The 72,089-nt window shown below is 37.2% G+C and overlaps 2 protein-coding genes across 3 annotated transcripts; both read right to left on the bottom strand.

Moving 5' to 3' along the window:
- Positions 1-1,649: 1,649 nt before the first annotated feature.
- LOC114478637 (semaphorin-7A) lies at positions 1,650-43,564 on the bottom strand. Its single transcript, XM_028471829.1, has 14 exons — positions 43,075-43,564; positions 32,857-32,996; positions 29,812-29,874; positions 24,034-24,129; positions 22,677-22,782; positions 18,585-18,692; positions 18,245-18,384; positions 17,329-17,507; positions 17,017-17,125; positions 16,664-16,853; positions 9,471-9,586; positions 7,180-7,352; positions 6,807-6,862; positions 1,650-3,606 (listed from the first exon to the last, which is right to left on the bottom strand). Exons 1-14 carry the CDS (start codon positions 43,151-43,153, stop codon positions 3,260-3,262), a joined length of 1,902 nt encoding a protein of 633 aa, XP_028327630.1. The 5' UTR covers positions 43,154-43,564; the 3' UTR covers positions 1,650-3,259.
- An 8,545-nt stretch (positions 43,565-52,109) lies between these two features.
- On the bottom strand, positions 52,110-70,704 carry lingo4b (leucine rich repeat and Ig domain containing 4b). Of its 2 annotated transcripts, none has more exons than XM_028471830.1 (3): positions 70,414-70,704; positions 54,808-54,919; positions 52,110-54,721 (listed from the first exon to the last, which is right to left on the bottom strand). In XM_028471830.1, the coding sequence occupies exon 3, from the start codon at positions 54,707-54,709 to the stop codon at positions 52,892-52,894; it is 1,818 nt and encodes a 605-aa protein (XP_028327631.1). In that variant the 5' UTR covers positions 54,710-54,721; positions 54,808-54,919; positions 70,414-70,704; the 3' UTR covers positions 52,110-52,891. The 2 variants fall into 2 exon arrangements, with proteins under 2 accessions (XP_028327631.1, XP_028327632.1); XM_028471831.1 differs by lacking the exon at positions 70,414-70,704 and adding an exon at positions 55,982-56,102.
- Between the last annotated feature and the right edge of the window lie 1,385 nt (positions 70,705-72,089).

Consider the following 72,089-nt stretch of genomic DNA (forward strand, 5'->3'; position numbering starts at 1 on the left):
ATGCTCACTCATTTTCAACATTAGGTGTAGTCAGGTTTTACATTTGAAAAAGCAACAATACTAGATTTTTTTTATTTTATTTTATCAAGTTATATAATATATTTAACATTATCCCTGTACAGCAGGGGTGTCAAACTCATTTTAGTTTACGGGCCAAATACAAAGTAGTTCGATCTTAAGGGTGCCCCAGATTTTAGGCAAGGGAAAACTAGCATTTTCTACATTATGCTCCCCAGTTTGCACTTCAACGTATACATGTCAGGCCCCCCAAAATATCCAGGCAATAAGTGACGGATATCAGCCTCTGTAGGATTTTTATGGCCAATTTTTATTTAATTTGGGGAAATTATGTGAAATAGTTTGAGTTCTTTGAACATTTTTGAGATTTAAAATGACTGCAAGCATGGGGAAATTTGACATTCTCTGAATATTGCTGAGTTTCATTGAATTTTGTAATTTACTCAATGATTCATGTATTTTTTTTTTTTGTACTTTCTCCTGTGGGCCAAATTTGATGGTTTAAAGGGCTGGATTTGGCTCCCGGGCCTTGAGTTTGACACATGTACTGTACAGGATAAGCAGGTATAGAAGACGAGACAAGGTTAACGTTATCAAATATGTTAAGATGTTTCTTTTAGTTTTGTCTGCAAGCTTTAAAAGGTAATCGAGCATCAGTTTTATTGGAAATGAATTAGTGTGTAATTAAGTTGTGATCATCTGGCACATGCGTGAGACACTTAGATGAAACTAAATGAATAGCTGAGGAATAGTGTGTTGAACAAACACAAGCTGGTTATGTTTGGGTAATAGTGCAGAAGAAAGAACCTCAAATGGATAGAATGAGAGAAGTCTGTTTTTTAGTAACCTTAGGGCAGTGTTTTTCAACCTTGGGGTCGTGACCCTATGTGGGGTCACCTGGAAATAAAATGCGGCCACCTAAAATATCCAGTAATAATTTTAATCAGTAATTTTCTAATTTAATTATATTTGAAATTTTATTTTACCCTATTAATTTAGTTTTATTCATCTATTTTGCACAATAAAAAAACCAAAAACAAAACATAATATCACAGAAATAGATGATTTTTCAAATTAAAACACCACACACAACCTCACAATCCTTCTATACTTTCGCTTTCTCAAATATAAATCTGTTTCAAATAAAATGCAGAATAAAAATCTAAAGTATATCTGAGCTGGCAAATCTTGTTACTGATACTGACTACTCAGTATTTGATGCACAGTATAATAACAAATATGATTAAAAAAAAATGAATTTTGGAGAAAAAAAAAGTCTGAATTCATCAGAAATTTGTGACGTAAAAATGGGGTCACGACCCAAAAAAGGTTGGGAACCATTAGGGAGTCTCAATTCTCTCATTCATATGGTCTTGTCTAATGTCTTTCAACCAGGGTTAGGGGTCAATTACTTTCTTTTAAATTACAATTACATCTTCAATTATCTATGTTCAATTACAACTCAATTATGATTATGTTGACCAGCATTTTTTCCAATTACAATTCAAATTACTATTTTTCCCCATGAAATCAATCACAATTACAATCTCAATTACTAAAGTTAATTTCCATTTAATCACAAATACTGAGCATTTAATAAAAAAAGCCAATAAAACGTAACATTCCTCTTGTGTTAGCTTTCTGTTAGCATCTCTTATGATAACGGGTCAGTTTTCACCCGTGTCTTAAATCATCTGTAAAATACACTAAAGAATATTGTCTATCATCTAATTTGTTTCTCATCTCTTGGTTCCCTTGTTACGCTTCATTATCCATGGAAATATTGGTATTAATATTTTGGTGTGGACGTCTGAGCCTTTTTTGTGTCAGGTAAACTTGATATTTAACATATTTTAAGAATTGTTGACTACTTATGTGTCAGCCATAAAACTATGACATGGTGAACCAGGTTTGCATTTAATTACACTGTAAATGATGGTTTTTATATAATTTTCATATCAATTACAATTACAAAGTCAATTATCTGAGCACAATGACAATTCGCTTATGATTACAACAGCAACAGATTTTTCCAAATACGATTACAAATACATTATATTTGTAATTAATTATCAATTACGCAATTGCAATGATAATTAACCCCAATAGGCGACCATGAAATTTGAGCATTGCTTCCATCTTATCTATCAATGTCAACAAACGGTAAAGGGCAGCAGCGATAATCCAACAGAACATAACTTTTTGCTTCCTGTACAGCGTCTTTGAGTTTTCTTTTAAAAGAGTATATAAACCCTGATTTATTTCTATTATTATTATATTATTATTATAACCGATTTGCCCATTTTGGGCAACAAATGATGGGCGTTGAGAAAAGAGTGGACGCACGGACAGAACAACAGAGAAAGTTGTAAACAAGGTGTAATGACGACATCTATAACCATCTGTTAAAAAGGCGCCGGAAACTGCCTCGTCTTAGGAGGAGGTGCTGAGACACAGTGATGTTCAAAGAATGAGCTCGTGCTCATTCGCCTACTTTCCTGTCAAAAAAAAGCTGACACTTCCTCCAAGCAGATGTTGTTCCACTCAGCTGCGTTAAATTTCAGCGCTAGAGTCCAACTGAGTCTGCAGTATCCTGCCTCTACTGCAATATTGTGCTTAGGAGTGTATGTCGCAGAAGTGTTAAGGCTTTTGAAATCTCAATACCAGACATTATTTTTAAAGTACTAATGAGCAATACGGAGTTAAACATGGGGAACGATTGGGATGTAGGAGTAGGTAATATATGTCCACATATCCACAGACAAGCACAATCTAGTCAATAGCAAAATAAATGGAGAAATGGCAAAAAGAATAGGCCTGGTATTGGTGTTTTTTTTTTTTTTTTGCCTAACTCATAGGATATGTTTTATATGTCTTCATTTCAGAGGAAAGGTTCGCAAAGCACCTAATTGTGGTTGAATTAAATGTAATGTAGTTAATGGACAATAACCCTTTCTCGTTTTCAATGGCAATGTATGCAATTTCTATCTTTCTTCTTCTTCTTGTTAAGACAGCTGCGGCTGCAGATATGTTTTTGTAAGCTAAAAAATATAGTCTTAACCCTTAGTTCGCAAGTACCTTTTTAGAAATTCTATCCCTATAAGCCAAAAATAGAAAAAGAGTGAACCCAACCATATGTATCAATGCTCTGCGAACCTCACCTCCTATCGATGGCTCCTCATAATTCCTATCATTGGGAGCCAGCAGGGATGAGGAAATATAGCATTAGTGATAAGTGCAGTTAATGAAGCCACAGGGTAGTCACAGCCAGCAGCAGCGACAACCCCAACATGGAGGCAACGGAGGCAACCAGCAGCCTGCCATCATTTTTCAGCCTAAAGGAGATGACCTCCACCTTGAAGCCGTCTTCGGTGGCCATGCAGCGAAACACGCCCTCTTTCAGGGGCGTGTCGACCACCGGACCCAGGACGCAGAAGTCTCCGGAGAAGAGGCACGGGTAGTTCATGATGCAGTTGTCCTTCTCCCAGCGATAGGTGGCGTGGAACGAACGCACGGGACACGGGAGGAAGATGGAGGTGTTGAATGGTACCAACACTTCCTTAGGGGATGTTTTTCGCTGCTTCAGAGCTGTGGAGTGAAGAGAAAAATAACTCCAATATTTGCATTTTCTGAAGAAAATGCAAGTGAGGATGCAGGTGCTGGCCCGCGTTGCACTACATTAGCTTAGCCTTAGCTAGCATGAACTGGTTAAAACTTGAAAAAGCTGACATTTCCAATAGAAATGAATGGGAAAGAAAAACATTTTTTTTAACAAGTAAAAAAGTTGAAAAGTTACAAAGCACAAAAAAAGAGATATTTTGACAGCTTATTTGTCAAAATTGGATAAACTGTGTAGGAGGAGTTAATGCAGAGGAAGACAAAATGGTTAACAACATATAAATCTCTCACATCACACAATACAGTGTGTTTAGTTGACAAATATATCTTTATGTTTGTCAATGGCCACTATAACCAGGGTTCTTTAACCTTGGGTTTGTGACCCCATGTGGGGTCGTTAGAATATCAAAAGCGGTCGCTGGAAATGTCTAGTAATTATTGATTAAAATTATATATTATTTAATTATTATTCTTTTTCAAATTAATACAAAACCTTATCTCAAACAACTGTATTCTATACTTTTACTTCCTCAAATGTAAATGTAGTTTAAGAAAAAACAATTGAGTGTAAATATATCTGAGTTGGTGCATTTTGTCACTGTGCATTAATCCTGGGTCGCTCAAAGTGTGTGATATTTGGGTCACGACCCAAAACAGATTGGGACCTAACAACTGATCACTGATTGGTGTTCATATATTATCCTATAAGCCTTTTATATTTACCAATAAAAAACAGGAAGCAGGTTCTACTTTACAGCTTTATGAATATATTTAGACATGTCGGACACTATTATAAATGAGATATGGATATAAAACGCCACACAAGCAGTGGCTGCTGCAGTGTTGCCCTATGGCTATGATGCGTTCATTGTCCTGTATAAAGTAGGACAAAAGACAAAAAAAAGCACTTTTCAAATAAAGATACAGAACTCTGAATAATGGTTGAACTTTTATTGTTGCGCACACACTGGTAAATGTGGATAAATGCAGCCGGCTGGGCCTGGTAATGCTGTACTATGATAGTTACACTATTAAAACAAAATGAATTGAAAGATAGTTTATATTTACATTTTAGACAACTTGTTTGTTGCATTAAATTTGAAATACTACTCTGAATAATTACATTTTTGTTTGATCAGAGGTCATATATATATATATAAAAAATGCTGATGTTTGAGCAAATTCGTAATGAACTACAGAGTTTTATGTTATGCTTTTTTCCCAGTAACTTACCAACCAACGCTAAGTTATTGATCAGTTTGTTTTGTTGCAGAAGCAATTTAAAAAAATGTACACAAATCAATTTACATGTTGGTGTTCCAGTTTAACTAGTAAACAGTGTAAATGGTAACACAACACTGCAGAAGACACATTTTAATGCTTAATTTCACATTAATATTACAAAAACCACAAAGCTCACACTCCTCGTCTCTTGAATACCGCTGCCAAACAAAGTTGGTCTTGTAGTAATACAGTTAGTCACACACTCTCAGACTGAATATCAGCTTGTACCCCTGAGCTGTTCTGTAACATAACGCTACGGCTGTCAATCGAAGCACAACTCACACAGCATGTTGTTCCTGACTTTTGTTCGGTGATTGCAAGCAAAAGAAGAAAAGTGTATTGTGTTATAAAATGCTTTGAAAGCAGCACTGTGTGCAATTTAAAAGAAGAAAGGGTTAAAAGGGAAAACCCACCATCAAGCAAGACCTCATTAGTTTCCTTTTTGATTTCTAACAGAGAGCAATTATAGCTAATGATAATTGGCGCTCCCTGTAGGACGTGGTATTTTGTCATTTGTATAATTACAGTGTTTTGTGAGTCATTTGTACAAATCTCATGCATTATTAAAAAAAAAGATTTCTTTCTATAATGTATATTAAGTGAAATGGTGATGCATGAAATGCAGCACATGGGGTATGGGGCGCCGGTTGTAAAGTTTCACAACATTTAGCAACAAACCACTTTTAAAAAAACTTAATTGAGAATTTTTTTTAATTTTCTGTTGATCAGATTTACAGCAAACTTTGAGAAAATTGTGATATTTACTTTTTACATACAAATATAATCTAGATGTTAAATCTAAATGCTAAATGTTAAATCTAAATAGTAAATGTTAGATCTAAATGGACCACGGATACTGCTCGTTCGATTTTATTTTGGTACTTCCGGTGAATTTGAATCTTGGCTAAATATTACATTTAATATTTAGATTTAACATTTAATATTTTGATTTAGATTTAACATTTCGTTTTAGTATTTAACATTTCGATTTACCATTTAGATTTAGATTTAAGATTCAATATTTAGATCTACATTTAATATTTAGATTTAATATTTAACATTTAACATTGACATTACATGTTTTCACAAATATTTCACAAATATTGATATAAATCTAGTCTAAAATAACATTTAAAAAATTCACATATGTTGTTTTAAACATGGTTTTCTGCTAAATGTTGCAAAAAGTTTCTGTTTATTTTATCATGCACAACTTCACAACCAGCGCTCCATAATGAGGCACAACGTGAAATGAATCCTAGGCATGTCCCGATACAACTTTTTCACTTCCGAAATCATACCGATATTGCAGTCTTGCGTATTGGCCGATACCGATATTGATCCGATACAATATCAGTACGAATCCTACATACTTTTATGACTTATTTTGTAGTGTGGAATGTTAGAAAAGGCTTGATCAAGTGATTTTACTCAAACAAAGAACAATAGTCAGCAACAGTAGATGGCTTTGTTGGAGTGTGAATCACAGTCACCTATGGATAGAAGTGCTGGAGTGGAAAATGTTATCGGAGAGCTTATATCGGTGATTTTAGATGCATAAAATCCGATATTCATTTTCTGGCTGATATCGGACCGATATCCAATATCGATATCGGATCGGGACACCTCTAATGAATACACTATTAAAATCAGATCACTTGACCTGATGGTTTTCCTTTCTGATGCGGTGAAATCTCTGGACTTATAAAAGACTTTGGTTCAGTTTGGAGCTCTAAATCAGAGCAAAGCCTTAAAACCCATCATTCCCAGCAGGTTTCTCTCAATTATGTGATAATCATCTTGTGACTGTAGTTGCTTGAAAGGCTTTCCATTTGGCTTTAATTAAGACACACAGAGGGAGTGGGAGAGAGCAGATAAAAACTCACCAGCAGCTTCCCCGCAGACTGTGGAGTTTGAATGGTCCAGATTCTGAATGAGCGTCCTGGAAAAAGGAGAAAAAAAATTGACAAATGGGTCGTGTTATAATGAGCCTCTGCCTCGCAATGTTACTAGCAATTTAAACATCCAGAGACAAATCATTTAGCAATTTCAGGCACTGAGGAAATAACAATTTACAGCTCATTACTGTGCATGATGGGTTGCTATTTTTTATATATTAAAAAGCACAGAATGTAGTAAACAAAAAGTTAACAAGTGTTCAAACCAGTTTCATCAATTCAGGACAAGAAGGGTTTTCCTATTTCCTCGTGTGAGAATGGACCAATGAGGCTGCAGCAGTGACGTCATATCTAATCATACCCAGTGGTGACGTTGTATCCAGGCGGGATGGCGATGCATCTCCTGCGGGCCTTGTCCCAACCACAGTACGGGTCTCTGGAAAGGATGCACTCCCGGCATGTGTCGCCATAGCGACCGCAGTCAGCCAGCGGGAGCCGTTGGATCTCCATAGCTGTACCAACATACAGGTGTCCCTGATGACCAATGGGAAAAAAAGATGGTGTTTTTACATTTTGCCCTCAGTAACACAAAGGTTACAATAACACATCAGACATTACTATTTGACTACTTAAAATGAAGGAATGTAACTCCCTCACAGACGTAAGCACACATCAGTGACATGGTAAAAACACACGACGAAAGAAAGAAACAATGTGTGTGTAATAATGACATATCTCTTGATAATAAAGGGCCCATGTTAAGCTAAATCAACTTTTCTGTGCTTTAAACATCATAAAGTGCTATTAGGGCTTCATACACATGCCCAAAGTGTTTTTTTCATTGATTCCCTCAATCACTAGTTAGAGGGTGATTTGCTCATTTCTTACTGCAGGGTGAGCCCAAACACCTCGCTCCAATTTGATGACGCGTTCCCACTTTGATGACAAATTTGACGCAGCACTGAGCTGGAGAAACCGCGCCTCCAGGAAGCTCTCTGCTGTGATTGACATGTAAACAGACACATTTCAGCATCCTCGAGCAGTGCTATGTATGTATTTTCTACAGTCTATGTATGTACTGGCGAACGCCCCGCCCCCACGCTCTGTCTCGTGTTCATAAAGCATCATGAGCTTGGCCATGGAGTGGGTGGGCCCTACGTCACCGTGTGGGGAGGAGGAAGTCAGTGTCCCGTCTATAAACACGCCCACTCATGAATATGCATAAGTAGGCTGCAAATCAGCCTGTTTGTGTAGAGTTGCTCAGAAAGTGACTTTTCAGAGGCTAAAACTCTAGAAAACAGGCAAGTTTGGGAAAATAAACCTCAAATAGTATGTTTTTGAGGTTCTTAAAACAAATGGAGATGGTTGAAAAATACTGTAGGATGATATGGGACCTTTAAGGTAAATAAATATGTTCAGAAAATAAAAGATCTAATGTTTTGTTCACTTTGCAATAACTGAAATGAGGAAACGTAAATAGATAAACAGTTTAAGAAAATGAAAGTAAATAAATTGGGTAACACTGTACTTGAAGTTTCATACATAAAGGCTGACAATACGCTGTCATTATTATGACATGTCACATGTCATTAGCATGACAACGGTGTCATGAAGGCTGTCATTAAGTGTCGTTTTATCCTAACCCCTAACCGTTTGTTACTAGGGATGTAACGATTCACTCAACTCCCGATACGATTCGATTCACGATACTGGGTTCACGATACGATTCTCTCACGATTTTTTCATTTACAAAATGGGACTGTAGCCAAATTAATTAGAAAATACGGTATTATTTTCCTTTTATTTTTCATTGTCAAAAGAATTCCTTGATAAACTATTCAAAACAATGCAATTTAACTAAAAATAAATCTTGACATAAATAAATAAAGGAATAATACAAATGAAAATGAAGCCTATTAATTTAAATTCTGGTTCTATAATAAACAATGCAAAACTGCATAATAGTTCTTTTTCTTTTAAAAGTGCAACTGAAAATGTATTTTGTGCCTTAACAATTAGACTTTAAAAAAAAAAAAAAAACCGTCATTGCACTGATTTACGTCATATTTTATTGGACCAGCAGAGGGCGCTGGTAACACAGTGGTCGGTTGGCATGCAGATATCTTGCAGTGAAGAAGAGAAGCTATGCTAGCAGACAGAGCTAATAGAAAAACGTGACTTTTACAGATTTTCAAGTAATATTACAGATATTCTTTCGGTGCTAAAGGGGTAATGAATCATATATTAACATATTTAAGAGTAGAAGGCAGCCAGAAAGAAAGTATTAGCCGCCAACACTTTCGGATAGCGCCCTCTGCTGGTTAAAAAAAGTACTGCGATTCAATTGTCAGAAAATCGATATCAACCGTGATACCTATGAATCGATTTTTAACTGCCTTACGATTAATCGTTACATCCCTATTTGTTACCCTATCTAACCCCACTAGATCCCTCCACCGTACCCAAAAATGTCAACATAGCTCCAAAGGTGTCATAATTTAGTGTACGACACTTATGACAGCCTTCATGACACCTTATTCATGCTAATGACAGATAATGACACTGTAATGTCAGCCTTATGTATAAAACGTCAAGTAAAGTTGATTTAATAGGTGGGAAAAGTAAAGCTAGAATAATTAAACATGTTCCTACCTTTTGGGAATCAATGGCCATGTTAAGAACAGGGCCCTCATTGTGGAACAGAGAATACTGAGATACGATGAAAACCTCCTCACTGGTGTGAAGGACCTTGAGGACTTTGCCTTGTTCTGGTAAAAGAATAAATCAGAGTTGGTTACGTTATCATCAGGAAAAGCAAGGTAAATATATTTGTCTGGCGCATTACATGATTAAAAAGTACAACAGAAAACATTTACTCAACAGCATAAAATCAATAAAAAACATTTAATAATCAGCAGTAAAAACATTAAATCAACAATAACATGATTAAAAATCTCCCTCTCAATCATAGGCAGTAGAGAAAAAGAGTGCCTTTAACTTTGTGTTCACACGTTATGTTCACATGTGATGCTGACTTCAGCTCTGCTGGCAGTTTGTTCCACTTCTTTGCAGCATAACAACTAAAAGCAACATCACCATGTTTACTGTGAGCTCTGGGCTCCACTATCTGACCTGTGTCCATAGATCTGAGAGACCTGCTGGGTTCATACCTGACTAACATCTCACTGATGTATTCTGGACCAAACCCATTCACACATTTATAACCAGCAGCAGAACTTTAAAGTTTATTCTGAGGCTGACTAGGAGCCAGTGTAAAGACTTTAAAACTGGACTAATGTGTTCTGACCTCTTTGTTCTGGTTAAGACCCGAGCTGCAGTGTTCTGAACCAGCTGTAGCTGTTTGAAGACCATTACAATAATCCAGTCTGCTGGAGATAAAAGCATGGACCAGTTTCTCCTGATCTTTCTGAGTCATGCAGGAAGTAGCTTTGTGTCCCAGGGTTAGATTTTGGAATATCAAGTCATTACAGGTTGTGGGTTATAGTTCACTTGTGGATTGACCAATCAGTCCAACCAACAGTCCAAAAGTGCTGAGTCACATTCTGTTGTAAAAACCAAGTTCTGGGAAACTTCTATTACAGTAGATTACCTAAGTAGATGTTAGCAGAAGTCACACCAGCTACTTGAGAAACCTCCAGAGAAAGTTAGAGTCCGGTTTAAGGCGCGGACATTTGCACAACATGACATTGCTAAAACAATCATTATGAAATATTTAATCATAACAAAATAATAATAAAATATTAAAGAATAGTAAAACATATTTCACAATAATATTACCTTATTTTAGAATTTAATTACCATATTATATATTTGTCTGTTATTTATCAAAATGCTATTCATTTCAAAATGTTGTTTATATTTATTTAATTATGAATCTTTTGGGCTTCCATAGTATCCAGCTGTGTGTCAGTAAATGATGCTCAAGGGTCCATTAATATCTCCACTAAATTTGTTTTTCTGAGTTCCTACCAATGGGAACTTAAAATACAAATTCTTTATTATTCTCTATATATATACTCTCAGTTCAACACGAACATGCAACAAAGCGTGTATAATTAAATAATAATATTGAGATTAGTATGTCTCAGTATGCGCTACAGTATTTTACCTTGAAGAAACTTACTGGGAGAAATAAAACAAAGACAAGCTTGTCTGTGTCACATAAAAGACTATTTCATCTTCCCTTTTGCTGAGATATGATTCGAGTGATACTCGTCTAAATTTATAATCTTCATTTCCTAAAGGCTCGCATTTTGACGCACTTCTCAAAGTACTCAAAAACGTCCTTGCCATTGTTTCTTTTGTCCTTTTTCATCTATTTTTAATCTTTTTTTTCCCCCTGTTCTCGCTACAATAGTCTCTTTTTTTTCCTTTCATTGTCATCTGAAGCTATTTTTAGCTCTTTTTAGCAAAACAACACATTTAGAGTCAAAGAGGGTGAAAATACTGAAATATATCCATGTTCTCCTGACACTTCCGAAATGGTTTAGTGCTTTTGTGTTTCCTCAATAAATCATGTATGCAATATCTGTGCTCCACGTCTAGTCCGTTTATGAATGATTTGTTTGATAGCGGTAGTTCAAAGTATTAACTTTGAATGGTTCGTTGGACGTTGATCAAAAAACATCCTGATGCCAAGCCCGTGTGAGACCAGTTAAACTAAAAATATACTGCACACCTTCAAGATAATTAGGAATATTACATGTCACAGTCATTTTGTTCTAGGTCAACATCTTAATAGGACATCCTTTAGCCTGCAAATGCATCACTTTGCACAGCAGCCGTGAGTAGAATAAGTGATCTGCTTGAGTGAAATGGGGAGAAATACGAGGAAAATAGGTTTTTCTGCTTTTCCATCAAGGTGCCCTTTCTGTGGTGCCAAATGTCTAATTATTTCACACGCAGGTGCAAATGTTGAGCATATTTTGCTAAATATCAAGCTAATTTATGTAGATAAATATGCATAAAAAGCTTAATTACTGTATATGCAAAGAGCCTAAGAATGAGTTTACTCAGACTCTCAACCTGTTTTTGTCTCACAGAGGATACAATATCATAGTGAAGAAATCTCATAGACCCATTTAAAAAAAACAAACCAAAAACAGACCGAAAAGCATTTTATAGAGAAATGAATGAAGCCATTTATCGTATCACCAATTGTAAACTACATATGGCATATTCATTTCAAGATTGATATATTTTTAAAGTTTAGGGTTAAAAGATGGTAACATTGAAAAACAAGAGCACTCAGAGAGCAAACCTCCATCAAACGCCAAATCTATCATTCAAATATTCACAGGTATCTGGATCAGTGATCCTGATCATGGTACCATGTTAATTCAAACTTTAAAGTCTAAAATAAAAGTAAAGTAAAAATATTCTATCCCCACAATACACACGATACAGTAGGTTTAAATGTATGGGCAGATAAATCATGATTAAATGCTCAATCCGGAACCGATCCAGACAAAAATTGGTGGAGTTAGTGAAAAACCAACCCAACGTAACTGAGTCAAATTTCATAAAGATCAGTAGATTACGAACCAAGATATGAACTTTAGAAATTTTGCCAATGATGAGAGAGATTTTTCAACAAATGTGTTAAAGCTGGTGAAAATATGAATACAAGTAAAACTAGTTGAGTCAAGATCTTTTCCAAATTATTAGGTATGATTTTTTTTTGGGTATTTTGCCAAAAGTAAATATCTTCATGAGCTATTTGAGTGTTAGAAAACCAAAACAATTAACTAGTATATTCTCTCTCTTTAACCTTGTTTCCACTTTTCCGCTTTTGTTCATGATCTTGTATTTATCTGACATTTTGCAGGATACAAATCTTAACTCTTCAATATTGTAAGAATAACAAGTAAACAAGAATTTGTTCACAGGCCCCATAGGTAATGCCCTAACCCGATCACAATGGCATGAGTCTAAATCTAAATACAAGCTGCAGATCAAAATCTGTGTCAACCACCAACAGTTGCACATGTACGTATATGATCAAAAACGATATTTCAAAATGCTATACATTGCCACTGAACGACAAGCAAGAGATTTGTTCTTATAAAAGCTCAATTAATTTGAATTTTTGATCATAATCCTCAATCATAAAAGAAACTGCCAATAATATTCTCAGCTTTGGGGGTATTATGAACAGTATTTAGGGCTTTTCAGACAAAATTAATCCGATTAAAAATTATGACACTATAATAAATGGATATATCTGTCAGGAACTTCAGCAAACTCACCTTTTTGGAGGCAGATATTTACTTTCTGAGTACAGTAGGGCTTCCATACAGTCATAATCTCTCAGAGGAAGATTAACAGTCTCAGAGCTCATCTTTGTGATGATCTTATAAGATGTTCCATCACTACGTAAGACTAACGCCTCTTAATTTCTGAAGGCAAAGTGCTTTTTTTTACTCCCCATTGTTTTAAACATGGCTTATAAAACCATCCACCAGAAAGGGCTGCTTAGCTACTTTGTATTATGTGACGATGGCAGCTTCTCTAGATCATCCAGTATAAGAGCAGGCTAGAAAATTAATTATGCAGATTGATGAGCTCGACATGTAACAAGCTGTGAATATTTATAACCTGGCTTTAAGAGGAGGTGATGCAATATTTAACAGAAGGACAAGGATCAGATTTATCGAATATGCTGAGAGACCGACAGTGATTACTAGAGCTGAAGGTTTGAGGATTCAAAGCTGCTGCTTTTTCCTGAAAGGTGAGGAAAAGAGCAGGAAGTGTTTCATTAGGGGTGTTAATGTCACTGACTTGGTTTTCATGTAAAAAAAAAAAAAAAAACATGATTTGATGTCTTGTTGCTACCTTTGTGTGATCAGTTTGCACATTCTGGCCCCATGCCACTGCCATGTCTATTTCAGTCTAAAAAAGGGTAGGGTTTTGGGGGCCTCAAAACAGTATTTCCTGCCAACTGTTTTCAGAATAGGAGAAAATATTTTACATTCTAACATTATTCCCTGATTTACAGTCAGTTTGAACATGTTTTGTGAAAAGTATTGACCTCACACAATAAATGACCATAGGCGTTTCTGGCTGTATGCAGACTATGCACCTGCATAGGGCCCCATGCAGAGGTGCAAAGAGTACTTCATTGAAATTGTCCACAAGTACAAGTAAGCAATTTCAAAAATCAGAGATTTTTCATTTCCTCGTGAAATTAACAGTAAATATACAATGTGTTGACTTGAGTATGAACTGTAAGTATATTAAATAAACACATGTGCTTCATATACCCATTTATGTTTTAATTTTGGCTGTTTTATGATTTAGGAATTAGAGCTGGGCAATATATCGAGATTAAAGATGTATCGAGTTTTCTATTTCGGCGATATAGAAAATTACAATATTGTAATTGTTTTAGGAGTCGCTGCTTTTACTTCTCAGAACAACATGTAAAGCACAGTTAGATGGATTTCTGAGTGCGTCCTAAACCAGACCTGCCCCATAACAAGCCACACTACAGAACTCACTCACACATGCTGTCCGGTAAGGGAGAAAAAGCCAAAAGTGACACATATTGTGCAATTGTTTGTTAATAAATGAGCCTGTGTAGCATTTTGCATCAGCAAATTTTACCCAGAATTGTATTTCTGATCAGACTTAATTTGAAATGAAATTATCAAGATTTATATCGTATATCACCATTTTGAGAAAATATATTGAGAAATGAGTTTTGGTCCATATCGCCCAGCCTTAGTAGGAATGTTCACAGCATTTCAATGTCAACAAAGGTAGGCCTACCAGATTCTAATCACCTAATTGTATTTAGTAAGTGGTTTCCCCCCACCCACCAGTCTGGCCCCCAGTCTGCCCCTGAAAGTAAGTCATACATAAAATAATCAAGTACAAATAAAAATAGTACTCAAAGTAAAAGTTACTAGTACTTTAACCTGGTTGGTCAGCTATGATGTGATGCATTTGATTGTTTTCTTGTCTTTTTTTTGTTGTGTTTCTAAAATTTGTCATTTCCATTCTTGCACTCACATCTCCTTCACTTGACTGCATTTGATTAAACTTGGAGCTGAAACGAAGGAACGCAGATGTATTTACTGCGTGGGAGTCGTGTGCACATATCCCCACGAGACCCACACGAATGCACATGACACCTTCTGCTTCCAACCGTTGTAATTAGCAACAAATTTATGTGCATTCTATTCGTTTTTTTTGTTTTGTATGTCGAAATACATACAAGCCTGAAACATTTACTACATCTTTTATATTTATAATTCTAAGTCTTGTTTTGGGAAAATAATCATTAGCTTTAAACAGGTCCATTTGGCCTCAAACCACACAATTGCTCTGCTCTAGTTCCAGTCCCCCACAGAGAACACCAGGCTGTTTGTAGCTCTCCATAAATTCCCTCCTCACACTGACACACTTTATATCACCCGCAGTGACAGGCCATCAGCCTGTTTTTATTAACACTACAATGTTTTGGGAGTGTGTGTGTGTGTGTGTGGGGGGGGGGGGGGGGGGATTGGTTTGCACACTAAAATACACTTAACCCAGAAATGTCTGATGATGACTGACAAGCATGTTTTTTCACATTCAGGCATGAGAAGTCACGTACGCTCTCATTTTTTTGGTGAACTTGAGTGATGAGACATCCGCACGAGAACATATGACTTGCAATGGTTGCCATAGTGATGTCTCTGAGGCGTTTTTGCAATATTTTTTGAGCAACAGATTCAGGCAGTTGCAGCAGTTCAGAGTGAATGCTCTGATTAAAAAACAAAATAACAGTCATGACTCATGGCTCAGTCAACATCTCTTATTGCAACTCGACTCTGGACCATTAATCTGATTCATACAAGATGTAGACAAACAACTTCCTCATGGTAAATATTTCCATAATGACATAGGTACTAATAGAAACAGTCACAGTTCATTCAAAGAATGAAGAATGGTGTGTTCAAAACTTGAATGAGAAGCAAACAGAAATATGATTAAAGGAGTAAAAGGATTTAATTGAAGTTAGGCAACAATATCTTTCAAAAACCGCAAATTTAAAAGAAATTACTGAAAATATTAAATTTATCTGGAACACACGGTCTGGAAATGACTTTCATATCATCATCTATATCTGCTTTTAACCTGTACAGAGTCACAGGGTATGCTGCAGACATAGGGCGTAAGGCAGGGTAAGCCCCCTTAGATAGGAGGCCATGGCAGGGCTTGACAGAGACAAGGTGGGGGCCACAAGTGGGACATGAACCCATGATCCCTGCACTGAGGACAGCACATTGAATTGCCTTCTGTATGAAATGCACTCAATGAATATATGTTGACTTGCCTTCACAGGTGGTAGTGAAGCTGTGAATAAATAATTATTTCTTTCTTTGATGCAAATGGACATAAATTCAAGACTTAAATATTAGTAATAATTACAACAATGAAAAATCTTTAAGATGCACGCTTTAATATTAATAGCTTGGATTTATGTACCACTTTTTTTGAGAAGGCTCAAGGCGAGTTACAGAAACAATTATTCATTCACACCAGTCACTCACATCAGTCATACCAGTGGTGGTACAGAAGCGTAGCTGCTATTTCGCGCCTACAGACCCTCCAACCACAACTAACATTCATGCACAATTCATACCCATTCATAAGAGGCAATGTGAGTAAAGTGCCTTGCCCAAAAACACAATGACAATGACTTGGTTAGAGCGGGATTCAAACCACCAACCCTTTGGTTATTGGACGACCTACTCAACCACTAACCCACGGTCCCCCCCACTTATATTAGTCTGAAGTGTTATCGTTTGCATTATTAAAATGAGAATCAGTCTTACCGGTCCCCAGGTACAGGACACTGTAGTGCTCATCGTTGACTGCCAGAACAATATCAGCCACTGTGTGAGTGATTTGGTCATCGGAGGGAAGGTCGAGAGGAGCCACACCAACGGGCCGGATCACGTCTTCGATTTCTGGATGGTATCTGATCACTCCCAGGTTTTTCATGTTGTTCTGACTTACTGAACACTGAGAAGTAAATATGCATTATCACTTATCTAAGACTAAAATAGATTTTTATTAAGGTAGTGCTACATTGTCTTGCCCTGTGTGTTACTAGCTGACCCTTGCAGTAGCATGGTGTTTTAAAGTCTGTATACAGTGTAAAATCATTTGGTCCATGCTTTAGTACCATTCCAGGGCGACTGCCAATAAATGGGTTGCTGTAGCCCTTCAGCTTGGATGTGGAGAAGGCTTGGTCAATATCTTCAATGGAGTAGGCACAGATCACAGTCTTGCCCCTGAATAAAGAAAAGAAGAAAATTCAATGAAAAACATGGCAGAGATGAGCTCAGGCAACCCGTCCAGATCCTTTTTAGGGCGGGATCTTCTCCAGTGTTTTGTAGCCAGTATATACCATGATCTGATAGGGATTTATGTCGTGTGTCCTTGAAAGGGGTGGAATCGGGGGATGGGAAGTGATTTATGATGAATGCGAGCTCACCATGCATTGGAAAACAGGCCATACATGACTCCAGCTCTCCTGTCCTGTGCAGTTAGCACCACTGCCTGTTTCAAATTGTTGTACTGCTGTTGAGTGTTTCCTGCACCGCACATTATCCTCGCCTTCATGAATGTAGTCCATGAGTCGGCCAGCAAGTTTGGGATGCCCCCTTCATCCACCTACAAACATGGGAATGAGCATATTTGGATTTAATTTCAATCATAGTCTTTTGACCAAAATGCAACATGGTTATAATCAATGTGTAGTCATTGGGACCATTTCAGTTAATAGTCTAGTTTTAGTCGACTAAATGACAATAAGATTTTAGTTGAGCATAAGCGTTTATGCATTTTTCTTCAAGATTCAATTACCATTGATCAACCTGATATGGGATGGTATTGATGTTTGTAAATACACACAGACAGATTTGATGTGGTAAATGCATAAGACCACATGAGCCGTCTTTTGTACGCAAACACAATGAACTTACTTCCTATTGGATCACTTATCGGCTTGTCCCGCCTTCCATGCAACAAAAGTATGTTTGATTGGATCGCTTCCAAAAAAGAAACCTATTTCTGATTTGATTTTGTCCAATTTGAACATTATAGTTATGTTTTAATTACCGTAGTTAACAAAAATGTGTTTACCAAAATTTCTAGTAATATATCTCGTCATTGTCTTGTTATTGTCACAAAATGTAGTCAAAGAAACCTATAATGAACATTTTAGTCAATAAAATGAAAACTTGATCTGTTAGCTTTAGGGCTAACAAGTAAGGTGACAAGGTATTTATTAACGCTCCCTTTGTATTATTACAAGTACTTACAAAATGATGGAAATGAACTACAACAAGATTACAGTGTAAATTTGAGCAGAGATGGCTTGACATTGTGTAAATAATAAGGATTTTTACCGTGCAAATTCGCCCAATGCGGGCCCTGAATGGTTCCTCATCCACTCGGGCTGTCTTGTTAAACTCACTGAAGAAAAAGTAGATTTCTTCCTTAAACTTCTGGGAAGAGGGGATAATGGCTGCACCTGCAAACTGTGGGTCTAAAAATGAGAATATAATGTGTAAGAGTTTTAAAAGGCAGAATTAGCTTCAATAGTGCATTGGCTGACTTCTGGTAGTAAAAAGTCAATGCGTCAACCAACATTACCAACCAACATGTTTTCTCCCACTGCAGGACTTAAAGACACCACTACCCATCATTTCTATATGTCGAACCACGTTCTTCACCCCTCCTACTTACTCAATAGCCAAACGTTCTCAGTCTTCAGTAGTTTCTGGGCTCCAAATGTACGCCGGATTGAGCCAGCGTGACCTCCTACCGACGACATTGCCGAATACAAACTCCCATCTGAGGGAAAGAGAATGAAATGCACAGAGAAAAGAGAGGTAAGCACTACGTAAGGAAAGGAGAGCTTGATGGATGGCTACAAGATTGGCAGGGAGAGGAAGCAAGATAGGAATGACAAAAAGAGAAGTATTGGCCCAAGCTATAGGAGAGGGATGTAAAAAGAGGGGATTTCATTAAACACAGCACAAATACCCAGGCCCAGGAGGAGGAAGATAAAAAGAGAAAGAGCTCCAGCTCAGTCTCTATAGCAATCAAGAAATGAGAAATTCTAAAATCGTGGCTGTAACATCTTAAGCAGGACTAATCGGGGAAAAGAGCCCAATGAGCCAACTGGGCTTCTCCAATCAATTCTCATCAGCAAAAGAACCTCCTGAAGAGCAACAATCACTGATTTCACAGTCACTTCAAACAAGCAAACCACATACGATATCATGGGGTTTAGCAAACCCACAAACCCTGTGTTCTCATCAAGCGCCTTGACTGCAAGAAGGTCAAGTATTACAATCATTGCATTTATTCCCCCATCTTTTAAAGCTGATGATAAGCTCTAATTGTTTTAAATACGATGGAGAATGATCAAACAAACAAAAAAAAGAAGACATTGGTCGGTAGACCCAAATATATGTGTGTTTTGATGTGTAAATATTCAAAGTAGCTCCTGAGTTAATGTGTGTGAGTGTGTCTGTGTTAGTCCTGCAAAGGTTCGGGATCATTTCCAGGGTGTTCTCCGCATCCTGAGTCAGCTGGGACAGACTCCAGCATCCAGCGATGATTCATTTGTTTATCAAAATGACTTCATTTCAAGATAAAATTTCAATCAACTGATCTTAATGAGAGAATCAGGGGTTTACAGCTGAGTCACTGCGTCGTAACAACGCTATGTATTAGTAAGTTACTGTACTTTATTTGAAGCAAAGAGTACAAAAAGACCAACAATTTGCATATATTACAATTAATTTAAAAAAATTGATAACTTTCTGTTATTGGCTCAACATTGGTTGTATTATCACATTGTTGTATGTAGGACATTATCATGTTTAAAATCATCTTTAGTTCTTGTATCTTATAAAGAATTTGTTACAGAATCTTTAGATCTGAGATAAAAACATGAACTCCAAAAGAAAGAACTTGATGTCCAAGATTTATTTAGTCTTTTGTTCACAAGAGTGTTGTTAGAGTTTTTAACGTGAGTAAAAGACAAAGAACAAGAGTTGGTAATCATTTATGGGTGTTAGGGTTAAATATGAGCTGAGAATTGTTTGTGGTCACAATGGGAATCAAAAGGTAATGGAAAACTGGGCAAAACTGGACAATCAAAGATTACAAAAATGCTGCCTTGCCCAACAAGGTGTTGTCTCTCTTCCCACCAAATTCTAACGCTAACAAATTGCAGAGAATTTGGACCGAACTTCGTCTGTAACTGCAAACTAAGATGTTGGTGTGCAAAGGAAATATTTTCTTCATCTACTCTATACTACTAAAGATATTTTGATGGTGAACCAAACTTTCTAATGCTGCGTTCACACCAAATGCGTCTTCTGCGGCACCGGACGCATCTGCTGTACGAAACGTACCGCAGGGTCCACAGGATCAAAAAATGCCCCCAATTCGCTTCATACGCATGTCTGAAGTGAAGCCCCGCCCACCAGCGACACATCCAACTCGGTGAATTTCACAGCCTGCTGAAGCGAAGAGCTGTGCTCCTTTTTTTCTCCTCTCACAAAAATAAACCAACAGTGAAAAAAGCCGATGTGATTAGCGGCTAATGCTATCCTAGCTCAGTGCCGACTTTCAAAGGTGAAAACTACAGAAAGAACTTTTACCTGCTACTACCACCTCCTCGCTGATTCTCCTCCTTGCCAAATCCTTCCTAGTCCGGTCCCCGTTATATAGGCCATGTCATACAGCTCCAGGTGGTCACACACAGCTTCTACTCCATGGTTGAATCGTTGAACAGACCGGTGTCCATGTTGACGGCCTGACATCATCGTCAACAAAGACTCTGATTGGCTTTTGTCATGCGAAACAGCCGCAGGAGTTCAATATTTTCAACTCTTGCGGATGTGCGGATATGCGTAAAATCGGGAGCACTCGCACGGCCAACGCACTTCACGTGCGGATTGGACCGCACCGCCGCACTGGAAAGATTTCGCATCTGGGAGGCATCTATCCATTGACTTTGTATGTAATCTGGACGTACGAACATTTTGTGACGCATCCGGTGTGAACGAAGCATAAGGTTCGCATAGGTTGAATTGATGATTGAAGGACTTTTGGTGGATCTGAAGACATCCCAACTGGATTAACCACAAAAATGTTTAAACATTTTGATCACATTTTAATGAAGACACTTGTAGATTTAGAATCTATTTAAACCAAGGCTACATCTCACACAACTACACAGTAAATGTGCAGCAGCAGATGGAGCTCCTTACATGTTTGACACTCCATGTGGTCAACCTCCTCCTTACCACATTAAAAAATTATATTCAGTATATGATGGGAAAAAAGCCTCTCTGGTTGGAGAATAATAAGAGTGTGAACATGTTCTATGGTCTACAGAATAATTCATAAATGCAAAAGACGCTATATCATTTTTTTTAACAGTTTCTTTGTTGAAATCAGGGTGTGAATAGCATTGTTCCTTTATCTGTTGGTAATGAGGCTTTTTGTCATGTAAAATGTATTCAAGGTAGTCATGTCACACAAAGAACTCATTTGGACTACAGAGGATTATTTTCCCAGTTTGATTGTTTGAAGATTTGCATGATTTGAAAGCCAAAGGCAGATATTGAAATCAAGATTAATTCCAGGGCTGTAGCCATTTCTGTAAAGGATTATTCAGGTGTAGTGTATCCATTTACAAAGTGACTAATTAAAAAAAAAAAAATCCAATAATTGTGTTTTTTCTCATTTGCATCATTAGGACAAAGTACAGATCCGATCTGTGAGCAGATGTGCTACTTATGGTGAAATAAAAATGATGAAGGATTAAATTGTTACAAGAGCTCAAATTACAAAAGCATTCTTCAATCACACTGTATCGACACAAAATACACGTCTATTGAACATGAATAACTTGTGTTAATTTAACTCAAATGTTTAAGTTCCCACCGAAATAAAACATTTGTGTGGAACCAACGTCCATTATTGAATTAAGTTAATCCAACACTCAGCTGATCAAAAGACTATTCAATTTTCAACAGGACACAGTTAGAGGCCTTTTTAATCTACAAATACTCAATCTTCCTTCTTAGATAACAATTACAATTTTACATGGTCGGAATTGGTCAGATTACTCCAATTATTCCAATTACTGACTTACTAACAGGCTCTTATTTAGGTAAGCAATTAATTGGCCAAAGACGTTGAAAAATAAGAATATTTTTGGCATTTCATCAAAGAAGTACTATAGTGTGGAACAAACAGCACAGATTTGGACAGAATTTATGCCAAAAACAATGAAACACTGAGTAGCAAACAAGTTGTTAGCTGAAGCCATGGAAGAGTTTTTCTTCAATATTTTCAGAGATACACAATAGAAGAAAAAACTTGTAAACAACTTGTGAACTTGATGTTTTTTTTCTCTAATAACAGGTGCCATGATGCAGTGTTTATTTCCAACACGTGTCAGCTGTCCTACTGGTTGATAGGGGAATGATAGTTGAGAGAATGTTTTTCTTTTAGAAACAATGTTGTTTCATTAGTTCATGTGTGTTTCCTTCATCATTCTCAGGCTGGGCTTTATTCTAGAGGGCATGTCAACTATTGAAAAAGAAAGCAAATACCTGAGAGAACCACAGATTAATTACAAGCTTCAAACTACTGCACGGTTGTTTGACTTTGACCCTAGGGGAGCCAATTAACCCATCTAAATACACCTGTTAGCAGGGTGTTAGCGACCTGCAGTGGTGGCGTCTAACCACACTCACTGACAGTCCTGTTACAGCTACACTGTTGCATTGTCCTGCTGGTGTTGGTTACCTGCTGGCACACTGATGGACTTCTGGGAAGGGTAAGGCGGTGATATCTCAGAGGCCGAGCCAATGTGCCCAGCACCCTGGACGTCAGTCAGCATTGTGTCATTTACCTGCAGAAAAAACATTTCATAAATTAATTATTGTGTTTAAACCTTTTGCGCCTAGATTTGTTTTTATCCCCGGGACTTTTTCCAATTCAACTGTCAGTTATATTTAGTTCATTCTTTGCTTTGCAATTTTCTAGTCCACAGTTGCAATCTCAAAGCTATTTGTGAAAAAAAAAAAAAGTCAAACTAATTTCAACATGACATGTTCAACATGACATGAAATTTTCCAAAAGATCCCATTTGTGTGCTAAGATTTCTTTTTCATAGCATCTACAGTGACTGATATAGTTTAATACAAATGTCAGGAGAAGCAAAACAGCAAGAACAATCAATCATAGAGAAACCAAACTGTTTGGGGGATTGAACTAATCAAAGTTGTAAAATTGGCAGAGACATCTATGTATATAATCTTAGTAATGTTATTGTGATGAGGTACGATTAGATTGGATAAAGGATAGATTTGACTTTCCAGTGGCTTACCAAAAACTTCAATCCTGGTTATTCAAATCCTACGTGTCTCACTGATGTGACTAAGCCAGACATTGCGTATCAATACTAGAATAGTTTAGATCCGGGGTCACCAAACTTTCTGAAAGTGCAAGCGACTTTAAAATGTACTAATTAGTCTGAAGGGCTACCAGTTTGAAAAGCACTTCTTAAATACAAAATGTTCACGGTTTCACTTTAATCAGAGAGTAAGATAATGCGGGAAGTTTAGCAGTAACTTAAAAAGGTAGGAAATGTTTAAGATTTAACATGCGACACTTTATTTTCATAATGTATGCAACTGTTTTCCTATTTTACAAGTCAATAACAACTTTGAATTAATTGTAAGACATGTAACCTTTAAAGAATTTAATAAATATGTAAAAAAAAAAATTTAAATCTACAACCCATGCACTAAATATACAAAAATTAAAATAATTTGTCACAAGGTTTCAGTGAAAACAAACATTTAAAGATGACAACTTTAATACAAAGACTTGAAAAGTGCAGCAGTATTTATCTCTACTAAGGCTCTGACTACATCAGGCATCTGTATTTATCTTTGTGAGTTTGAAACCGAAAAAATGAATTAGATTTTCGACTGATCTCATTGGTGACTAGAGTTCCTGTTAGAACAGGCCAGAGGGCACCTCACATGGTACCCACATAGTGTACCCTGTTGGTGACCCCTGGTTTAGATGGTCTGGTGAGGTGTAATATTCCATGTATGACAATGTGCTGAGATTATCATCTGAGAAACATTCTTACCAGCATCCAGCACCTGGGGCTCCCAGCATTGGTCCCACATACTATAAATGTGTTGTTCACTTTCTGAATGACTGTGATGAAATTGTCACACTCCAGCTGTGAAACAAAAACAAACATGAGTGATGAGACGTGAAAAAAAAAGATAATTCATTTTGCAGAGGCAGGAAGTGGAAGTGAACAACTGCACTGATTGGTGAAGGGCTCAGGCATTAACAAGTGGAAGAAACACACAACGGCAACATGATTGGAAGCCAAGGAAAAAACAGAGAAACAGACCTGAAGACTACAGTGGAAGGGAAGTAGGAAGAAATAAAGCTAATCCACAACACAAAACTGATGATGAGAAAAAACGAGAAGGTAATAAATGAAGGAAAATAATGAAGGAACTTGTGGACGCTGACAATATTCTGAACTTATTTGTGAGAAAAAGAGGCCAAAAACTGCTTCCTACAAAGCACTATTCTTCATAGGTTATTGTTCATTAAAAAAAGAGAGAAAGCTAATCTATCTTCATATCACTGGACAGAGGATGACAGCTGGGCTCTGGGCTGAAAATGTAATAATCTTGGTGGCACTCAGTTGAGTCTAGTGTGTCCTGATGTGTCTCGAGTAGAAAAATGTAATCACTTGGAAGGTGGTTACATTTTTTTCTACAATAATTTGCCATGCTAGAAAGCCCAAGCTGTCTGGAGCAGGTTATGTACTCAATAGGAGTTAAAGCTGATATCTGGAGTTTCTGAGAAATCTATGTTCATGTATGATTCTTTTAAAATGCAAAAAAATACCTAACTAGTCTTTACTACTAGCCTTCATCCTATAGACCCCAATACAAATGCAAGAAAGTGCCGACTTTGACTTCCTGGAGCGGGCCACTGTCAATCAAAGTGAATGTGCGTGCACCGTCACAACAGCAAATAGGTATAACAAGTATAAAGCTTCTACTAAAAAAGGAAAGAAATGTCCTGGTACAAAGCTTGTGGATAAACGTCTTCGTGACCCCAACAGAATTTATCTTGGAGCTGCTTGTCAAAGGTGGAGGGACTTGCTGCTTTTAAAAGAATTCCAAACAGTCCAGGATTTGGTGACATTTCTCATGGACAGGTAATAAACATGTTTTAATCAAAAGTTATGGCACCCTAACAATAAATGTGTAGTTTTTGTAGTTATGCGACTTTGTTATGTTTTGCAATGCGCATGCACAAACGTAGAGGAGTAGCTTCTGGTAGATTGGCAGAGGCAGGGGAGGAAGTGCAGTTGTTGAGGGCGGGACATCGAGACGTTCTCTCAGAAACTCTGGATGGCAGCTTTAACAGAGCATCCACTGACTAATCACAACCATTACCAAACACTTCACCTAAAACTGAATCTAACCCATGGCGTACTTGATGATGAGTTAAACTTCGGGTTCTTGCTTGAGGGATTAGATCACCTGCTGCACTGCTCCGATGATGCCAACTTTTATTGGCTAGCATTTTAGATTTGTCACATTTGAAGACAGAAAAAAAGAGAAAGCCTTGAAGTTTTATAGTTTAGGCTAACATTACGCTGTCATTATCTGTCATTACGGCTGTCATTAAGTGTTGTTCGCTAAATGATGACACCTTTGGAGCTATGTTGGCATTTTTTGGGGTTAGATGGAGGGATCTAGTGGGGTTAGGATTTGGGTAGGTTTAGAGGCTAGGGTAATGAAGGGTTAAGGTTAGCGTAGGGTTGGGTTAGGGGTTAGGGTAACTGAGGGTTAGGTAACGAACAACACTTAATGACAGCCTTCATGACACCTTATTCATACTAATGACAGATTACGTGTCACAATAATGATGGTGTAAGGTCAGCCTAATGTATAAAACTTCAAGTAAAGTATTACTGAATTATGTTTGTGCCACTTTTTTACACTCAATAGTTTATACCAAAGTGTAAAAACTGTACACTAAAATCCCCTTATGGCAGTTTTAAATCTTGGTGTGGGAATTACAATCCCACTAATTTACATTTTAAATTATTTATTTTTTGTGCAGCTCATAGCTACAGTATTCTTTATTTTATGTCTCTTTCCCTTCCATTTATTCAGAATAGCTGTTTGTCCTTCCAGTGTAAAGGATGCTGCTCTACTAATATTGCACTCCCACTCCCCCCTTCTAGACAAGAAAACCTTGACAGAAATGACTTGATAAGTGTTGCCAAGTTGCCAATAGAAACCCAAGCGAGCTCTCATATTCAGAATGATTGCAGAGATTAAAAAAAAAAAGTGCAAAACACTTAAAAAAAAAAGAAAAGAGGCATAGAGCTTGTGTGTAGGAAGACATGTAGGTGGTTTCAAAGGTGATTATGCGTGGGATGGAATTTAAATTTAGTTTTATTTTTTGGTGGCATGTTTGTGCATATCTCTGAAGATAAGGTTCCTTTTCTGTTTGGACAAAGATTTGATGTGAGGCACTTCTATTACAAAAGTCACATTTAGTGCATTTGACTTTCAGGCAATACAGGAAGTAGCTAATGGGAATGACTTGTAATGACCAGGCAGTTTTGGTCCACTTTAAAGTGTGCACCATCAAAGAGAATCAATAAATTGAAAAAAAAATAAAAAATAAAAAAACCTGATGTAAACACACAGCAGTACCAGCCAAACTGAAATGAGTCACTTGGACTATCCGTTTGTGGAAAACAGCCTTAAGGACAAACATCATAATGCACGTCCAAATTCTTAGTGATATCTTCGAGAATCAAATCGAACAGCCTTACAAATCTATACAGGAAAATTGTTTTTAAAAGAATGAAATGCATTAACAATGTTGCCTCTTGGATGAAAAGAGACACTGAAGAAACATCTAATCTTTTCCAGACAGGTTTTGTTCCCCACCAGGTCTACAGTGACTGAGAAACTTCCTTAAAATCAAAGAAATCGATCAAAACGGACATGTTATTGTCCACATTTTACCTCAGATTTTAAAAGGTGATGGTGTTGCCGTCTGTTAAAAAAAAAAAAAAAAAAAAAAAAAAAAAGAATTGAAAAGTGGAAAGTTAAGGAGAGGATTTGAAGGATTCCCCATTGTAGATGAATAGAAAAGTGTGAAAGATATTACAAGTAAAATATGAACCTTATATGGAAGTTTGTAATCTCTGCTTTTTCACACTGAAATGGTTCGATTGACTTAAAAATTACATGAAGAAGTAAGTAAATGATTAGATGTTGTCAAAGAAGCCTGCATTGACAATAATAACCTAGGTTTTGGGTGATGTCTTTCCCATCTCTATCTCACTCACCCGTGCTCTAACCTTGACAACATTGTGGTGCAGAAAAAAAACTTGTGTTTTATCAGTTACTCAACGTGAGTAAATTACCTTTTGTCTTCTAACTTATATCCAATGCATTCAATCATGCATCCTATTAAGTGTCCCTATTTACTCTGACTCCTGTCAGGGGAACCGTTTACTGCCTATTGAGGAAAGAAGAAGAGGCACAAATGGACAGGTTGCCTATAAGTCACAGAGTCCAAATAACTTGATCTGGAGCATTAGCTCTACCACACCATGACCCTGATAAGGTGTTATACAGCTTGTGCCTTCTCAGCCTCTAAGGCTGTGTTTGAAATGGCACACTCCGGACTATGCACTACGCACTCAATGAGTATAAACTGTCTACTATACACCATAAGTATGGTTAGGATGATGACCATTTCCACTTAAGTATATTTCCAAGTTTTCCAAGATGCATTTCAAATAGGGATGTAACGATTCACTCAACTCCCGATACGATTCGATTCACGATACTGGGTTCACGATACGATTTTCTAACGATTTATTTTACAAAATGGGAATGTTGACAAATGACTGAAAAATATTCCTTTATTTTTTTGGGGAAAATACTATACTATTTTCCTTTTATTTTTCATTGTCAAAAGAATCCCTTGATAAACTATTCAAAATGATGCAATTTAACTAAAAATAAATCTTGAATGAAATAAATAAAGTTATAATACAAATGAAGAAGCCTATTAATTTAAATTCTGGTTCTATAATAAACAATTCAAAACTGCGTAATAGTTCTTTTTCTTTTTAAATGTGCAACTGAAAATGTATTTTGTGCCTTAACAATTGGACTTTTAAAAAAAACCAAAAAAAAAACAGTCATTTTACTGTATTTACGTCAGATATTTGTTTAGACCAGCAGAGGGCGCTGGTAACCCAGTGGTCGGTTGGCATGCAGATATTCCACCAGTGAAGAAGAGAAGCTATGCTAGCAGACAGAGTTAATAGAAAAACCTGACTTTTACAGATATTCACATAATATTACAGATATTCTTTCGGTGCTAAAGGAGTAAAGAATCATTTATGAACATGTTTAATAGTAAATGGCGGCCAGAAAGAAAATAGTAGCAGATTCCGCCCGTCACGTCCGCTTCTGGAAGGATTAATATATAGTGCCCTCTGCTGGTTAAAAAAAGTACTGCGATTCAATTTTCAGAGCATCGATGTGAACCGTGGTACCTATGAATCGATTTTTAACTGCCTTACGATTAATCGTTACATCCCTAATTTCAAACCTACAACGACCACAACCTGAAGCACACTGAGGCTAAATATCTCCTTTGCCACCTTTGAAAGCTCTGAAAAAATTTTAAGAGAGAAAGTGACCAAGAAGAATATTAACATGTGGTCATTTGATCCATAAAACACATTTCATGCCGACATTTTGGAGATTTTCAGAGAGCCGTCATTGTGGCACTAACAAAACTTCCGGTTAACGTCCAAACAAGAGCCATATTTACAAAAGGGTTAAAAAACTAGACAAGAAGAGATGCTTTTGTTTTGAAAAGGGGATGTTTGAATTTTTAGTTAGAAGCCGTTCCAGGACGATTTTAGGTTCTGCTTGCAATGCATGATGGGGGGGATGAGTATGACTAGTGTGCCCACCATGAGTACTTCAAATATGTCCCCATACATTATACATCCAGGTTTTTCTCATGCACTCAGTCTGTCCATGCTATCTAATGTGAACGCACTACATAACATCTTTGAAGTCATACTTTGTAAGAGTAGTCCGTTAGTATGTGATTTCGAACACAGCCCTGCAGTCCCTTTTGCCTCTTTGATTTCTTCATCTTTAAAATAAATCATTTGAAAATCTTCATTTTTGTTGCATGGCATATTTAAATGTTGTCGCCCCCTCTCTCAACAAGGAGATTATTGATTATTTAATTTTATTTAGATTTTGGTACATTGTTTCTCTTGTGTTAAGTATGGATTAACTATGTTGTTTGAACTGTGTTTCTGTTGTAATATACTGTGTGGAAATTCTGAGAGTCTAAGTCCAGGCTTAATGCTTTGTTTTGTCAGTAATTATTGTTATTTGTCATACTTATTCTCTTTTGTCTTGTTGTATTCTCTCTTCGCCTGTATTCGCCTCAGGTTAATGTTCTGTATTGGGGGCCATAACATTAAGGATAACATGGTAAATAGACAGGTAAATATTGTGCTAGCAATGCATAGTATTTGGGTCATGGGGAGTGCACCCACTTCTCTCATCTGCTCCATATCTATGCAGATTTATTTTTGCTTGTTACTGTGTTACTGCAGTATGGAATAAAAAAGAAATACTTTTTAGTTCAGTCCTTGGCAGATTATCACGTTTAAAATGGAAATCACAGCATGACTCACAACCAATGATGATGATGATGATGTTGGTGATGAGAGACTAGATGACATTGGTGATAACACACTGATGGTGGCAGATAGAAGTGGTCTTCAGACGGGATGGAGGTGCTGACTGGGAGTTTTTACCTCAAGCGGAGCGGCCTTGGCTTTGCAGGTATCAATCGCAGTCTGATCAGATGCTGCCGGGATCTGCAGGAGAAGGAGAACGTTTACTTTGTGTCAGGTTATTTCACACTGTGACCTTGTTACAGCGAAGAAAACACAACCCTCGCAGAAAAATCCAGATTGTTACATCATAGTATTGCTTTCTTTCCCCTTCCCTGGATTCATGAGTTATTTCATTCGTGTAATTCACATCCTTTTACCAAAAGCCTACTAACCTTCTTTTCAAATTCACCCAGGGGTAAAAAATTACCTTGATGTTTTTGAGTACACAAAGGTTGTAATAGCAGTAAAAAGAGGGCTATTCAGATGGAAGATCAATGCGTTCCTTGGAGGAAATTACGGAGCGTTGTCATTGAGGCAAACGAGTCATAGTTTAATACCTCAGGCCCAAATGCGAATGTCATTTGATGGTTTGTGGTCACACTTTTGGCTTCATGTGCACCTTAGAAATTACAGTTCAACTTTGTAAAAACCGAAAAAAATAAGGTGGTTTGTCATTGATGGAAGTGACAGGAATTGATTCTGCCTTAGAGGTGCTTTATACCTAAGAAACAAGGCAAACGTACCCTTACTTTACTAGTGTTAAAAAATTGCATTGTACAGTACCTTGTCTTGGCCTATGCTCCAAGACAAAATACAATACAACCTTTAATTTTTAAAGGAAATAATTCTGACTGGTAAACCAACTTCATTTTTTCAAAAATATTAGATATGTAAACCAAACACACTCATTCTACGAGGTCTGAAACTATGGATTAAATTGCCTAAAAAACTGAGGAACTCAACAAATGTGTATGTTTTTTTTTTTTTTTAAACCCACTAAAAACCCTGTTGTACATGTGAGATCATGTATGTTCTATTACTGTTTTCATTATTAAACCCAATAAACTCTCACATTTTCAACCAATTCTAGCAAGTTTAGTGTCAATGTTTTTTTTTCTAACTTTTCAACTTTTTAACCTATTTAACTTTTTAACTCTTCATTTTCCCTATCACATTTTTAACATTTTAAACCTTCAACTTAGAACTTCAACTGATTTCAACCATTCAACATTTAACATGTTCACTTTCAGCTAAGACCTTCAACCCATTTCAACCTTATTGTTAATGTTAAGCTATTGCTAGGTTATTGCCATTGCTAGGCTAATGCTAAGCTAATGCTAAGTTAATTAATGTTAGGTTAATGCTAATGCTAGGCTAGTGCTAATGTCAGGCTAATGCTAGCGCCATGTTAATGTTAATGCTAGGCTAATGCTAATGCTAGGCTAATGCTAACGCTAGGCTAATGCAAATGCTAGGCTAATGCTAAGCTAATAAAGTGCGACGGAGGCCAGCACCTGCATCCTCACTTGCATTTTCTTCAGGAAATGAAAATATTCTAGTTGTATTTGTAATTGTATTTCATTCTATTTTTGCTTAATGAAGGATCCCAGGAAGATTAGCAACCACTATGGTGGAAACTAATGGGGATCACAATAAACAATAGACAATTATAGATTTAAAAAAGTCAAGAATATCCTCCATTTTTTTAAGTTTTAGTTTAACTAATAAAAATATTAAAATAAAGACAAACATATGTTTTTAATAGCTCAGATTTTGCAAGTTTGTTTAATTTGTTGTATAATGAAACACCTCCTGGAAGCGTACAAAACATTTAAGTAACTAAAACACACCTCGACCATCACCCTAATCCTTAAACCTGTGAGCCGTTAAATAAGACACCAAATCATATATAATGCTTCCCAGGTGCTACATTGTGGCTGTCTGAGTATACACTTATTATGTAAATGCCAATGTGTGACACTTTAGTCAAACTTATTTTCTTCTTCACTAAACCAAAAAGTCAAGTTTTCACGCTTGGTTGAATCAGGACGGCATTTAAAGCCTCTTCAGTTTGTTGGCCTGAAGATGACACCGGTGGCCACACGCCGTGTAATTTTAAGGCAGCGCTGACATTATTAGCTATGTGAGCTACGCTTTCTCCCCACACATACACACAGAGGACGGTGGCTTCATTAAAGTATGCATGACCGGACACACTCCAGCTCCCTGTGGATCTCTGCTGCTGCAGTGCTCCATAGCAGCAGGCTGGCTGTCCCCAATAATTATCTGTTTTATTCGGCTTTAACATAACGCCTCCACAGCCTTGTCACACTTATGCGTTGTATGTTTTCTTGCTTTTAGCGATTCAACGTCAAGCACCAATGTGTCTTCATAAAACACTAACAAATACAAACACTATTTATCTCTAACATTATAACTACCTAATAATGCTAAATATTATAAATATGGTTTTAGATATTGAAGAATAAACCCAACTTTTAACACAGACATGGCATGGGTTAGTGGTGACCATCTGTCTAATTTGAGTACAGTATGTGCGGGACCCAAAGTAAATTCCAAAATAAAACACAAAATGACAGAAAAATTACTCAAAAAACACACATTGACAAGAGCAGTACACAAAATGACTCACAATGCACAAAACAAAAACAAAAACACACAAAACAACTAAAGAAAACACACAAAATAAGAGGAAATCACACAAAAAATGGCAAAAACACACAAAAAAACCCCCAAAAAAACACATAACCTTATATTATTTCCTGTATTAAAGCTCTGATTGATCATTCTTTTAAATGCTTACATGAATGTTCATAACATGTCCTCTAATGTAATAAAGGTTGCTCATTTCTGCTCTAATAGCTGCCAAAATATTACATAGTGAGTTAACCTATGTAGGAATGTGTTTGTTCCTCGGTGCACAGTAGGCAACAGTTTATTTAACATAAAGATCAATTAATTAAAAATAAAAATAATAGCATTACATTGGTCAATATATAATTAAATTTAAATTAATCCAATACTTTGGTAATACATGATGAAAGACAATTACTTGCTTTAGAATTTGTAATATTCCCAAAGCTATAAAAATGCAACATCTTCCAGGAACAATAATTCTACAAACATCCATCAGTTGGTGCCGTGTCATGCAAAAAGTTGTACCTGCAGGTCATGAACTCCTCTGTCTGTGAATGTCAGCACGTAGATCATGGCCTGGCCACCGACGTACAGCATGTCCGAGCCCTCCTGGTGGTACATGCTGAGGTAGTTCTCAGGTTTGGTGAAATGGAACCTGGATGGCTCTGTGGAACAAGGGATGAGCATGAAGAGAAGAGCTGTGTCAGATCAGATTGAAGCTCCTCAGTTCAAAATGGTTCAAACCGTTTCCACAGGAAAAACATTTATTTAATGTTGATGTCGGCCTAGAAACAGCTGACTGGACCATTCCCAGAGGAGCAGTGTGCAGCTGTTCTATAATAGCGCAGGTATATTTGTTAGAAACACATGTTCTGATTCCAATTTGGATTCTTCCATCGTGTATGAGGTTGAGGAGAAAATGAGAGGGGAAAAAACTATGGTGCTTTTTGGTTGAAAACCATTGTCTGTACTGTTATCTGATAAAGGTCACATGTCATGCTATTTTTCACCCATCTCCATTTGTTCTAAGAACCCCAAAAACATAGTATTTGAGGTTTATTTTCCCAATCTCGCCTGTTTTCCAGAGTTTTAGTCTCTAAAAAGTCACTTTCTGAGGAACTCTACACAAACAGGCTGATTTGCGAACTTCTGCAAATTTATGAGTGGGCGTGTCTTTATACGGGACACTGACTTCCTGCTCACATGGTGACATAGGGCCAGAGGACGGCCCGCCCTCCTCCCACCCACTCCGTAGCCGAGCTCATGATGCTTTATAAACACGAGACCGGACGTTCACCAGTACATACATAGACTGGATACGTAGAACTGCGCGAAGGACGCTGAAATGTGTCTGTTTACATGTCAATCACAGCAGAGAGCTTTCAGCTCACTGCCACAACAAATTCGTCATCAAAGTGGGAACGCATCATCAAATTGGAGCTAGGTGTTTGGGCTCACCTTGCAGTAAGAAAGGAGCATATCACCCTCTAACTATTGAGGGAATCAATGAAATAAACACTTTGGGCATGTGTATGAAGCCCTAATAGCACTTTAATCATGTTTAAAGCACAGAAAAGTTGATTTAGCGTAACATGGGCCCTTTAAAGAGTCACTGAACCCCAAAATTATTTTTTGTCTGCTGAAAACCAATGAATTTAAGTAGGAAGTAGTGTTGCGGATTGGTTCTAGTCCAACTCTTGACATTTTAGTCAAATTATTTAAATTTTGCTAATGTTGTTGTAAAAATGTAAAAGTGACTGCCCTCTATGGGATGAAACCTGGCGATTATTATCAAATTTTGTTGTTGGTTGAGAATAGTGGCCGAAGACGTTTTGGAGACTTCTTACGTCACGAACCACCACAGTTAGCTCCGCCCCTCCTATTAAAACTAGCGCCTGTGGACTGATTGATTTTATAGCTGCTTTTACAGAGTTACTGGGTGTGTCTTAACTGCTCCAGGAGCCCCGCCCATAATCAAGGCAATTTTTGCATTTTCCAGCCCAGACGCACGTCAGCCAAAACCTCAGGGTTCAGTTCATCTTTATAGTCATTGTTGCTCACTTTAGGTCCTTGAAAGCCTCTGATGGTTGATGAATGGTTTTCTGGGTGACTCCACTCTTATAAACCATATCAGGATATAAGGCTATAATGGAGAGCCAATTGATGCCAATTTATTATTACCTCCGTCAAGAAGGGTCATATTTTCACACAATATGTATTCATTTATTTGTTTGTCTGTTAGCAGGATTACATCAAAAGTACTTAATAGATGTTGAGAAAAGTTTGAACCAAAGATGAACTTTACACCTTGGAAGATTCCATTATATTTTGGAGGGAATCCAGATCAATATACTGATTCTGAATTGGTTTGAAAAATAAAAAGAGTGACTGATCTTTATGAAATTTGACTCGGTTATGTCGGGTTGGTTCCTCAATTACCCCGCATAGTTTCTACATTGCGCATTTCATCGCAATTTTTCTAAAAAAATGGGGGTGCCCATTCATTTCGACCTATTGTATCGTTATTAATGGGGATAGACATTTTGGTAACACTTTACTTGAAGTTTGATACATAAGACTGACATTACGCATGATGAAGGTGTCATGAAGGCTATCATTAAGTGTTGTTTGCTAAATTATGACACCTTTGGAGCTATGTTGGCATTTTTTGGCTTAGGTGGAGGGATCTAGTGGGGTTAGGTCGGGTTTAGGTTAGGGTAAGGAACAACACTTAAAGAGTAACTGCTTTGTGCTGACCTGCCACTAGGAGGGAAATTTAAAAAAATGCCTTGATTATGGGTGGGGCTCCTGGAGCAGTTAAGACACGCCCAGTCTATACCATACAATCTCCAATGAACAATCAATGCATCGCTAACTAGCTACTCATTCCTCAATATAGCTCTCTGTTCACTCTTCTCTCCATCCAACCTACTCACCACAGACTGTAGAGCCCACAGGTGCTAGTTTTTTATAAAAGGGGCGGGGCTAACAGTGCTTGTTTGTGATGCAAGATGGTCCCAAAACGTCACATGATCTTAGTCAATAGCAAAAATCAATTGTAATAACCGGGTAATAGAGGGCAGTCACTGACGTTTTACTACAAAATATGCCAAATTAAAATACTTTGACTATAATTTTGAGAGTTGGACCAGGATTAATCAACAGTACTACTTCATACCCAAAAAGATTTGTATTCAGACACCTTATTCATGCTAATGACAGCGTAATGTCAGTTTTATGTATAAAACTTCAAGTAAAGTGTGAAAGATCACGGTACCATGTTCAGGAGAACTGATCCACATAACTGAGAATAGAAAAGAGGATATCTGGCGCTTTGCGGATGTTTGCACTCTTGTTTTTAGAAGCTGAGGAGTAGAGACACAGGGGCCCCTTAAACCTGATTGATCCCAGGTTCAGGGCACATAAGAGGGATGTGACTGCATGGTAAACCCATCGATGCACATGGAAAACTAACTGTGCACCGCTGGGTTTTTCTTCTTACACTGACTGAACCATGTTGTGCCTTTAATTGTCTCACAGTACACAGAGGGCTACGGCCAAACACTGACTGAGGTGTTGCAGTGAAAGGGCATCCCGACAGGCTGTGAAAGGTCTCTGAGATAATTGTGTGAACAAAGCCTGATGCAGACTTGGTTTTGGAACACAACTCAGACACCTCCAGGAGGCTGTAGAGTACATTTAGTTACACCTCCCCAGAAGTGAAAGTAACGGATTTAGTGCTCACGTTACTGTAATTGAGTTGCATTTATGGGTACTTTTTGAGTATATTTCTAAATCAGTAATTTTACTTGTACTTGAGTACGTTTTAAAAGAAGTAATTAGTTACATTTCTACACTCAACCGTTACTAAGTCAATTATTATTATTTTTATTTTAAAATGATCAACGGACATTGTGAAACTACAAAAAATGAAATGACCATCAAATGCATGACATCATAGCCGACCAATCAGATTAAACGTAATGCACTGCTGCGGCAAAACAGCATTGACTGGAGGTTATTTCAGCCTGATCATTTTTTTTAATATATTTTGAATTGAATTCATTGGTGTTATTTTATTTAAAAAAAATAATTGTACATTTTGACAAACCTTTTTTGTGGAAAATAAATTAAGTTCCAACTGTGCAAGACTTAATCTCTTAATTTTTAAGTTTAAGAATGAGATGTTTACTGTACTGTTTACAAGATTTATTGCCAAAAATACGTAAGTAACTTTTACTTTTAGTACTATTTAATTGAGCTACTTTTTACTTGTACTTGAGTATACTATGGATGACTAAAGTTACTTCTACTTGTTATGTACAATTTCAATCAAATAACAGTACTTCTACTTGAATATGATATATCAGTACTCTTTCCTACACTGTAACTGTGCATTAGAAATCTAAAAGCCTGTTTTTGTTGTTGTTGTTTTGTTTTTAATTAACAGAATAAGTCAACACCTACAAATCAAACGGCTATTCTCAATAGGGTGAGCTACAAAAATAAATTAGACTTCATAAGATCACATTTTCCAACCTTTTTATGAGCCTTCTGGTTTAATTTGGTTCCTCCCTATGAGACACTTCACTATTGATTTAGTCAACACACACCTCTGCTGTCTGAAAGCTCTGCATCAATACAGCCTCATTGTTAAGACCTCACGGACAAGAGAATTTCCTCTCATCTCTCGTAAATGAAGACGATGTCCCATCTAAGAGCCAAGTTGAAGCAGTTCAAGTGGTGGTGATGCATGTTGCCAACCAACCAACAACGTTTCTATGGAAACAGCCGCCTCATTCTTTGGTGAACATGTAATCAATTATGGTGGAACTTCAGGAGGTGAAAGAAAGCTTCACCTCCTGCTTTTAAATATGCGGTGAATAATTGGGTGTGCACACAAATATAACGCACACACCGTTTCGTTCACCTGTTGCGTGTGATTAACTATGATGAGAAGAGGCACAAAATGGGTGGAGATCACCCGGTTTAAATAAAGGGTTGGAGCTCATGTTGGAGCGCAGAATGGCCACAAGTGTAAACGTGTTCTTGTAAGAGGAGAATAAATATACATTATTGAATTATAACAAATAAATGTGATCATAACCCGAGAAACGCAATATGATGAGAGGCTGTGTGAGGAAGTAAATGGCAAGGTAAGGAAGAAAGGAAACAATAGATTCAGTTGTTCCAAAAAAGTTGAATCGAGCAGAAAATATCTGTTTATCCATTATTATCCTTTTATTTTGATGACATCTCTTCCTTGGAACATTCACTGCAGCCAACGCAATTCAGTACCAGCTTTGGTAAATCACATTGTTTGTGCTAAACTGATCTATTTCAACGTCCTTCGCTCAATATTTTTGGCAAAAACAACCACGTCATTACTTGGTTAGAGAAAAACACGACATAGATTGTTCATGTTTTCTTTGACACAATCTTCGTTGCACTGGTTGGTAAATCAACTGCAACATGGACAGTATGTGCATTCAATTAAATTAGCACACTTTTTAATGCACTTTAAACAACCACTGCTGTTCATAATTCCAGCAAGTTCACTTTGTTTTCTCTTTTGAAATAATATGTTAGCGTTTCATTTATTCAGAAAACTTTTTACATGAAATTGACTTTGATCTTCTGACATGTTACGGCTGCCAAACTGTCAGTACAATTTTTACTCTCCCACACCTGGGACTCTCTTCTCCAGAAACCATCGGGCGACAGGTTGGCCACGCCTAAAAAGACCTCATAAGGACCCATGAATGCGATCAGTAGATGCCTCTGAGGAAGACTGAGAGTTGGCAGTTGAAACATGTCAGGAGATCAAAGTACATTTCAAAGTAAATGTCCTGAAAAAGGTTGTCTGAATAAATGAAACCTTAACATATTAGCCACTGCTGTAAATGCAGAGCAATATTTTAGATAGTATTTTCATTATTTATTGTGTGTGGGCGCATGTGTTTAAACCTGAGTGACTCTGGTGTTTCTATGACCTTTTAACCATGTATTATTTTCCACAAATGTCTGGTCAAACCTTTTTGGAGTTCAGAATATGCTAATTAAAAAAAAAAAAAAAAAAAAAAAAGAAGAAATAAAGTTGTGTATAACTGATAAATGTATCAGAAAGAGAACATTTTCAAACATTTAGATTAGCAACAATGACAGCACTTCAATTACGCATCTGTGTGGATAGAATATCAGATGCCATTTTCCATATACAGTAACTTCCTTACAGAACACATGGTCGTCAGTTGTGAAGATGAGGTGTAAAACATGGAGGCGGAACATTCACTTGCACTTTGTAATGATGTATTCAGGCCCCCGGCTGAGAGAGAAGGTCAGAACAAACAATGAATGGACAGAACGCTCTCTCTGTGAGATTTTATTTTCCCATCTTTGGTTTTAAAGCCCTCACTCCCTCTTTGGTTAGTCTGTATTTCCTGCATTACTGTCTATTAACATTTCTCCCAACAATTCACTGAAGTTGTAATTAGATTCCATGTGACGAGGGCCAATTTTGACAATTTGAATGTCATCTGGAACTGGCATTTTGGGTTTAATCAAATAAACCCTTTTAATGACATAATTGTGGTGAAGCATACGTGGCTGGATGATGCTCTGGTGTCTTATCTCTGCTAATAAATTAAAATATCACATCAGGAAAAGAAATTGTAAAGGGAAACTCCAGAGATGAGATATTCATTTAGGGACTAAACACTTTGATTAGGGACTTCCTAGTATCCAGTGTGAAAAAAAATGACTAAGATTTCCATAAACTAACTCAAATTCCTAATCCTGATGTTGGAGAAGTAATCAACTGAGTAGAAACCTGCTTTAAAACCAGATAGATTCAGGAACCCTTGAGGCTCACAATAACTATGTTAAAATGTTCACTTATACTCAAATTAGCAGTGAGGCGAGCCTGATCATTTTGGCCCAATTTAACGAACCTAAAGCAACTGCTTCTAATGACTCTGTGAAGGATAGTGAGGCATAATTCACTTAAAAAGAGCATTCACCTGCACATTATAGACTTATTGTCACCAAAATGGATCTTTCCTTACACCGCTATATTTTTATAAAGTGGCTTTAGTGGCAGTGCTGATAAGCAAGGCAGCACTTAACTCACAACATAAAGAGTTAAAGACATTCGATCTAAAGAGGCTTAGATTCACTGATGAAAGGAATCCGAAGACATTTTGGGCCATTTTGTTGTGGGAATGATGGGTTTGGATTGGATTGGAAAAACTTTATTGTACCCCAGGGGCAATTTGGTTTGCAGCAGAGGTCCATGCAGGCAATACATTCACAAAAACAGCACAATGACATAGGTACGTACATATACAAGAAAACTACCATGGATATCATCATGATGGACGTGAGTAGGATGAGGGACACAAACACCAGCAGTACATCCTAAAAATGTATAGGCAACATTGCCAACAGCTCATGGGTGAGAGAAAATTGCCCTTTGATGGGATGGTTATTGGTTTGAATCCCATGCCTGACATGAGAACTAAACTAACCCCTACAACAGGGGTGTCATCCTCATTTTAGTTCAGGGGGGCCAAAAACAAAGCAGTTTCATCTCAAGTGGGCCACAGATTTTATACAGGAAAAAAATGAGTAATTTCATTTTTAACATTATTGTGTCATAGTTTGCACTTACACGTATACAAAAAATACTAAATATGTAGGAAACCGACAATATCCAAGCAGGAAGTGATGGATATCAGTCCCAACAGGATCTTCACTTTAAATTTCCGAGGTTTAATTTACATGAATGATTCATGTTTTCTCTATCATTTGTACTTTCTCCTGCAGGCCGAAATGGATGCTCAAAAGGGCCGGATTTGGCCCCCGGACCATGAGTTCAATGCGTGTGCCCTACATTAAGCAATGAATGTTGCACAGTTGCTGCCCACTTGGTTGAAATGAAAACACATATTTCACATTAATGTGTCAAATACTGAATGTGACAGATTAGTCAAAACAGAAATATCCCTCTCATCCAATATTAGTGCCTGACCTAAAAACAGCATTTCTGGAAAAAAATATAAAACCCCCCCAAAAAAAACACATCCTCAACCTTCATTGTAATAATCATGTGTTGATAATGAGTATTGATGAGCTCTACTCCCTGTTCTCTAAAAAATGAACATGCATGAATGAAATCTAATCCAAATGAATTTCAGATTGCTGTGTTTTACTGTTCAGAGGAGCTTTCAGTCTCTCCACGCTAGGAAGGCAAAGGATTAGAGCAGAATGACTCTGTATGCCTCTTAACTGCATCTCACACATTGCACCTCAAAATGAACCAAACGCTGGAGCAATGTTTGCTGTAGCTGCTTAGAATTATGTTTATACTGAAAACTAAAACCTTTGGAGAATGAACACCTTGAACCCTTTAGGGTGGAAGGATGAGGGATGTGTTTCTGCTGGTTGTGAAAAAACCCTCCAATTTGATTGCATTCTTATTTTCCCTCTTTTTTTTTTAAGTTGAACGCACTCATTGTAATTGAATTGCAACAAAAGGCATGCCAATGGGTTGCAGTTATGCACCCCTTTTTGCACCCGCTTGCACTATTTCTCATAAATATTACACCTTTAAATTATGTACAGTACCAGTAAATGGTTCTAATTGAGGCCTAAAAATCACCATAAATCCTTAAAACCTTTTCCTTGAGACCAAGATAACCTGCCAAATATTCCCATTTGGTCAAAGGTTTTCCAAAATGTGGACATTTCACTGTTAGTAGACATGGGAGCTGTACGAGGGGCTGATATTTATCCCCGTCTTGTTTCTTCTATCAGCCTGTGCGTCTCTAAAATTGCGTCACACACGCATTTTGATTGATATATCGTGCACGTCCAAACCTGTCATCTGTTGTATTGTGGAAAAAGAAAAGAACAGCAGCAGAGGTGGGGGTGGATGTTGATGGGGGGCCTTGGGGTTGGGGTCGGAGGCGGGGTGCGCTGGATACTCAGCTTCTTTGGGCTTTCTTGAGTGTGTATGTGGGGGACAGTGGTTGCCTCTCAGATTGGGATTTTGAGGGCGTCTGGGGTGCTGCTCGGTCGTGGGGGGTGGCCTTGGGTTCCTTGGCCCCCGCTCTTTCTGCTGGCCTGGCTGCATCTTCGGGCCGGGGGCAACGCTTGGGTTTGCAGTAGCGGTTCTTGCACAAACATTGGTCTACAATACACTGGCATGCGTTGGGCTGTGGGATAAAACTCGTACTGGGCTTAACCTTGGACACGTTGATCGCAAATACCTGTTTTAGGTACTACCACTCACTCCTTCCATCTGTCCACAGCCACCACCATTATACCTAAGCTCCACACTTGGCACCAGACTGGTTTTATTACACAACACAATAAGCACTTCACATCTCACTCTCACTTTAAAATAATCAACTCTTCTCCATCCTTTCCATTTCCTACCCTGACTCCCTCTTCCCTGTTCCCTTCCCCCTCACCCAGGTGTAACGCTGCCCTCTCTTTTTATATTCTCCCTATAATAAAGTGTTTCTTAGCCTTCCTTAGGGAGGGCTGATGATGGTCACAATTATGCAATAAAATAATTTCATGTATTTAATTGCAATAACAAAACATGCATTGCTGTCTTTAAAAAGATTGCACTCCTTGTAGTGTTGACCTTCGATGGCATGTGCAGGCAAAAAAATAATAATAATAAAACGGGAGCAGATACAGATACGCACACGCACCATCTCTATTGATTGCGGAATACATTAGTGGTATTATGTGTGTGTGTGTGTGTGTGTGTGTGTGTGTGTGTGTGTGTGTGTGTGTGTGTGTGTGTGTGTGGTGCTGAAGGCGTGAGTAGAATATTAACTAGAACCGCGCTTGGAAATAACCAGCCATGTTTTTTTCTCGTTTTCTTTTGTATTCCTATACATTTTTGAACGTATTAGCCTAATATGTAGATGATGGAGGATTTGTTTCCCCTTTTCTTGACAATCATCTGCTGCAGTGTCCATGGAGCAGATGCTCCCGCATTGCAGCTCCAAAAAGGACGCAGGAGCCACAGCGGCTATGTCAACTTCCACAGGTCCATAATTCACCCTAACGGGGGCTTTTTAGAGTAGATGGACAAGGCGGTGCGTTCATGACGCCATGTTTCCTGATGTCTGGCCGGGTACGTGAGGTGCGTTAAAGCGCGCCGTGCGCCTTTGCAAAGCGAATACACGCATATAGATATCACACAGTGAAGACAATGTGGAAGAGAGAGGGGTCAATGAATGTGTAATAAGAAAAAAAATAAATAAATAAACAGATAAATTGATGAATGAATCAGTAATGAGGGCAAAAGGTTGCGCTAATTGGATTACATTTTGGAGATTTGGATAGTAGTGCACGTGTAAGCAGATTAAAATGGGAACAAACGAGTAAAAAAAGAAAAAAAAAAACAGTAAAACGCTTCAAATCCTAATGATGCATAATTGCACATCATGATGATACCTAAAATGTGACATTCTCACGTTTGGTCGGTGAACGTGCGCCAGGCCTGAGTGTGAGCTGCGCGTAATTTACCCTGTGTACCCGGTACGAGGGGGTGTGGGGGGGGATGTTGTCCAGAGGTGGCAGTACAATCACACTGACCACTGCTAGATGCATCCATCAATCCATCCACCCAACGCACACACACATAAATGATGCATGCAGATGGGAATACTATGTTGGTGATTTCGGCTGCTCTGGATGCGTAAAAAGAATCGATTGTCTTACCGTGCACGACAAATTTCAGCCGCGGTGACTTTCCCACCACAACGGTGGCCAAAAGCGAGATCATGATCAGATGCTTCATTGTAGTCAGACTGAGCTGTAGCCCCTTTAGGTGTCGGTGTGTGTAAAAAAAAAACGCACAGAGAAGCGCGCGCTCGTTCCTCTTCCTCTGCTGCTGCTGCCTTCAATAAGGAGTCCCTCCCTGATCCGCTGCGTCCCACAGCTCTACTCTAGCTGCCAAATGACTGATTGTTCCTCGTTCTTTGCATGCTTGAAAAAAGCTGGACCACTTTGAAAACAATGAGGGGGGAAAAGGTGGGCGTGGAGCCTTAAGCGTTGGGTTTACAAAAATGGCTGAAAATACGTTGTTTTTGGTCCAAGTCGAGCATCAGTCGTCATACCTGTTGCTTAAGAGGGTGATTATTAATCAATTATGATGATCCATGGATCTAAACGGCGTCAGTGGTCTTAGTCTTTTACCATGCATGTGTAGTCTAATGTCTAATCAATAAATGTAAAATATGCTCCCTCTCTCTATCTCTCTATGCAGCAGGAGCTCCAATTTCACATTCACCCAGTGATGTTTTAATCATTTCTTTTGTTTTGCCCACCAGAACCCAATAGAAATAGTGCATTAATTCCCAACTGCTCAATAGGTTATACTGTAATGTCTAATCAATGCTGTTCAAAGGTGCCCCAGAGCTGGGAGGGAGGTGATTCAGCAGTTTGGTTCTGCTGCGTTTGCATTTGTGAAGTTAATTGGTTGGATTTTCCAAAGACTGAATGAGTGTAGAGCAGACAAACAGATGCTTCTATTTCACCCCTGAAAACACCCCCTGCAGACACCATCCAAAGCGTCATCTATGACACATTTCCACTCCATGAGGTTACATTAAAAAAAAGAAAAAGCAGAGGGGCATTATCCGTTAAATAGGAGCAGTTTCCCTCATCACATTTCCATCAACAAACCAAAGCTGTGGGAGGAAGTCAGACGTCAACCATCATTAGTCATAAAACGTGTGTTGAATTATGATTGGTACGACTTATTAGTGAGTAAGCCACATTCACAGTGAATATGTGCTTAATCAGACCAGAACACCTCCTTCCACTCTCCAATGGTGAAGTTGAAGTGTTTACTGGGGTTTTATAATGCACCGACTTTCACGATATGATACAATGGACAATAATAGACTCCCGATAATGATACGGCACAATGTTTTTGAAAAATAAAAAGACAACAACACAATTAGAATATAACAAATAAAAACAAACCTTGTGCATTTGCCCCCCCCCCCCCCCCCCACCTCGTGATACCACTTATTCTCTGGAAGATACATGTTGTGATATTTTAATATCGCGATATCTTGTTGCACAATATATCATCCCACCTTTAGTGTTTACAAAACCAATGTTTTTTTTGTGAGCAATGGTGTTCTGTGTTAGTAAAGCTAATTTCCAGAATCTTCTTATTGAGTCGGTACCTTCCTCTGGCTTTAACTTCTGATGGATCGTGACCAATGTGATAACAAACTGAATCAACTGAATGGCTCGTTATATGCTTTTGCAGAGCTTGATGACAACACATTGGTTTCAACAAGGTGTGTTGGAGCAGGGAGACATCTAAAAGTCTCAGGAATCCGGCCCTCGAGGACTGGAGTCCGGCAACCCTGCTTTAAAGTGTGAAAGTTCATGGTACTGTGATCAGGATCACTGATCCAGACAACTGCCAGTATCTGGCTAAGTGGATATTTAATGCTTGGTGGAGGTTTTTGTTCTCTGAGGGCTTTTGTTTGCCTTATTTTCCTCTTTCTATATAAACATTAGGCTTCAATGTAACCTGTCGATGATCGTAATATTATGAAGGTTAAAGGTGCAGTCTGTAACTCTTATGAAAGTGACTTTTTGTCATATTGGCTAACGCTGTCACAATGTATGGATAGCCTGACATGAAACTTGTAGTTTGTGTGAAAAAAACAGACTCATTGAGCCCCCCCTGCTGCTCCTGCAGCCTTTGGCAGATTGCCAGAATGCCCCGCAACCGAGCAAAAAGAACCAATCAGAGCCAGGATTGTGTTTGATGAACTGTCTGACAGCTGTTGCTCACAGTCCCCGCCCCTTTCTGCCATTGCCAAAACACAGCAATGCTCATAGAAAGGTAGTGCCTTTTTTACAGTGTATGGTCTGGAGGAGTTGAAGATGAAATTGGCAACTTTTCTGCTTAAAACGTAATTACTGCTGCTTGATTTACATTATTTTTGATTTGTAATTGTTACACTAGAACTCTGTAGTGTGTGTGTTGTTTGTTTGTGTGCACGCTGCCATCATAGCAGCTTCAGTGTGGGCTGCTATGACACTGTGTTGTTGCTGCTGCTGCTGATGATAGATTGGTGTGTGCACATTGAGAGAGAGAAACGCCGCAGTAAAATGTTTTTAACAGTCCATGTTATATTACTGTGATGTTGCTGTCAGGCTAGCATTAGCTTGTTAGCTCCTCTGAGGGAGGGATTTTAAAGGCAAGGCAAGAGAGCAGCGGGGAGGGAGGGGGAGGGAGGGATCTGAAAGTTACGGACTGCACCTTTAAGGGTATATAATGACATTGTTAGTTTTTCTTCTTGTTCTTCACAATGACTCAATTTCAGTTCTCACCTGAAGTCAAACCAAAGTGTTCGGGAGAGCAGCCTGAGATTCCCAGTGAAGCTGAAGGATCATTTACAATTACATGCCTTATAGTAGAAAGTAAGCAACAGCTGAAAAGTGTTTTAAGAGTAAGACAAATAAAAAAAACAAAAACATTTGCCAATGTTAAATCTTTCGCATAGACAAGGCCTTAAAGCTATTTCTCCTTTGGGTTTCAGGTTTGTCGTCTGTATTTGAGGAAATTTAAAAACTTTGGAGAAGAAGTTATGAAGACACTTTACAAAGAACGAAGAAAGAATAATTCTTATCTTCAATGGGTGTGGCTGGTGATTACTCCGTCAAATAGTCGGGTTGGTTTATCACATGGTGCATGTACGGTATATATAGTTTGATCCTTGAATTAAATCAACACTTTACACCAGATATCTCAATCTGATTAAGTTGTATTACTAAAAAATAATTCAGATATTGTTAAATACTTGTAGGTTTTTTCCTGCACACAAATATCTGTGACTTCCAAAGACATTTTTTATTTATCAACTTGCTGATATAGTCGATACATTACTCTCACAGCCATTGGGCCACAGAGTGATCTAATAATGTTCTACTACTGCATGGGTATAAATCAAATAATCCCACGTGTTTGTTATTAGAGATTACCAATTTTATTACAAAATGTATTACAAGATTAAACTCCTTCAGTGTTTAAAAGTTTTTTTTTTTTTTTGTTTTTTACCCTTATTTCAGTTACTTAAACAATCATTTGTTACTCCATGATATATATGGTAATAGGTAATAATACATACAACATTGGTAAATTAATATATATACTGTATACTGTATATTCCAATTTCACACCTCATGTGAAATTGTCAAACATGAAATAGTCATACATAAAATACTTAAGTACAAGTAAAAAAGTAAATTGAATAGTGCTCAAAGTAAAAGTTACGAGTACTTTTACCCTCCACGTTTATTTTTTGGTAATAAATCTTGCTATGATTTCCTGTATACAGTAAACATCTCATGTATAAACTTCCAAAGTAAGAGACCACATCTTGCAAAAGTAGAACTTTTTTTTCACAATGGCATCTGTATAATTCAAGATAAAAACTTTATCAAGCTCTATGTACAGCTACATTTACGAACTCTAAAACTGAGAAAATAACCGACATTCAATGCTGTTATGGCACGGTACATTACGTTTAATCTGATTGGTATTTGATTCTTGTCTGGTTATTTCATTTTTTGTAGTTTCACAAAGTTGGTTGATCATTTTAAAACAAAAATATGTAAATTACTCAGTAATGGTTGGGTGTAGAAATGTGACAAATTGCTTTACTTCTTTTAAAACTTACTTAAGTATGAGTAAAATTACTTATTTAGAAACATACAAAAAAAAAAGTACATGTACCCATTAAAGCAACTCAAGTATAGTAACGTGAGTACTTGTAATGCATTACTTTCACCTCTGCTTGTCGGTGATGAATTTACCTTAGCAACGCTAGATGGCAGCAAAAGCAGGCTTTTCCCGCCTGTGTGTGTGTGTGTGTGTGTAGGGGTGTGTGTGTGTGTGTCTGAGAGGGAGCAGGAGAGAGATATTTTAACTATTATCTAACATTGTACATGTCAATAGTTCTTAACTGATCTACCTTTAGGACTCACCTTTAACCCTTTAATGTGACGTTTTAAAATTCACTGTTGTTCATCAAATAAATAGAAATAGTAGGAGACTGAAAGTATCATGAAAAAAAAATGTATTTTTGCCCTAAAAAGAAAAAGATCAAAGTGTCAATTCCCACCAAATGTAAAAAAAAAAAAAAAAAAAAAAAATACTGCCAAATATTGTTAGATGTAAGATTGATGACATCCTCCTATATAAACATGTCTTCTTCAAAATAAAAGTAAATAATTTTTTTTCACAATTCAACAGACCCAATAAAAAGAGCTCTCCGTCCCACTATTAGTTGAGAACCCCTGGTCTAGGACGTCCTTCTGCGTGTCCAGACTTCAACTCTCTGCGTCCACAGATCAAAGCCTGCTGACCACATATTCGAGCTCCCACCCATGAACTCGCTAAAATAAATGTTATGTAAATGACCCTGATTAACAGGAACAAACAGGTCTGAAAATGGATGGAAGGAAGTTGCTTTTGTCACCGTGTGTCACCTAACGCATGTCTCTTTAAAAATGAATGGACTTGAGAATTATTGTTACATTTTAATGAAAAAACTGATTAAACTCTGTAAATCTGTAAATAACAAACCTTTTTAGTGCACGAGCTGAGATAAATGGATTGACTCAAGTGTGATCCGTGAAGATGGATGTGAAAACTGCTCATTAGAGGAGGTTTGAGGTCTTTTCCCATTCATTGACAATGACTTGTGCTGAAGTCATTACACACTGGTCATTAGTATCACTTCATCATAATTGATGCTAATTAGCATGTGCTTGTCAAACAGCTTCAAGCTTATCTAATTGGCCGTTATGCCCTAAAAACCGAGTTGAGAAAACACAAATTTAGTCTGCAAGATGAAATGAATGCGTTTTGGGTTTTTTTTTTATTTGCATTTTAGGATTTCGTTCCCTGGTTTCAGAGGAAAGCGTTCCCTCGGAAACCGATAGTCATTGCTTCATGTTTAGTGATGCAGTGGTTGGAAAATTTAGACCCATTAATATTGCAAACAAAAAGTTTCCTTCCAGCTAAAGGAAGGAAAAATGTTCTGAACAAGTGGTAGTATAAATGTTTCACAATGGTACTGATAAATTTAAGACCTGTATATAAGATTTCAAGTCACATACCAGCCTGTCATTGCCTGATCTCATTAGATCTCTGAAGCTTAGCCGGTCTGGGCAAAAAGAGAAAAGAGACCACTGAGAATTCCAAGTGCCACAGTGGGATGGCAGTAGTAGTATCTTTCATTGTGTCCTTGGGCAAGGCACTTCACCCGCAGCTGTGACTACAATAGTGGCTTACCACCACTAAGTGTGGAGTGAAAGAATAATCCCTTAATGCTGTAAAGTGACTTTGAGTTCCCAAAAAAAGTGCTATATAAAATTGATGTATTATTACTATTACATAACATGCCACAGATTTCACATTTACAAAGTGCATTATGGGAGCACATCAACCATTTTTGTTCTTTTTTTAAAATTTAGATTTATTGTTGTTTTAACCTGTAAAGTGTCTTTGAGTATATTGAAAATGCTTCTAAATAAAATTATTATTATTATTATTATTATTATTATTATTATTATTATTATTATAGCTAGAACAGCTTCAAATTGCTGCCATATCTACAATATGTAGATACGTATACAAAATGACAACAAAGATTTGCAAAAAAAACCCAATCATTATGTCATTCTGTGTATTTTTATTGTTGTGTTGTGGGTTATGAATAATTTTTGTGTAATGTTGTTGTCATTTCTTGTTTTTGGAGTCATTGTTTGGCCTATGTTACAAAGCGAGATTACCTCTTGCCGCGCTAACTTCTGGGATTTAATCAGTGTATGCTGGACTACGAAGCTGGCTAACGTCTTACGGAGCTAAATCACCATGGTAACTTAGGCTGAATGACTAGCCTGGTCGGGAGCAGGTTTTGTTCTGGCTAGGATCCCGCCTCCTGACCAATCAGTTATCTTAGAAAGCGAGCTGTCCAATAAAAGGTGATATGTGAACACGTCACTGAGTGGATCAGATCTGACAGGAGAGAGAATATTTCGACATTGATGCAATCCTTTCATTTACCGATGACATCCTTTAGAAAAGATATAGATTAATATCTCATGGACTGATCTACAGTCAGCTAATGAAGCCTGCGTCTTTGTATGCGCGGACAGGTGAAGTCATTAATCAATTCTAGGGGTATCCCGATCCGATATCGATATCAGATATTGGTCCAATATTAGCCTGAAAGCAAATATTGACAATTGGATTAAAATTTCCGGATTTTCCAATTTTTTTTATTTATTTATTTTTTATTTTTTTCCAATTAATTTTTTGAAAACGGCTTTCGAAAGTTTATTGGTCATCATGTTTGTATGTTTGCATGGTGTCTGTTTGTGTACACAATAGTGACCTCAATTTTTGACAAATCCACTTCAATTTTTTTCTGTGAATTTGTTTTTGGGCACAGATGAGACCATTCAATTTTGGTGAGGGTAGGCTTAAGATCAAGGTCACAAAAAAATATAAAATTCCCTATGTAGCATGGGACAAAATTTTTAAAATTTATATCTCCGTCAGATTGCTGACTCAGCCATTTTTTTATATCCACATTGGAAAGCCCATTTACGACTTTCAAAAATTCCTATACAGTTAAGTTTTCATTTTATTCAAATTTAGTGGTTTGATGTCGAGTTGTGACCTCTATCAAAATGACGAGTTTCATGCGGATCTGATCCAGAATGTGGATTTGGCAGCAGGTTGAAGAGAAAGTCATTTCTATTGTTGTTTGTGGATCAATGGCTGTCAAATATGGTTTGAGAAGAGTTCTGACATTAACCTACAATTAAAGTTAAAGTGTTTGTCATGCCATCTGCAGCTCTTGACACATATTTGTTTGATAGCAAGATAACATGAAAAGTTATGAACGGATTTGGATGAAATTTTCAGGAGATGTTGATAATGGGACAAGGAACAGGTGATTAAATTGATGATGATTACTAAAAATGAGAAAATACCACTCGTGGAAATCACAATATGGGTAGATGAGCCTGCTCCTTTAAGCACGGTGGCTTATGGGTAATGTAGTAGTGGTAGGGAAGTGAGTGAATCACAATATAGGTGGAAATTAGCTAATTGGCGGAGGTCTGCACTCTCAGAGTGCTGCAAAAAGTCTGAGTAAGTAACTGTATTTTTGTTTTTTTTTGGTTATTTTTTTGTCATTTTCTTTGGGGGCTGCTGCACCAGTCCATGTCTGTTATAAACAGTCAAGGTCGACAAATACACACAGGCCAATAGTAAAGGGGGTGGCTAATAAATACCACTTTAATCTGCCTCGTTGGCTCTCATTGGAACCAAAGAGTTGTATGAAAACGAACAATATGAAAAGCAAAGCACCAGACAGACCTACATTAAAGATTGAGACATGCTGAGGTAATCCAAAGGGTTTAAATCTCTGCTCCACGTGACTGTCTCTCTATCTTTTTTCCCTCTCTCTCCCTCTATTTCTCTTCATCTCTCTCTAACTCAATTTATATTATTTTGTTCGATTTGAAAAATTATTAATTTCCTTTCAAAGTCTTGAACCTAAAATGTGGGTAATTTTTCAGTATGGAAAGTCAATATTCAAAACAATTTCCTCTGTTTTGTTAGTGTAAACGCACACTCTTAAAAATAAAAAAGTGCAATAGTTTTGCTTTTAATCTCACTTCTAAACACAAACATCATATGCAGCTCCTCAACGTGCTTTGTTTACAGTAAACACAAAAATACTGTTTAAACATGAACATTTTTTTATTGACAATTAATTAAAAAAAAAAAACAAATTTACAAAATCAACAACAAATGTGTACCTTGTTTTCCTGACATAGTAAAGTATTTCTGTCTACAGCTTATGCACATTAAGAGTGTTCTGTTTGAGTGACACTAATCTCCAGAACTAGATAAAACGATTAAAAGAACTGAGTGCACACAATCGCCCCTGACCTAAATAAATACATGATAACCAAGATCAAGTAAGCAATCGATGGTGAGAATAAAACTGAGGCACATGTTGTTATTGTACATTGTTATTATCTAATTAAAAAGAATTGTTCTTATATATATATATATATATTCTTATATATATATAAAGAAAAAACCTCAAACAATCCCAACCTAAAAACAGCCATGCAATATAATCACAGAGAAGCATTTAAGAAAAATACAAGCAGATTCTTAAAAACATGCAGTGATAATAAAATGGGAAAAGAATACATTCCTATCTATAAGATTAGCTTTTATCCACTTCACTCTGCTACATTAGTATGTTTCCACTGTAAAACAGTCTATGGAGCTCAAATATAATATCAGTTTTAAACCTTTAAACCTACATATAAAGCTTAAAGTATTGGTGACCTGTTCCATCCGTACCCTGGTTTTTGCCCTGAGTCAAATGGAATGGGCCTCAGGTGCTTTGTGTGTAATAGGCATTGAAAAAAAAGAGGTGTTTTCTATATAAACTACCTATGTGTGTGGATATACTGTATATCATGTTGCAACTAGAAAACCCATTGTTAAAACTGCTGGAAACCTTCATTTTTTTTATCAGATACAGATGTCGTATACCTTATCTTTGGATGAATAGATTGAAGATCATTTGCAAAAAAAAAAAAAAAAAAACACTTAAAAAGGTTGTGTTTACATCTACTACCGAAACACTTTTATTGACATTCTCAAAAAAGTTTAGCACTGTGGGATGCAGAATCCTGTAAATGAATGCACAGAAGTGTTTTTCCTTCATTCTGTGCACACCCCAAAATAAACATCCACCATTGTTTTGGTACAAATTTCTGTCGGTGAAACACAGGAAATGTGTTGGGAAGTCATTTTGGGGTTTTTGGGGGCAAAGACAAGGAATTACGCTAAGAATGAAATAAAAACACTTCTATGCATCTATCTAGTGTTTATGGTGGATTTCAACCTTTTACGTCTTATTTTCTGAGCAAATGATCTTTAGTTTATCCATCCGTGAGGCCAACATCTTTATCTGGGAAAAAAGGGTTTTCAGCACTCCTAAGGTGAATTTGATGATATTTTTGAGTTTGCACAATCGAATGAAATACCATGTTGACTTCTGACAGAAGAAAGCATTCTTCCTTGAGATGCCAACTCACATTTACTCACTGGCAAGTGGATACCAACATTAGCCCAAAAGTATAAGATGAATGTTTTGCAAGCACCTAGTTTCTTCTCTAAATGTGAATATTATGTGAAACTGCTGCTATCATTTACATATTGTATTGTCAAAAGTACAAGATAATGGTTGAGAATGAATGCACACAGCCTAGGATACCTCTGTCATCAATGTTCTATTCAAGGATCATGATACATTAATTAGGTAGATGACAGTCTAGTGGGTGTTGAGATGTGACTTTCGTCTCTATAATTAAAAGACGACTGGTTCGAGCCTTCACAGAAGTCTTAAGTGTTCTAGTATTTGTCTAGTGAATCAAACACAAAGAATGTTCATCACCTTCAAATGAGCTTCATTGTAAACCTGCCCCCATCTCCTCCATCTCCCCCTCCTCCACCCATGGAAGACCTTGGAACAAAGTCAATAGTTGCAGTGTGTTTGATCTGGCCTTTGCTTTGACTCCAGAAAAACATGAAGACAAAGCAGATGGCCACCGAGCTGAGGAAAGAGAGGAATCCCATGGTAGTAGCAATGATGAGGGTCTTGGCATCAAATGGGTAGGGTTTTGCTATCTGAGCTGAAGAATTTGCTGCTTTAGGATTCGAAGGCTCCCCCCAGCCTTCTTCAGTGTAAAAAGAAGGGCCGGTTCTGTTTCTTGGGACTTCCTTGACGTATAGGCCAAAGCTCAGGCTTTCGTTACCAGCTGCATTACTTGCTAGGCACTGGTATGTGCCACTGTCCTGAACTTGAGCAAAACGTACCTCCAGAGTGCCATTTGCTAATACCCTAATCCGTCCAGTTGATGTCACAACATTTTTGTGTGATGAGATCCAGGTTATAGATGGTGATGGATCTCCTTCAGCCTTGCAGGACAACAGAACAGTGGAACCCTCTTCTACTCGTGCATCCCTTGGTTTGCGGTCCATGATACGAGCTGGACGGCAGGTGAAGAGTTTCGGTAACTCCTTCTCTGAGAATTCTCTAAAGACACGCCTTCTAACTGCATCAGGAGAGGTGCAGGACGGCTGATGTCCATCAAAGTTCAAGCGCAGTCGGCGGCGGACAACCCAAAGAAGTCGACAGTCACATGCAAGAGGGTTTCCGTCCAATCGCAAAATTTGGAGGTTTCCTACTGAGTGAAAGGCGCTCTCCTCTAAAGTAGTGAGTTGATTAGATGTCACGTTAAGCATTCGAAAATAAGGCAGTCCCCTGAAAGCGGCTGGTTCAATTCTGATCAGACTCCCACCAGCTAGGTGAAACTCCTGCAGTCTTATCAGGTCCCCAAGAAGGTTACCTTGTATAACGGTGATGGGATTGTAAGATAAATCCAGGATTTTGAGATACACCAGGTTTCGAAGTGCTGAGTAAGGGACTGTACTAAGGTTACAGCTACTGATAACAAGAGACGTCAAATTAAGACCATTTAGGCTGTTGCCCGCTATTGTCTCAAGTGTTGGCCAGTTCATAATTTGAAGGCTACGAAGGCGGTGGAGCCGCCGGAAAGCGTTGTTGGGCAGTGTTGAGATGGTAAGGCGTAGCATGCGGAGACGTGCCAGGTTTTGTAGCTGAGACAATGCTTCAGTGGGAATGGAGGTTAGGTTGCTGCGGTCTAAATTAAGCTCTTGCAAATTCTGCAGGCCAAAGAATGCCCGCTGGGAAATAAAAACCAAATCATTCTCTGATGCTTCCAGTTTCTGCAGGTTCACCATTTCTTTAAAGGTATAGTCTAGAAAAACAAGAATTTCATTCTGGCTCAGATCCAGAAAGCGAAGACTAGAGAGTCCAGAAAACACCCCAACTGGGATAATCTTGAGACGGTTATTCTTAATCCTAAGTGTCCTGAGACTCTGAAGACCCTGGAAAGCCTCCACCTCAATCATCGAGATGGAATTATCGCTGAGGTCCAACTCTTGAAGTTGTGGAAGGCTGTGAAACTGGCGCCGTCCAACAGTCTTAATCTTATTATAAGATAAATCCAAACGCCTGGCATCGCTAGAGAAGCCCTCTGGAACTGAATTTAAATGTTTACCAGAGCATATCACTTCTTTGGCCTCGGATCGACACACACAGCGTAGAGGGCAGCTGCCTGCAAACACCTCCAATTCAAACTGGAGCAGGAAGCTCCACAGCAACCATCTGACCACCGACTCCACAAACATGTTGCCTCCAGTCTGAAAAACAAGGAAAATACATTGACATTTTCTCTTCTAAAGCAAACAAAAACTATTTCAATGAGATTGATTTATTTGACTTGTACCTTTTGAGTCTTTCAAGCAGTTTTTCATTACCAGTCACATTCACGCAGGAATCCAACTTGAGTTAAGTTTTCTGTTGAGATGTTTTCTTTTCAACACCATGTTGAGATTATCCTGAACAATGGAGAGGATGAGCAAAACATTAGAAACTGTAATAAAGAGAGTGAAAGACAAGTCGTTATTATAAGACTTGGATCTTTTCGGAGTCAGTCACACCCCAGATCATCGGGGCCTAATCTTAGAGCCTCAGCAATGCATGTTTGAAATGTTTAACACATCCTAATTTAATGAAGCAACCATCAAGCAGCGCTACGGAATTATTAATAACAAGTCACTCATTATGATTAGATGCATTAAGGCAAAGAGAAATTTAAATCATGTGCGTTCCTCCAGGACCTGAGGTAAACATCCTTGTAATGAATCTCAGCTTATATAACAACTGTTTACCAGTCTGGCTCATTCACATGGGGCTCAAAGTAAAACCAAAGCAGAGGCGATAGATTCAAAACCAACAGAGCCATAAGTTTCTAACCAGGCTGCGCCAGCCAGGGTATTAAATGATTCATTTGGCAGCTGCTGGCTTTGAAAGCGACTGGGGTACAAACAAGAAAGAAAGACAAGAGTTATCTCCAGATAAGAGTTTTTCTCATGGTGTTTGTTTAGAAAATACATTTAGAAATAGATTACAGGAATGTTTTCATTGTCATTGGTTTTACATTAATATACACTTTGCTATGGCTCATGTTGTACCAGGAACTAAATAGAGCTCCAACGGCAGAATGGATAAATGTATTCCTGATTCCTATCTATGGTTACACATGATACCAGGATGAAAACATAGTTATCCACGCACGCACACACACATTTGCCTCTGCAGTAATCAAAACATAGCTGCAAAAAACAGCAATGTTACGAGTCGAGGAGTACAGTTGCAAATAGTCAATTAAAAAGGCTCTTGTGTGAAATATTAAACATTTGCTATTAACAATTCATAATCTTTCTACTTTCTGAGTGAAAACGAACGAAAAATTGTTGTTCAGCCACGTTTGGGATCTGCTACAGCAAAATGTAAAGAATTTAAGTTCAAAGTTGCAAGGTTTTCCTTAAAGCCAAACAAATGAATCACAAAGAGTGCAAAAAAATCACAATCCCGATGGTAAACAAGCTGAATCTGACCTGAAGCAGCTGCAGCCTCTCACTCTTCACCATTAGAGACAGTTTGGTGTGGACCCGCCCTGCAGCCTTCCCTCTGAGTGCTCAGCACTCCCAAAGCGCCCCCAGCTTTTGTCAGGTCTCTGCTCTACTGAGCACTGACTCACTAAGCAACACTTGTGCTCTTAAAGTTCTTGGACTCATTTCAGTCTCAAATATCAGAACGATACATACAACTGTAAGCTAAATATTCAAATATCAAACTCAAGCAGAAGTCCACAGCTCAGATGACATTTTATCAACCAAAGCTTTACCCAAAGATAAACAAATCCATTTTCTAATCTGTTTACCATTCCGTGTGAGATCAATAAGAGCCATTGGTAATCAAATGTGTTGCCAACTGAGCAATGAGAGATGGAGACGGGCAGCTGTGAAATATCTTCAGCTCAGAGGCTGAGAATTCTTTCAGCCAATGAAAGTTCAGAATCCCTCCTCCCTTTCCTTCTTATCTCTGTGCATATAATAAAGCTGGAGTCCAGCCAAAGGTCGTGATCTCAGCCACAGCCACCGCTGACCCTATGCATCAAATTAGAAAGCTGAGGAATAAGTAATTTTGTCATCTATTTCTCACCTTGCCCAAGGCACAGTCACAGGAGTGTCCCGTTACAGTGTTCATTACACTAAGTATTTTCTATTACCCACAGCCACTCGTTGTTTCTAATAATGATTCTGTATTAAGTTAAAGCTGAGTGACAGTTAAAGAGTGATTATTGAAGTGAAGGACTCAAGTCCCATCAGCACGAACATTTGGTTTGGTATTAATGAAGAAGAAGAATTCTAAAAACTCCTTACTTGAACTTTGATCACAATTATGAAATGTTTATCACATTTTCAATGAATTTGAGGTAATATTGAACTTGGGTGGCATTGCTGCATCATAAACAGAAGAAAAGTAATTCTGTATGAGTTTGCATGGTCTCCATGTATCGACTGGCTGTTTTATCTTACAATCTAAAATACAAGTTTGTTATTTTCACAGTAATTTCAAAACAGACAAGGGACCCAAATTGCCAGTAGCGCTATGAGGACATATTTTGTGTCATTAGCTTCCATCACTGCGAGGTAATAAAGTGAACTAATTACCAGTGGTAATGTGTGTCATTACGCAGGAACTTCAAAATGTAGGTTGATAAAATTTGTTAATTAGTCACTGGAGAAGAGAATGTAAAACCGATGTGAAGATGCAGGGAGGACATGCAGTGTCCAAGTGTCCTTGGGCAAGGCACTGAACCCACAGTTGGCACCAATGGTAGACTAGCACCTTGCATGGCAGCTCTGTCCCATTGGTGTGTGAATGGGTGAATGTGCTGTTATATTAAAGTGCTTTACAACTTCAGTGGTCAGAAAAGTGATATATAAATCAAGTCCGTTCACCATTTATCAATTCTTCTCATGACATAAAGGAAACAGTTTTTCTTTATGCAAAGAAAACGAGTCTGGAATTCTCAAGATTTCCTGATAGAAAGCTTTGATAGGCCAGGAGACGCTGTTTAAAGATAAAACCTTGTAAAGAAGATAAACAAAAGTGTTTGTACTGCATATTAATGAGGCATTTGCTCAAATGCTTCATACTAGTGTCTCTGTCGGAAAACGTGTCTAAATAAAAGCTGGTTGATGGATTGAACATGATAACAGAGAGCGACGCGGGTCGTGGACCTACAACCTTTTGGCTTTTTTTGACGCATTGCTGAACTCTATCACAAGTGGCCCCATTTAAACATTTCAGATGTCTTTGTTGACAAATGCCACCACCTGTTTCTCCAAAGTCCATTCTAATATGTTTGGCTTTTTCTTACTTTGTTAGATCTGATGAAGTAAAGCCTGACTACAGATGTTCCAGCAAAAAATCATTTGTTACAAAAACATCTTCCTCTGAAAGTCAAACAGGGGTTACTTGATAAACTTCTGTATGACTTTGGCACAAATCCAATGTTATTATTCAGATAATCCTCAGTTTAAATTGAAATAAATTGACTTTTCTTTGTTCTGCCATCTGATAAAACTCTGTGAGCTTGGCTGCTGTATTAAAACTTTGGCGTTCTACCAGTTGAAGGTAGAATTACCTGTAAAGATTAAACAATGTATGATTTATCTGGCTCATCTTTTCTGTGTATCTGCTGTGTGTGTATCAGGCAGGGTTGGGGTCAATTACATTTTTCAGTTACAATTACGTTTTTAATTACCCATGTTTATTTACAGTTCAATTATGATTACAGTGACCAACATTTTTTTTCCAATTACAACATTTATTTATCCTCAGATAGTCAATTACAATTACATTCTCAATTACTAAAGTTCAATTCTAATTAATCACAATTACTGAGCCTGAAATATAAAACCTAATTAACGTTAATGTTCTATCTTGTGTTAGCTTTCTGTTAGCATCCCTTATGATAACGGGTCCTAAATCAGCTGTAAAATACACTAAAAACTAATTTATTTCCTATCTACTGTATTAGTTACCTTGTTAGGCTTTCTAATCAATTAAAATATAGGTTTTATTATTTTTGGTGTGGGCGTCTGAGGCTTTTTTGTGTCAGTATGGTCATCAATTTAAATATTTTTTCAATGATAAAATGTGGCAAAGATTGATATGAAACATATTTTAATAATTGTTAACTACATATGTGTAGAACTGTACATAGAACTGTAACATGGTTCCACAGTTTTGAGTTAAATTATAATTGACAATTTTTTATAGAATTTTCACGGCAATTACAATTACAAAGTCAATTATCTACACTCAATTACAATTGAATTACAATTACGACAGCAACGGATTTTTAAAATTACAATTATAACCATGCCATAATTGTAGTTTTTTTTTTTTTTTTCTTTAATAATTGCACTTAATTATCAATTCTTTGACTATGATTGAGCCCAACCGTGGTATCATGTGGGTGACCTGTATGAGAACAACATCCTAAAGTGTTCAATAGACGATCTCAGCTCTAACAAAACATTTAACACATTGAGTCATTTCTCTTAAGAGCTAACTAGCTCCTTTTATGCCCAAGTTCACAGGCAGCAAAGTTCTACAGTGAACACTGAGTCATATTATAACACAGCCAGAGGCAGGAATAAGGCAACGACTCATTATTAAGACAAATACTCTTTATGGATAATTAAGGCTTCTTTAGCTGTTCTGTGCTTTTTTGTTATCTGTTTTTCCTTATAACCCAATCCCTTCCTGTTACTAGTTTAAAAAACTTGCAATAGCTGATACATATCTAGCTGGTGTCATTAGGCAGTTCAGTTTGGGGTTAAAGCCCCAGATATTATTTATTATCAGCCCCAAATATAGTACTTTTTTCTTTTTTTTTTAAATAAACTTTTCGACGGTCCTTGAACGCCCCTTCTTTACCGCACAACAACAGAGCAACATCAACTGTATTCTCTGCCATCTGTGATGCCAACATTAGGGCAACCGTACGTCCACTGTCATATACTGAGTGTGCATCGTACTGAGATTGTATATGCGCACATGCACACTACCGGAAAATGAAAAAAAAAACAATAATTCATTTTTGTTTCCTGTTGTTTTCAAAGTGAATAGATACGTGTTTTATTTGTTATTGGATTAGGTCAGGGTTAGGTTAGTGTATTAGGGTTAGGCACGGGCGCAGGACATCTTTCCTCCCCCAGGTGAGTCATCCTCATCGTTTGTTTGTTTTTATTTTCTTGGTGTGTCTTAGTGGGGCAATGAAGCAATGAAAAATAAAAGAAATTTAAAGTGAAAAAGAAAAATTAAAAGTAAAAGAAAAATAATTTAAATATTTAGACACCCTAGACTTGGAACCAAAAAAAAAACTAAACTAAAAAACAAGGCGGTCCCCCAGGAGAAACTGTCACCCAGGGTCAACACAAGTCCAAACCACAGCAACCTGGAAATAAAATTAATAAAAGGATCATCATCACACAAACAAATAAAAACTCATAAAATGAGTTAAGGAAATATTAAAGAAACATAAAAATTAAAAAAATAAAGCACAATTCATAAAAGTGGGGGTTGGGGTTAGGGCCATGGGTAATGGTAGTTTTTATTTGGAATAGGTTAGAGTTAAGGTGATAATCTGAGTACAAAGGTAAACTCAGTATGTGACACCAGATTTTCTCTGGGATATTTTCACCCTAAACAACATAGTCTGCAAGATAAATGGATGATGAAAAACAATCACTTGTCTCACTTTACTCTGAAATAACTTGAATGTAACTTTGGATGTCTGGGGATAAGCAGTAGTTATTTAAAGCTAATAAACTGCATATTTTGTTTATTTAGGTAAAGCATTAGGAAACATTTTGCATGCGCAATAAAGCATACAAAAAATGTACTGCGTACAAGCAAACATTTTTTTGAACGTTCATTAATATGAACTGTCCCTACTTAAATAAATAAATAAATAAAAGAGCTATTTTTAACTTGTCAAAGTAAGAATTACAACTGCCTGACTCCAAATTCCATTGAAATTGACTGGATCAAAACAACAGAATGAGGATAATAGAGCACGAGCGTGTGTGTCTGTGGTTTGTGTTTGTGAGCTGACGTGGGGGCGGAGCTCTGTGTTAGTGTAAGTTTCCCTTTTATTATGCTCGTGGCACCTGCTGATGCCTGAAAACCCCTGAGACGTCCTGCAGGCAAGCAAACAGTCAAAGGTTTAGTGGCTTTTACAGATGTCAGGTGCAACGCAGGGAGACAAAAGGAGTCTGTTTGTTAAAAACAAACAGGAATAGATCAGAAACTAATCTGTGGTGCTTAAAAAACATCTGATTGGGTTCTTGGACCTACTCTTCTTTTTTTTTTTTATGTCATGCATTTCATTTACATCCATCATAATAAAGGGTTGATGATATTTATCAAGCACTGAACCTGTATGCATTACATTTACTTTGTATTGTTTATAAAGCAATGTAATATGCATTGATCCCTGTCAAATAAACAACAATAAAGTAAATAAATTTAGAGATTTTAAGTGTCCGAACAACTTTGAAATGTTTTTTTATATATATATCAATTTGTGGAGTAAAGTTATGGAACAGAAAATGTTCAAACATGTTCAGTTTAAAAACACGTATAAAAACTTGATTTTCACAAGGTACAGGAATGAATCTGATCACTAATTAACTGCGTTTAATCTGATTGGTCGACTATGATGTGATGCGTTTGATTGTTGTCTGGTCATTTCATTTTTTTGTAGTTTCACAATGTCCGGTAATCATTTTAAAACAAAAAAAAAAACAATAATTTACTGAGTAACAGTTGGGTATAGAAATGTAACAAATTACTTTATTTCTTTTAAAAAGTGCTTAAGTGCTGATAAAACTACTGATTCCAAAATATACTCAAAAAAGTGAAATTATCCATAAAAGCTATTCAATTACATTAACGTGAGTACTTGTAATTCATTACTTTTACCATTGCTAATCACCAGTTTTTGTGTTTTTTTTCTGTTTTGATAATTAGCTATGGACTATTTGTGGATGTGTAGATTGTGTGTTTAATGATACATACTGTATATGGGTAATTAGTTGTATTATTAGTTGTAAAATAAAAATGGGTAGTATACAAATAAAGGGGTAGGATTAATTAAGTTTACTCTTCTTCCGACTCCAGTGTTGGTGGATCATATCAATCTGTTCTGCTATTGTAATTCATCATTTTATATTTTCCTTTTTTTTCAACTGTTGTTCTTTTGTAAATGTACATGTTCAAAAATAAAGACATCAATCAATCAATAAATATAAATATGAATAAACTGACTGCTCATAACAAAAAGCAGAGAAACTTATTAGGATAAAGCTCGACATGTGAACTAATAAGACTAACGCATTAACAGTTTGAGCGTTTACACGCTAATGTAACATGTGGTAAAAGTGGGTCACAGTTCTGATGATGTGGTCATCCACCACATAAGTCTTGTCCCAGACTGTGATGGGACCAAAGTGTGGTAATGCAGTTGTAATTCCTCATTCTGACAAGAGGAGAGTTAAGACTCGGAGCAACAACATGCCAAGTGCCCCGTCTGCAACGTTAATAATAGCACAAATAATGAGGGAAGGGAATTAGTTTCAATACAACTCCTGTGTGATCTGACAAATGAGGTCGTCTGAGCTCACACGTGCAACGCTTTGGGTTCAATGATGTACATCAGAGATGTTATGGATGAATAACACATGAAAATGGATCGGACTTAAGGGGGATAGCGAGCTCCTAACTTGGAATAGGTATTGTAGATAGTTGTAAATCATTAACCAAGTCAGGAATATGTGTGCAAAACCATTCTATTGATATCAGGAGGGAGATCTGATACAAATTGGTCTTCGTCGACTCGAGCTATTTGGAAAAAAAAAAAAAAACCTTGTTAATTTATATAGACAAGAACGTTAAATAGGAAATAAAAACTTTTCTGTCAAGTATTATTTCACCACCTCCACATGAAAACAGTCTAGGCACCTCAATTTAGCAATTGCGCTAATGTGACAAGGACACATTAATCCGACATGAGCAAGTTTAACTGAGTAAAAACAAATACAGATTTAATTTATTAGACAAAAATATAGTGTAGGCTTCATATATGAATGCATTGGTGATCAATTGCTCGAACAAAAGTGTAAAGGGTTGAAATTGCTGCTTGAAAGTTTGTTTTCATTTCCTCTGTAAATTATCTTGACATTTTCAGAAAAGATTTATGCATTGCATTGTGGAATAGGGAGTTTTGTAGACATGCATAGAAGTGATTTTACTTCATTCTCATTGTGATTTTTTGCATTTAACCCCAAAAACATGGTCATTGTGGTCGGACTCTATATCCCACAATGCAATGTGTGAAACTTTTAAATGGTAATTTCAATCTTTTACATCGTTTTCCAGCCAATGTATTGATTTTGAGGCCTACACTATGTCTTCATCTGATCACCTTTTTTTTTTACGGTGGCTTAGTGGTTAGCAGGTCTGCCTCACTGCAAGAAGGTCCTTGGTTCAAGCCCTGGTGTGGACACTTGGAACCTTTCTGTGTTGGAGTTTGCATGTTGACCCCGTGCTTGCGTGGGTTTTCTCCAGGTACTCTGTCTTCCTCCACAAACCGAAAAACATGACAGGTTAATTTGAGTGTCTAAACTGACCGTAGGAATTAATGTGTGTTGCCCTGGGATGGACTGGCACCTTGTCCAGGGTGTACCCCTGCCTAATGCCCAATGAGAGCTATAGACACGCATAAGTAGGCCGCAAATCAGCCTGTTTGTGTAGAGCTGCTCAGAAAGTGACTTTTCAGAGGCTAAAACTCCGGAAAACAGGCGAGTTTGGGAAAATAAACCTCAAATATTATGTTTTTGGGGTTCTTAGAACAAATGGAGATGGGTGAAAAATAGCATGATATGTGACCTTTAAAGAGTTGTGTCACAAATGATTATTGATGGATGAGAAAAAAGCCTGTGTGCATGTAAAAAAAATGAAAAATCTATGTAATGTAAAAAAAAAAAAAACTTTACAAATCTGTGTTCAAGCACCCCAAAGGGTACACGTACCCCAGTTTGGGAACCACTGACCTATTGCTTAGGACAAGAAAGGAAGTTCTCTTGTTAGCCTAAATATTGCAACAGTTTAGCTGCTCCTGCTACATGAAGTTACTTGTTTTCTCAAAGACAATGCACCAGATGACAAGATCATGACATTTGCACATAACTGAATCTTGATTTTCAGAAAGCTACCGTGTGTATTCTAGAAATAGTGCTCACACGTAGAGAACAAAGTTGTTTCCTCGTCTTCTTCTTTCTATAACGTGTTGGGTTTGCAGCATCACAAAGTGACCTTGGACAAATGAATGTAGACAGTCGAGACAAAGATATGAAATTATGATTGAACTCCCAGACGGTTAATGGCTGCTTTAATGTCGGGACACTAAACAATCCTTTGAATAGATGCTTTTTACTTTGCCAAATCATGGAAGGTCTGTTCCTTCCAGCAGTGAGATCAATCAGTCTGAAAAGCAGAGAGGGAGAGGAACTAAAAGGACTCAACATTTGGATTGTGTCTGAGGGGCCAAACTCTGAAAGATGAGGTATTTAATCTTGTTCACTTTTAACAATTGCACTCAAAGCCTAGTCTGAGGAAAGAGAGAGCTATCTAAGAGCAGCATCGCCTCAAAGATGGTGTTTCGTGGTTTGTATTATTAGCTGGGTTTCCATTGTAGATTTTTGCAAAATAAAAGCAATATTTCTTAATGTTGACAAAGTATAATTGTGCTTTGAACGTGTATCCATTAAACGTTGTTTTGGGCAGAAGCATGGTAACTCTTGTGAAAAGCAAAGACCAAAAACCAAAACAAAAGGGGTACATGAAAAGAAAAATAAATAAATAAATAAATAAATATTGCAAATGTTGAATTTTTGGAATGTGCAAAGATTTTTTTTTTTTTTCAACAGAAAAAAATACAATTTCGATTTACTCAGTTTCAAAACAGTAAATTAAATTTCAAGTTGTTACTTTTGAATTCAAAAGTACAAATCTCATGTTTTTGTATTATACGTTGGGTCGTCTCATTCTTATTGTTTTTCAGGTTTGTTCTCGCCTTCATTTGCTGATTACTTAAATGACCTCACCTGTTTCTCCCTTTCATTGTCTGAGTGATTGCCTCCCAATCACAAGGTATGGGAGTGGGCGTGGCCAATACGTGATACCAGTAAGTGAGCCTGGTGGGAGGACTTCATATGACTATTTTTAATTGGCTGATGCTTATATATAAAAGGTGTGACAACAACCACAAATGTTTGCTAACCCTGATGAAGACCGTGCTTGGTTTAAACATCTTTTAGTGAAAACTGCTCAACCTTAAACACTTTGAGCAGCCAGTCATTCCCTTGCCTTTGTTTTAGGCCAGACTTAATTAGTTTAGTTTTTGTTTATTCATAACCATTATTAATTCATGTCCAGCAAGTTTTATGACTTATTGGCAATCAAGAAAAATGTTTCAGCAGCAAAATGAGAACAAAAACACAACATCTATCAAATGGGTATTTCCAATGATAGCCTTTAAAAAAACAAAAAACAAACATGCGCTCATTTCTATTTCTGGACAACATTTTACACTTGCGGCCATGGATTCTGCAATAGTTCAATCTGATGATATGAGAAGTGTGAGAGTAACTAAACCCCAAAAACCATTTTTTCCTGCTGAAAACAAACTAATTTGGGTATGAAGTAGTGCTATTAAATGGTCCTGGTTCAACAATTGACATTTTAGTCAGAGTATTTAAATTTGGTGTATTTTGTTGTAAAAATGTGAGAGTGACTGCCCTCTATTGGTTTAAACCTGGCTTTTACAATTAAATGTTGTGCTGCTGGTCAGTGATTCTCAACTGGGGGGTCAGGACCCGAAAGTGGGTCGCGGACCAGTACTGGGTGGGTCGCGGAAAGCTGGTCAAAAATAATATCTCTCATGTTGGACTTTTTTTTTTTTTTTAAATAAACTTTTTTTTTGACAGGCATGTTGTGAAATGCACGTTGCACACGAAGATATATAGATTTAATTTTGTCTGAAAGTGGGTCGCAAATTAATGACCATGGCAAAATGTTGGTCCCAGGGTGAAACCAGTTGAGAACCCCTGCTGTTAACAATTTGGCAGCTTCTTACGTCACGAAACACAACTGTTGGCTCCGCCCCTTCTATAAAAACTAGCAGCTGTTGTCTCTATAATCTGTGGTGAGTAGTTTGGATTCAGAGAACTGTGAATAGAGAGGTATAGAGTATTGAGTTGGTAGATTGCATAGCATACATTGTTCTTTGGAGATTTCATAGTAGAGGCTTAACCAAAACCTCAGGGTTTAGTTTCTCTTTTATGGTTTCATGATTTCACCATTTAATACATCTGGTGGATGCATAGAGCGACATCAGAGGGATAAAAAGTTTTCATTCCAGCACTCAATCTTTTGTTCTTTTTATCTGTTGTTTCATTTACGTCTCCGAAGAGAAGTTCTGTTTGACTCACAGGTTCACACAGGTTCCAGAAATCGATCTTAATCAGTTTTAAAGCCACCAATAAAGAACAAACACAGGACATATCCTCGCTGACTGACAGATAATCTATGGGTGAAAATAAATGAAAAGCCCCACTGTCATAAAAAACACACCCACACAACCAGATTGTTGTGTTGACACATTCTTTTTTTTCTCCTTTTCATTCCCAAAATGCTAAGAATCTCTAACCTTCTAATTGGGAGAGACTCCAGCAAAGTTCACCTAAAAAGACTCAAGGCGATTCCACGCCTTTGGTGACTTAAAGCTGCAATATGTAAGTTTCAGCATATTATACTACAGTGTTCTGAGAGGACACTGGAGCTCTGCGCCTTCTCTTGGCTTCGTATTCAACCTTTAGAAATCAAGGAGTGGGATGTTCTCTTTGAGCCAATCAGAGATCTTTTTACAAACTAAGAGGTCCATAAGCTGTTTTGGGCGTTACAATTATCTGCTCGACTAAAGTTGAATCGCGTTCACGCACTGTAGTTAGTGAAAGTCCAATGGTGGACGTTCCTGCTGGAAAAGTCCTTATCACGGCGTTAGACACAACAGCTTACACGGCAAGGCAAGCCAACAAAAGGAAGACCAACATAGAGAAGTGAGAGTCAAAGAAAGAAAGTGAGATCAACCAAATAACAGAATTGCGCCTTCACGAGGATGCCGGTCAACAACAGTAACTTAGGAAGTCTGGCTGTGTTCAAAATGGCATACTCCGTACTATGCACTACAAACATGAGTATGTACTGTTTACTATATACTAAGTATGGTTGGGATTATTAGGATGGTGACCGTTCCCACTGAAATTTACTTCCAAGAATTTTTGATTTTTAGCTTGAAGCCAGTCCCAGGACGGTTTTACATTCTGCTCGCAACGCATCATGGGTGGTTTAGTATGACTAGTGTGCCAACCGTGCATACTTAGGAAATGTCCCAATATAGTATACATCCAGTTATTTCTCGCATACTCAATCTTTGCCTACTAACTAATGTGAAAGCACTGCATACTAGTTTTGACGTCAGATCCAGTATGAGTAGTACGTTAGTATGCGATTTCAAACACAGCCTAAGTCAGATTCTACATACTGCAGCTTTTAAATGAACGTAGGACACTGACAAAGCGAACATACTTTTGAATCTCATATAAAAGTCAAGTAATCTTTGAGAAAGGGTCAAGAGTTCAAGATGAATATCTCTACTGAACAAAACTGAAAAAGACAAACACTTTTTCTAAAAGGTTTGCAGAACACAGAAAGAAACGCTGGCCCAGTGAAAAAACTCTTGAACATAAAGATGCTTTTTCATGGCCAAACAACAAAAGGCTGCTGCTGACACATGCCCTGGGCCAATTACATTCAAGTCTTTATTCCTATGGCAGTTTAGATCTGATGCTTTTCCATGTCTGCATCATGACTGCAAATGGCCATGTGGCCCACATAGCACAATAAGTTCAACGGATATAAATCCTGGCCTAGATTCAGTCCAAAAACCAGTTTTGTGGCACCACTTAGAACAAAGTACTATTTTGGTGTAAAACTCCTCTTCACACAGTGATCTCAGTTTGTTTTCTGTTTTAACATTAAGCTTTAAGTTCTGCTGTACTGCTATGCTGCTGAAAACTGACACAGTTGACCAAAGCTGAGTATTTAAAACTTCATCAATAGTTCAGATAGAGTCATTGTTGACTTAAAATCTACAGGAGACTTTCCTTTAATTCCATAGTGTCGGCCTCATAGATCAATAAACCAAAGATAATATGCTTGAAAAATAGATGTAAAAGGTTGAAATTGCTGCTAGAATTTTGTAGTTTAGATCTCCAGTGTGAATTATTTACATTGTTGAAAAAATTCTGTGCATTGCATTGTGGAATTTAATTTATTCTTACGGTGATTTATTGTACTTCTTCGCCAGACAAGAAGGACAGTGATTTGCTTGACACCATTTTTGTTCCCTGGATTTCCTGTTATATCACCTCACTTTGTGAGATATTCAGAATAATAGAAGTTTATTTAAATAGGGACAATACAATTTCACAGAGTAACAATACTGTGATGTTTTGTAAGAAAAGTTCATATTTAACGCAAGATTCCTACTTTTGTCTCTCGTTGGGCTTTTACATAAAATATTAAAATAAATGGACTAAAATTTAAATGTAAAGATGCTAAAACAACATTGTGCACACAAAAAACCGCATTGCTACATCAATAAAAGTTGGTAAAATTGAAATTAAACTTTAGTCGTTGAGAATGTAGCTGTAATTGATTCATAATTATAAGAGAAAATGCTGGTTATCGTAAGCATAGTTGAATTGTGATTGAACATGGATAGTTGAAAACTTAATTGTAATTGAAAAATGTAATTGAACCCAACCCTGGTTCATAAAAACACCAGAAATGTGTTGGAAGGTCACCTTGGCAGTATTTTTTGGAGTGGTAATACCAAGGAATGAAGGAAAAAAACTTCTCTTACGGGACTCCACATCCTATAATGTAATGCACAAAACCATTGCGAAAATGTCAAACAGTGGCCATTTCAAGATTGTTAAGTGTTGTACTTTCTTTGAGAAATGGAAACTAAACTAGTCACTAATAATTAGCAAAATGTGGGGCATCTGAGTTCAGTTGACTGAGGTGAGATTAGCATTATCTCCATATGGTTTTTGTCCAATTTCACCTCACCAATTGTAAATAATACCACTAAAAAGCTTCCTAAAGAACATAGCACACAGTATGTCATAACAGACACCTTATATGATAAACCATAGGCTGTGTTTATGTGATCAGGGCTGAATCCACACTAATTAAAACACTGCCGTGGTGCAGCAAAGCAGAGAAACTGGCTGAGAACTTTTCAGAATTTTATTTTTGCCCCAGGGTTAATATCAGATGAAGTCCAAAGAGACTATGGAAAATACCAGTGGGGATAAATCATTACCCAACAAGGAGACTGACATACTTCTTCTGCATAAAACGCCCTCTGATTAAATTGCCCATTTGGCTGAATCCCAAGCGTCAAATCCTTCGTCCTCCCTTGATGGTAATCTGCTCCTCCTGAGCCACACCGATGTGATGTGCCCTCATTATGACAGTTTGATGTTGCAGTGTGACTTTACCACAGCGCTGTCACGGAAACGCTAATCTGGCAATGTGACGAGCATGTGTACATCAATTTTTGTTTAACAAGAAGTTTTTTTTTTTCTCTCTGTATGTCATTCTCTTTTTGTTTCATCAGGATATACTGTATATACTGTAAGTGTGAAGTATGTTGAATTTGAATGAAATCACAACCATCAGCAGGACCTCCCATTGCTCCTGCCTGTAATCCTGCTGGAGCACAGTTCAAATACACGTCTGCTCTGCCATTTTTAGGTTTATGGAGCAAACTGGAGAGGATTTGTGTTCTCAAAACGTAACACGATTAAAACATCTGCAATTAAAGAAAAACAGACGGAGAATGTCCGAAAACAACCACCTGCGCTTTCAATAAAGAAAATAAACTTTTATGATGCGGCATCTATGATTTATATAATAAGCATTAGAAAACATTATAGAACATGAAATAATTGCTGAGCTAATATCGGTATATTGGGATAATATATGAAAAAAATGAAATATCAAAATCTTAAAATTAGTTAACCTAGTTTACAAGGTGGACTAAGAAAAAATATAAAAACAAATTTCCCTGCTTTTTTCTTTTCTTTTTTTTACATTTTTTGTTTAATAGTTTAATGCCATCAGTCAAAAATGTACAAGTTTGACAAAACATAAAACATGACACTTGCAAATGTAGCATTTGAACTCAACCAGCACTTTCACATTTCAAGAAAAAAAGATGAATAAAAAAATTACTATAATGAAGTTTCTAAGAGAAAAATGTTGTTTTTTTTTTTGTTTTCTTTTTTTTTTAAAGGCAATAAAAAGAGCTTTCCTATGGACATTTAGAGATGAAAAATTAAACTAAATAATGCAACAACTACAATAGAGACTCTTAGTTATATTACTACAAATAAAAGCAAGCAATGAATAACTAATGTGAATAAAAGAGCAATAAAAATGCTCCACAAATGACAAAACCAAACAGAATTTATTTTCTTTAAAGTGTGACTTCTTATTAGAAAATAAGGAGAGAAAATTCATCATTTTAAAAAAAAAAAAAAAAAAAAAAAAAAATAGATTCAGAAATATCCAGTGAGGAAATACTGGTATTAAATCACACACCATTGTGCTACATGTGGTCATTTATAGACTATGGATAAGACTTTTTAAGAGTCAAACAAAATAAAGATAAAAACAAAACCATGAATCATGGTAGCAATTTGTATCAAATTTAAAAGCTCATAAATCTGTTGAAATACCTCAAAGTAGGAAAGATAGTTTGATTGAAACTCACCATTTGAGGCTTATGGAGGAGAAACCATCAACAACAGCACTTTGCATGACTCCAAAGGACAGCATCTCTGTTTGGGACACTCTTCACCTTCCTCTTCCTCTCTTCTCTTCATCAGACCTCACTTCACCAATGTCTGTCATTAGGCAGGAGTCCTTTACTTCATCCTAAATTCTCTTTTACTCTTGTATTTATTCCAAATGCAGGAAGAAAAAACAACAACTCTGGGGAGAGTGTTTACAGATAATTGTGCTGCTGTTATAATTCAGGTCGACTGGCTCTTTCTGACTGACTGTGTGTCCTCTGAGTGTGTGTGCGGTGGTGGAGAGGATGAGGATGGGGAGGAGGAGGAAGAGGAGGAGGTGTTAAAGGCGGTGCTGATGCTGCTGCTGCTACACAGTCACTAGAGCTGCTGTGTTACCATCAACACAGCGACTCTTCTCTCTCGTCGCTACTTTTATTCATAAATACAGATTCTATCAGCATCAACAACATTTTAAAAACATATTGATATATTTTCAGAGGAAAAAAAAGTGATTTGAAACAATTCACTGAATTGTAAAATTCAACCAGGCACAAATGTGTTTTACTGTCAACATTTCCTATCATATTAAATCATTTCACTTTCATTCTATTTATATAGTGATCAATTTATTTATTTTATAATAAATACATAGTGATTTATTTTTTTCATCAGACAACTTTTTTTAGGAAATTTACTTTGATCTCCTGACATGTTTCAACCATCAACTGCACAGTCTTCCTCAGAGGCATCTGCTGATTGCTTTGTTGTGTCCTTATAAGTCCTTTTCCTTAAAAAAAATCTCGTCTGAATAAAAGGAGAAAACATATTCAAAAAGATGACAAAATGATTTTTTAAAAAACATATATTTCTCTTCCTGTGAAATGTATGGGTATTAATAAAAAACGTATTGCTAGAGGGGTTTAACATTCCTCTAAAATATTCCAAACTTGACAGTTTTAAATGTTGTTTAAAGGTGTCACGCCCATGGTTTGTTTTGTGCACTTCCTGTTTTATTTTGTCACCTCATGTTTTAGTTCCTGTTATCCCCTCATTTCAGGTCACTTCATTCCTCATTAGTCTCACCTGTTCACCCAGCTGTTCCTTTTCACTACTTAGTGTTGGCCGTCTCACTATTCCAGTGCCTGATTTACAGTAAACTCTGCCTGCTTTTGAACCTTTTTTGGAATAAACTACTGATCTTTGATTCTGGGTCTCGCATTTAAATTCTTTGCTGTCTGGTCCAGTGTTTCAAAAGGTAGCTAATTTAAGATTTTTGAAGGACGGTTTCAACAGAGGTGAAAGTAAAGGATTCACGTCACTGTAATTCAGTTGTTTTTATGGGTACTTTTACTTTTTTTGAGTATATTTCTATTTCAGTAAGTTTACTTTTGCTGAGTAAATTGTTATTTTTTCATTTTAAAATAGTCAACGGACCATTGTGACACTGCAAAAAATGAAATGACCAGACGAAAATCAAATGCATTACATCATTGCTGACCAATCAGATTAAATGTAATGCACAGTGGCAAAACAGCATTGAATGTTGGTTATTTTCTCAGTTTTAGAGTTGATAAATTTAGATATACTTAAAGCCTGATATTCTTATTTTATTTTGAATTCAATTCTTTCGTCATTTGTGGATAATAAATTAAAA

The sequence above is a fragment of the Gouania willdenowi genome, chromosome 16 (genome assembly GCF_900634775.1).
Source record: "Gouania willdenowi chromosome 16, fGouWil2.1, whole genome shotgun sequence".
Classification (NCBI taxonomy): domain Eukaryota; kingdom Metazoa; phylum Chordata; class Actinopteri; order Blenniiformes; family Gobiesocidae; genus Gouania; species Gouania willdenowi.

What these genes read in the sequence shown, in the direction of transcription:
- lingo4b (XM_028471830.1), bottom strand. Translation starts at nt 54,709, where the DNA reads ATGTTTGTGGAGTCGGTGGTCAGATGGTTGCTGTGGAGCTTCCTGCTC.
- LOC114478637 (XM_028471829.1), bottom strand. Translation starts at nt 43,153, where the DNA reads ATGAAGCATCTGATCATGATCTCGCTTTTGGCCACCGTTGTGGTGGGA. An exon ending in TGGCCATTGATTCCCAAAAG is followed by an intron (nt 7,353 to 9,470) that starts GTAGGAACATGT and finishes ATTGGTCATCAG; the next exon opens with GGACACCTGTATGTTGGTAC. An exon ending in GGATACAACGTCACCACTGG is followed by an intron (nt 6,863 to 7,179) that starts GTATGATTAGAT and finishes TCCTTTTTCCAG; the next exon opens with GACGCTCATTCAGAATCTGG.